This window comes from Globicephala melas, chromosome X (genome assembly GCF_963455315.2).
Source record: "Globicephala melas chromosome X, mGloMel1.2, whole genome shotgun sequence".
In the NCBI taxonomy this organism is placed as follows: domain Eukaryota; kingdom Metazoa; phylum Chordata; class Mammalia; order Artiodactyla; family Delphinidae; genus Globicephala; species Globicephala melas.
The window spans coordinates 716,093-777,040 of NC_083335.1; the positions used below are offsets into that span (position 1 = coordinate 716,093).

At 38.1% G+C, this 60,948-nt stretch overlaps 3 protein-coding genes across 3 annotated transcripts; 1 reads left to right on the forward strand and 2 right to left on the reverse strand.

Annotated features, from left to right (window-relative positions):
* Window positions 1-539: 539 nt before the first annotated feature.
* Window positions 540-19,759, reverse strand: LOC132594511 (protein eva-1 homolog C-like). Its single transcript, XM_060292337.1, has 7 exons — window positions 19,625-19,759; window positions 14,272-14,480; window positions 12,813-12,936; window positions 12,203-12,355; window positions 10,089-10,232; window positions 8,340-8,411; window positions 540-1,721 (listed from the first exon to the last, which is right to left on the reverse strand). The coding sequence occupies exons 1-7, from the start codon at window positions 19,728-19,730 to the stop codon at window positions 1,342-1,344; spliced, it is 1,188 nt and encodes a 395-aa protein (XP_060148320.1). The 5' UTR covers window positions 19,731-19,759; the 3' UTR covers window positions 540-1,341.
* A 12,505-nt stretch (window positions 19,760-32,264) lies between these two features.
* H2AB2 (H2A.B variant histone 2) lies at window positions 32,265-32,596 on the reverse strand. The gene is given in 2 exon segments (XM_030850234.1): window positions 32,265-32,306; window positions 32,309-32,596. Coding segments are annotated over 2 exon segments (330 nt in total).
* Window positions 32,597-35,358: 2,762 nt separating this feature from the next.
* CLIC2 (chloride intracellular channel 2) lies at window positions 35,359-59,885 on the forward strand. The gene is made up of 6 exons (XM_030850217.3): window positions 35,359-35,653; window positions 41,912-42,021; window positions 42,147-42,272; window positions 57,583-57,689; window positions 58,312-58,493; window positions 59,251-59,885. Exons 1-6 carry the CDS (start codon window positions 35,597-35,599, stop codon window positions 59,410-59,412), a joined length of 744 nt encoding a protein of 247 aa, XP_030706077.1. The 5' UTR covers window positions 35,359-35,596; the 3' UTR covers window positions 59,413-59,885.
* The last annotated feature ends 1,063 nt before the right edge of the window (window positions 59,886-60,948 follow it).

Here is a 60,948-nt window from a genome sequence, read left to right on the forward strand (position 1 = left end):
TTCATACACTGGTGTGTGTCTATCTTATGGGAGTAACTTTTGTGGGTAATTTGCCAATATCAATACAAGTTTACAGATTAAAATATATTTGTATATATTTTAGCTAAACATTTCTAAAAGGTTTAAAAATATTCTTTCTAACATGTTCCTGCCTTCACTCTTGTCCTTGTTCCTAATTGAATCTCCATACTGAACCCAGAGTGGCCCTTAAAAACTGCACACTATTCTACACATTATCTTATATATAATTATTTGCAGTTCCCCCAACGTGCCATGCCTGCCCCTGCCTCTGTGCCTTTTCACATGCTTTTTCCTTTTCCTTGAACGCCATGTTCCCACCATCTAGTGTGCCTAGCAAACTTTTAGTCATCCTACAAGATTCAATCGTAGCCTCACCTCTTTTTACCCTGTGTGTTTTAGTTATTAATATTCTTTATTATTTTGCCTTCTCCCTGACCTCAGCCCTTTGCACATTAGCACCTTATGCTTCCCCCGTATTCTGTTTAAGAGCCAGTTTCCCCTGACTGATTTGTGAACTCCTTGAGAGCAGGGGCTGTCTTATTCATTTTTATATCACCAATACCCAGCATTTGGAGATGTTGAATGAATTGTTTAAAAAGGACAATTTAATGGGCAGTATTTAACACCTGACAATCCACAAATGAATAATCCACTGTACCACATAAGGTTAGTATTTTTGCTGGTTTGCCTTTGAATATAGATAGATTCTGAAGTGCCAACAATTGGAACATAGTAACACCTGCCACCCTAAATTACATTTTATATAACACCTTTACGTACAATAATCCATTTGATTTTCTAAACAATCATAATTGTAAGTGTATTTTATAGATTATAAAATGGAGAAACTGAGTGGCCTCCTGAGGTTCATGTGTCCTGTTACTACTTGTCAAGCACTTGTTCCACCTCATCTCTGAGCCTTTATAAAATCCTAAATATATGCTTAAAAGTATCTTTTCATCAGGTGAACTCACTGATATAGGTAGTATCCTAGGCTTATATGTTGTCATTTCTTTCCCTATCTACCAAAAATTCCAGGGCTTACTCCCCTGCTTATTAACAAACTTTCACACTAACGACCTCATTTCTATTTTCCTTTTTGTAGACCTTTCTAAAAAATTTAGTATGCTCATATAGCTTATGGGGCCTTGCTGTAACCTGAAAGCTCATGGTCTCAATCAGACCTTTGAAAATTGATGTATTAACAATAATACTTTTCCATCCCTATTAGCCAGTATTTTGTGGCATTTCTGTATTTAAAACATACGATCATCTGTCTTTACACTTGGTACTCAGGTAAATAGCACATTCTGGGTCATTTTATTTTGTGGCGGATTTTACTTTGTAAATGGCATAGGGACTAGGTTCCTTGGCTATCCAGATTTCATCTCTTTCTTGGTTTCTTTCCTTAGCTGCACGCTCTAAAACTGCAGTCAGTTCAGGGCAAAACAGGCTATTTGAGGCTGGATAGGTGTGAGTAAAATGATGGAAAGAGGAGCCAGAAGAACTGTCATCGTTGTGGTTATCTTCTTCTTCCTCTTGGTCCTGTAGCTTTCTCTTGCCCAACTTGGAACTTATACACCAGAAAACTTCTTTCAAGTCCTGGATAAAGGTCACTTTGGGAGTAAAGATGCATAATAGAAAGATAAGACCTCCGGAGACACCGCACAGGAAATACAGGCCCATTTTCTCAGGGATGCCTGTGAGGAAAACAATAAACCAGTGACCCATAAGGATCATGGGCGTTGTTCAAGGAGACAAGTATTTATTGATCTCATCACTTAGCCAAGGTAGATCCTTCTGAGAATACTCTATAATGGGGCAGATATGAGAAATACTAAAACAAACAAAGAATAAATGACAAACCAGTTCTTCAGTCTCTTGATGGTTTTGTATTCCTGAATGCTATAGATTAAATTGTGTAGCTACCTCCAAATTCATGTTTTGAAGCCCTAACCTCAATGTGATGGTATTTGGAGATGAAACCTTTGGAAAATTAGCTTAGATAAGGTTATGATGGTAGGGCCCTCATGATGGGATTAGTGCCCTTATAACAAGAGACAACATAAGGATCTCTCTCTCTGTGTCTGTCTCTGTCTCTTTGTCTCTCTCTGTCCCTCCCTCTCTGTCTCTCTCTCTCTTTCCCATTTAAGGACATCTAGTGAGAAGGCAGATGTCTACAGTATAGGAAGAGAGTTCCCACCAGAAACTGACCATGCTGGCACCTTGATCTGAAACTTCTAGTCTCCAGATCTGTGAGAAAATTAATTTCTGTTGTTTAAACCAACTAGTCTATGGTATTTTCTTATGGAAGCCTGAGCAGACTAAGACATTGAATAAGAATTGGACTGGGCCTTCGTGTTTATTTCATCTTTATAAATGTGGAGCCCAAGCATGGTTTAGTGGGGTTTTCTCCTAATGTCGCAAACAAAAGATAGTAGTTGGATACGCAGTTTTCATTTGTCAAAGTTCAAAGAAGGTGCTTATTTCACACCAGTTCCATATTCAATGCAACGCAGCGCACCAGAGACACATATGTCTCCCCGTGCTATCAACTCAGAAAGAAGAATTTCTCTCTTTATGACCTTTACCTATAATTAGCTGTCTTTTTGGGTATCTAAAATTTATTTATTATGACGGGAAACGGCTACTGAGAGTTTACTTGGAAAAAAGCAGATAACATTAAATATACAGTATTATCTTTTTTCTTTTGTTTTTTTTTAAAGGACTTTATTTTTTAGAGCAGTTTTATGTTCACAATATTATGATCTTTTATGAAATGACCAGATAGCCTTTCTTTCCCACCGAGAGTTGGATTAACTTTTTATCTTTGTCTTTTTTTTATTATAAACATGAGATATATTATGATAAAACTCAGAAAATACACTATAAAAACGGATACTAGAATAGGAATTTTCCTGCCACAGAATTGCTGTTGAGAACAATAGGTCCAAGTACCTCCACATTAAAGAGAGGTAGTTGACCATTTATCTGAGCAGGACTTCTAAAGGGCTGACTCCGAAACAGTTTTGTGACTTCTAGCTCGTAATCATCCATCTCCAGGCTATATAAAAGAATGAGAGAGTGCTTGTGGAAAGAGGCTGGTAGCACAAATTTCTTTGAAGCATCTTCCATCAGGTGAAAGTGTGTGGAGTGCTGTTTCCCCTCCCTGGTTAAGTGCTTTTCATACACTATCCTTTTTCACATGAGGAAATTTTTACCCTCATAAAGTATGGATGTGTCACCTCAAACCCCACATCATCCCTGCTGGATGTGCTGAGATAAAAAGTTTACAGGCCTACCTTGTACTACTACTGAAGTAAAACATTTAAGAGAATTTTGGAGCAAGCTTTATCTGTATCCCCTGGAGTTTGAAGGACACAGAAATTGGTAATGGGCTCTTTTTAAAAAGAAGTCCAGACACAAGAGGCTAGCTGGAGTTGTTTGAAATAACAAAGCAGAGATACACTTGGTGATGAGCAGCCTTCACTGCCCAAGTTTTGGTTGAAAGATAAAGTGTATTGCTTCCGTTGGGCCAGAGTGGACATCAGAGAATGTGACTAGGACATAAACAGATGGAGAGGTATACCATGTTCTTGGATTGGAAGAATCAATATTGTGAAAATGACTATACTACCCAAGGCAATCTACAGATTCAATGCAATCTTTATCAAATTACCAATGGCATTTTTCACAGAACTAGAACAAAAATTTTACAAGTTGTATGGAAATACAAATGACCCCAAATAACCAAAGCAATATTGAGAAAGAAAAATGGAGCTGGAGGAATCAGGCTCCCTGACTTCAGACTATACTACAAAGCACAGTAATCAAAACAGTATGGTACTGGCACAGAAACAGAACTATAGATCAATGGAACAAGATAGAAATCCCAAAGATAAACGCACACACGTATGATCACCTAATCTATGACAAAGGAGGCAAGGATATACAATGGAAAAAAGACAGGCTCTTCCATAAGTGGCGCTGGGAAAACTGGACAGCTACATGTAAAAGAATGAAATTAGAACGATCCCTAACACCATACACAAAAATAAACTCAGAATGGATTAAAGACCTAAATGTAAGCCAGACACTATAAAACTCTTAGAGGAAAACATAGGCAGAACACTCTTTGACATAAATCACAGCAAAATCTTTGTTGACCCAACTCCTACAGTAATAAGAATAAAAAGAAAAATAAACAAATGGGACCTAATGAAACTTAAAAGCTGTGTAGGTTCATGAGAGGTAAGACAAAGAGTACATCTTTATGTTCAGAAAGAGTGCAGTATTGAACATCCCAAAAGGATCCCCAAAGGGAAACAACCAACATTAGGGCACCTGCCACCTACAGGGCACTAATACCGTATTACAACAGCACTATTCAGTTAAAACCATTTTGTCTCCTTACTTCTCTCTCATACTCCAACCTACTCCTATTTCCTGAAGGATCCAGAAGCAGTATAGTGATTTGGAGCATAAGGAATTATCAGGAACACTATATAAAATAACATTGTTTAATATATTTTATGTAAATAAGAGATTGAAAATATGCATATAAAGCAAAAACCATAAAAATGACCCAGTAGATTTGAAGAAGAACCAAAAGGAATTCTGTAAATAAAAATATAATAATTTTAATTAAAATTAATCTGATAGGTTTAATGGCAGATCAGATACAGCTGAATTTAGAGCACTGGAAGATAGACCAGAAGAAATTATTTGGAATGCAGCAGAGAGATAAAAAATAAATACAAGAGATAAAAACATGAAGGATAGAGTATGAAACTTTACTATATGATTAATCAGAGGCTTAGAGGGAGAGGAGAGGAAAACTGAGCAGAGGTAATATATAGTTATTATAGTTATAAAGTTATAAAGTTATGACCTTATAAAGTTATAAAGTTATATATATATATTATATATATTATATATATAAATTATATATTATATATAATATATAATTTATATATATATAATATATATCATATATATAAGTTATATATTATATTATATATATTATATATAAATTATATATTATATATTATATATATTTATATATATTATATATAATATATAATTATATATATATTATATATATAGTTATATATATATATAAAGTTATAAAGTAATAAAGGCTTACATTTTCTAGAACTGATGAAATCCACAGATTCAGTAATTCCAATGAATGCCAATCAGGGTGAATAAAAAGAAATCCACATCTAGACACTGCATTTAAAAACCAATGAAAGTATCTTAATAAATGAGGAGAAAGGAAACCTCTTTTTAAAAATGAATTACAACTGGGCTTCCCTGGTGGCGCAGTGGTTGAGAGTTCGCCTGCCAATGCAGGGGACGTGGGTTCGTGCCCCGGTCCGGGAAGATCCCACATGCCGCGGAGCGGCTGGGCCCGTGAGCCATGGCCGCTGAGCCTGCGCGTCCGGAGCCTGTGCTCCGCAACGGGAGAGCCACAACAGTGAGAGGCCCGCATACCGCAAAAAAAAAAGAATTACAACTAATAAATGTAGAAGAAATGAGAATTGGAAAATCACTATTTTGCAACCAAAATAATAATTCTTCCAGGCAAAAATCACTGATAGTGAGTGAAAGTTTGTTGAGGAACAAGACATTCATATAAAGCATCCCCCTACAAGATATGTACTACTTACAAAGGGAAAATTTATTTACAGTAAAGAAAACTGGGACCCATGACCTTAACCAAGTTTTCAAAGATCAGTAATGGGACAAATACATCACTTCTACGGTATTTCTGCCAAAAGTGCATAACATGAATCTAATCATGAGGAAACACTAGACAAATCTGAACTTATGGACATTCTACAAAACAGTGGGTCTATGCCTCTTCAAAAATGTCCAGATCATGAGAGAAAAGACCAAGGAACTGTTACAGATTGTAAGAGACTACACTGAAACTAAAAACATGAAACGTAAATGCAACATATGATCATGTATTGAATCCTAGATCAGAAAACAATATATAGTTATAAAGAGCATTATTGAAACAACTGGAAAGTTTTGAAAAGGGTATCTGGATTAAATGGTGGTTTTTGTCAATGTCAATTCCCAGATTTCAAGGGTTTCATGGATGTACAGTTGTTTGCATGTATGTCTTTGTATGGATTAATGCTTATGAATGAGAGATGCTTGTAGTTTTAAAGATATACACTGAGCTACTTTAGAATACTGGGACATCAAATCTACAACATATCCTCAATGTGTTCAGAAAAATAGTATCATGAATATATACCCAGAGATAGGTGGTTAGGTGATATAATAACAAAGCAAATGTGATAAAAAAAAATTTTTGCCACACAGCATGTGGGATCTTAGTCCCCTGACCAGGGATTGAACTCATGCCCCCTGCAGTGGAAGCCCAGAGTCTTAACCACTGGACTGTCAGGGAAGTCCCTGCATGATGTACAAAAAATATTTTTAAATGGAGAACCTAGGTGAGTTCTTCGTACTATTCTTAAAAGTTTTCTATATGTTTGAAGTTATTTCAAAATTAAAAGTTTAAAAGTTCTATGTGAGTCTACTTTGCTCAACTCTATGCAAATAAATTTGAAAATCAGAATAAAATGAAAATATGCCAATCCTGAAATGTAGAAAGCAATAGGAACTTTAAAGCTATAACAGGAAAATGCAAACCAAAAAATGTTGGTGCAACTATATTAACATCAAACACAATAGACGTTAGGGTAATAAAACTTACTGAAGACTTAAAAGGTCACTACATACAAATAAAAGGTCAATACACCAGGATGATGTAATATCTTAGGCAAGTGATAACATAGCCTCAACGTCCATAATCAAAAACTTACAGGGCTTCCCTGGTGGCACAGTGGTTGAGGATCTGCCTGCCAATGCAGGGGACACGGGTTCGAGCCCTGCTCCGGGAAGATCCCACATGCCACGGAGCAACTAGGCCCGTGGGCCGCAACTACTGAGCCTGTGCATCTGGAGCCTGTGCTCCACAACAAGAGAGGCCGCGATAGTGAGAGGCCTGCGCACCGCAATGAAGAGTGGCCCCTGCTCACCGCAACTAGAGAAAGCCCTCGCACAGAAATGAAGACCCAACACAGCCAAAAATAAATATAAAAATAAATAAATAAATATTTTTAAAAAACTTACAGGAGTAAAGGAGGGATGTGAAAACTCAACACAATTAATAATATTGATCTAATAGTCACAAACAGAACACTTCACTCATTACTACAGAAAAGAAAATTGTCATCCATGTGCCAGAGATCTCAAGGAATGAAGATGCATGCATGTTTGTGAGAGTAATTTGTATAAGATGGAGCAGGGATACTTCTTTTCCTGACGACCATATAGGAAGTGAGTCAACCCTATGGGAAATGTGTCTCAAGGGAGTGGTAACCTATTCTGTCTCCCCAATTTGTTGGCCAGCTTTGGGTATGTTGGAGTGACAGAGTCATCTAGGAGCATCTATAAGGGACCTGCTCAAAAATTCACCCTTCTACATATACTTTCACCAAAAAGGTCTATGGCGTTTGACATCATTTGAAAACTGCATTGGACTGCTAATATATCAGTATTCTTAACTATTTTTGAGTCAATAGGTCTCTTGGGAATCCAATATAAGCTGCTACTGGGTACAGGATTTCTTTTAGGGGTAATAAAATGTTCTAAAATGCGACCGTGGTAATGGTTACACAACTCTGTGCATATACTAAAAATCACTAACTGTATGCTTAATATGGGTGAATTTTATGATATGTAAATTATACCTCCAAAAATCTGCAAAAAATGAAATAAAAGAAAACTTTTTGGAGGAAGTTTGCCATTTGAGAATGAGTCAAATATTAATGAAGTTTGGACTAATCACCTTAGACTCTGCTATTATATATTAGCTCTATAATTTAACTCTATAATTTAAATATCTAATTATGATATAACATCTGAGTCCCAGAGATTGTTTGTATGGAAGGGATCTACTGTATGGAAGAAGCTCTCCACTGTCAGACATTCTAGGCAAGATTTCCAATAGTTAGACAATAAAGTACCATTTCAAATATTAAATTCTATTTTTACAAGGCTTTATTTTTGCACTTAAGACTCTAGACTAGATTAAATTCCCATGACTGTGTCAGAATGGAAGAGATATTTTATAGGAAGCCATTCTGCAAGAGATCAGTTTGGATCCAAGTTTTTTAAGGGGGGAAAGGATAAAGAAAAGAAAATTTTGTATTAAATAAAACTATTTAGCTATTCCATTTCTAATCATTCACTTGTAGGCAGTCCTACTATGCAGAATGTCTTCTGATACTTACCATATATATAATCAGACAGTGTAAATGGGTCCAGTGAGCTATGGTCCATTTGTTGCAGCAACTTTATAGGCACTGAAATGCAAAACATCAAGGAGTAGAAAATTTGGCATGGGAATTGCAGCTACTGTTCATATAGTGGGGATGGATAGAAAGTTTATATTTGGCAGACATTCATTAAAAAAATAATATATTGTGAGAGACTAAATTAGTGTTAAACCTGAATTTTAAATGACAGCATTAACATACCTATTTATTTCCATGGAATAAATTCTAAGCATTGAATCAGGTAATAGTCTAGGCATTGTCACAGAACAGAGGAAGAAATAAATGTACTAATGAAATTTCAAAGCACAGAAGTAAGGAGTGTACACTAAGTACTAAGGACTCTTGAACTGGAAAGTAGTGAAGAGTTTGGACTGAAGCAATTTCAAAATGAGGATTTGCCAAAAACCAAAGAAGATGAGGCCATTGTTTTGATGTATGGAATGGCTCCTTCCTCTCAGTTTAGAAAAATGTTGACATATTTTAAATCAAAAATAAAAATTTCTCTGATCTCACATCCCCTTAGAGCTATCTCTAAGTTTTCATCTCACTGTCCCTCTTAACATTATAGGCACAGTTGATTACTTCTTCCTTTCCATCAGTCACCCTTTATGCTTTCACATCACATTCTTCTCATCTTCTTCATACTTCACTTATCTCTTCTTAGACCCCTTTGAAATCTCTTTTTCTCTGCAAGTATCTTAAGGCTAATATTCCTTTGGACTTTGTTCTAGCCTCTCTTCTCTTCAAACTATACACAACAGTTATCATGCTAGATCACCTTATTGTTTGGAGATTTCCCCGTTCTATAAATATTAGTAGGATAAATATCATTAACCTTTTAAGGAGAATGTAAGCATATTTTAAGATATATGAGTGATAGCTATGTTAACCGCTTTGGCTACTCAAAGCCTTAACCCCTTTCTATGACTGCAATATTAACTCACATTATGGGTTTTTGTGCAGAGAAAAATCTACCTCCTGTCATAGGAGATGAAAATTCTAGATACTGACTTTCCCAATCTCCCTTACAACTAGGGATTTGTAACATGACCTAGGCTCCCCCAATCAGATGTGTCTATGCCAGATTGACTTGGAAGCTAGAGACATAAGTTTTCTCTCTTTGGTGGCAGCAGCTGTTTAGTGGAATAAGCATTTTTCTTACCAGAAAGTTCCAAAGTACAGTTTGGGGCATTTTTCTTTGGTGTATAGCTGAACCAGGTTATACATCCTTCTCAATAACTGCTTTGAGACACCCACTGCCCTTTTAATAAACTCTTTTTCTGCTCAGTCAGCTTACGTTGACCTCTACCGCTTGTACCTAAGCATCCCCAAAAGATACATCTCCTAATACCTTCAGTACTGGCCTCACCCTCAGATCCATATGCATATATATACCTGCTTACTTATAGTTTTCTCCTGAGTATCTCACAGGTATGGAATCAAAGTCACTTAATAACTGTATAACCTTGAACATGTTACTTCTTTCTGAACCTCTGTTCGCTTTTCTATAGAATGAGAATAATACATACCTACCTCACAGGATTATTGTAATGATCAAGTGAGAAACATGGATGTCAAAAAAATTTTAAACTGAAAAGTGCTATACAGATTTTAGCTATTATTGTAATTGTAAAATATAACTTATAATACTGTAGCTTTCTCACAGTAATTTATTAAGTGATAGAGATACCCTGTTTTTCTTACCACATATGTAGGAAACTTGCAGCTGTTTCTTCACTCCTGGGAAACAAGGTTCACCAAAAGTAGCTGTATCTGCAAACAGTGTACAGTTTTCTCTCTTTTGGCACTGTCTCAAGACTCTTTGTAGAGCATCAGGAGCTAAGCACTCTGTTGGTTAGGATTCAAACAAACAAATAATTTGAGAGTTGGGAAGAAAAAAAGACGTCGAATGCATAGGAGAACAAGAATAGGTATTTCTGCAATGCAGGCTTGAGAGTGTTTTTTTTTTTTTTAATGCAAAATATTTTGAGGTCTCAAGGAAACAGAACTAAAAGGATGGTCTTGCAGTCAAAACAGTCTATTCAGGATATCACCACTGGGGTAAATGAATCTGGATACTGTTATCCTCTTTGTCACTTTACTTGAGATACAAATGATCATAGAAAGAATATCTACTGGATTGGCCTGACTTGGCTAGCATGCCCACTCCTTGGCTAGCGAATAGTATTGTCCCATTAGACTATAGTCGATGTTAATAATTTCCTAATAGGAAATTCAGGATGTTGGTAGGACGGGAAAATAGATGCTGAGCAACAGCAACAAATGCACATTATTCTTGGATGGAAAGAGTAATCTTGCTTTTTTTTCTCTGTCACATCATACTGCCAGGCTTTAACACAACACCAGGTCCAGAATTGTCTTTTGGCTTAGAGAGAAGCCAGCATCTTGGCTTATCTTCCCTAGGAAGCAAAACCATAGGACCTCCCAGGTTCTTGGAAAATATCAAATAGTGCCTAGTCTTAGGTTTTCTCTCCTCTGAAATGCATGAAAGAAACTCTTGTGATTTTTGTACTTGAAAACATGCAATACAATTTTTGTTTGCCAAGGGTTTTAAAGATTCTAATTTTCTCCAAGCTCCTACCAGCTCAAATTCTTTTTACTGCTCTGAATATAGAGTTTGCAGTGTATTATTTTAGATTTTCAGTATCTATATGTATTTAGCAATTAAAGATATTAGTACTGACTAGTGACTTGGAAAATGCTTATGGCTAACATTTTTAAATATTAATTTTCTTCTGCCTCTTACGGAAGAAGGAATCGAAGTGTAGATGAGGGAGCCAGGTCAGAGGTATCTTATGCTCTATCACTAGAGCAGAGTTTCTCAACCCTGGGACTATTGACTTTTAGGGCTGGATAATTCTTAGTTGTAGGAGGCTGTCTTGTGCATTGTACAATGTTTAACAGCATCCTTGACCTCTACCCACTAGATGTCAGTAACAACTGCCCCCAGTTGTGAGAACCAAACATGTTTCCAGACACAGTGTCTTTGGGAAAGAGGTTAAAATCACCTCTGATTGAGAATCGCTGGACCAGAGGTAAACTAAATAATCCTGTGCATAATCCTGTGTAATAGGGAATAGGTTTATGAAGATTTTGCCCTGAACTATGCCAAGGTTTATGCAAATCAACAAAGGTTATTCAAAGCTTTTTGACCTGAAGCATTCAAGAAACATGCCTTCTACAGAACCATGAATATACCAGGAAGCAACACAATGCAACAATAATCACAGAGCAGCATCACTGAAAATGAGAGCAGTATAGGCCAAAGACAGAAATTATGGCACTGGAAATTGCACACAGAGCCTATTTATTGATATTAAAGTTTCAGCACACTTCAGCAATAATGTGATACAATGTTGCATTATTAACTGAGAATGTCAATGTAACTGGGCTTTCCAATTAAATTCTTAAGAATGTTAATTTTTTCTATGGCATACACTTCAGAATAAATTGGAGTAGGCAGAGGCTACTGAGTTTGCACATTTTAAAACTAAGCATTGTCTTACACCCACACTGTCTCTGCAAAACATATAAGGCATAGCTTTCAAAACCAACATTTCTGTGGCCCTGAACTAGCTGATCAAGATTATACTCTTGCTCATAATATAGTTTTGAACCAGCTGAGAATGTACATGTTATATATTCAATGCTAGTCTCATAACATTGCTTATATGTTGGATATCATAGTGATCTGGAATATATTAGTCCATTATTTAAAGTTCAGTAAGTCACTAATGTTGAACAGAGAATTTGGAAAAGTCTGTTGTAGATTTGTGTATCTTCTATTTCCAACATACCTATGACAGGTCCATTTTTATTCATTACATCACATTCTTGTTTTCCTTCCATGAATTTGCCATAATTTGCAGAGAAAATTGTCAAGACAGATTTATTTCTGCACCGAAGCCTCAGCGTCCCATTCTCACATACTGTCTTTATTCGGTAGTTCACTAGGAAACAAGGTTGATACTTTAGATTCCCTTTCAAATTCAGTATTACATTCCAACACTTATATTTTTAAACTGTTTTGAAGCGTTGATAGTTTAAGCCTCCTTAAAATGAGGAGAAATATATAATAGAGTCATCTGAACTTGTAGAAATCGGCTATCAGAAGGATTACAACCCAAATTTGGGATTCCATGAAAAATTTTTAAATAAGAGGAGGGTTAAAGCTCTTACTTTTAGGTAAATTTCAAATCTTTCTTTAATTATAGAATAGAAGTAAGCCTCTGTCACCAAGAAGTATTTTGTGTTTCTGGGTTATACAGCTTAAGGTATTATGCAGTGCTTTTTAAATTGCTAAGCATGAAAACAGAAATTGCACTTAGAAATGAGCCCACAAACTATGTAGGTCCCATCCTTTTTGGTAAATTCCCTCTTGATTTTAAATACCGCTGTGAAACTTGCCTGGTCTACATTTATAAGATACTACAAGATACTTGTATGTGCCAGGACATGGATCTTGTCCAAACATTTGACTATTCACAGATATCTGACACCAGCGTTGGTCCTTGCACTCATCCAGGAGTTTCTTGTGAGGAAGGGAAAGAGAGAGAAATTACTGAATAAAAGTTCACATCAATGTGTTATTTCCACTAATGAATTTTACAAAATTTTAAAAAGTTAAATTCTTTAACTTTCCAATAAAATGTTTCTTTTTCCCCTGACATCTAGACATTCTATTTACTGAACTCTTAGAAGAGAATGTATATATAGTTATGGATTAGACATAAACACTAAGGCCTTGAATTACAGCTCTGTTACTTACTTGTTATGTGATTATCAACAAATTGCCTCTGTGAAATTGTATTTCTTTGTATGTTAAATAGAGATACGAATTCCTGGCACAAGTTAAGCAAAAGGCTATTTTCAGATCTAATTTATACAGAAATGAAAGCTTTTAATATATGGACAAGTTGAATACTCTCTGGTTCTGGAAATGGTTAAAAACACCAGGTAGCCGAACAATTATTGTGGTTAGTTAAAATGGGAATGAGAGAGGCAGCACTTAAAGGTGAGAAAAAAAAAACAAGAGAGCATGGTATCATGAGAACCAAAGGAACTGAGTGTTTAAAGAAAGGTGGAATGGTAGACTATGTCAAGTGACACCAAGAAGTCACATTAGATTAAAACATAAAAGTATCCATCAAAGGTAACTTCATGAGGATTAATAGTGACTTCAGTGGAGTTAGTGGTGGCAGGAATAAGATTAAGTGAATTGCTACCAAGAAAGTAAAGATGGAGAGTGTATTCTCTCAAGCAGATAAGGATTAAATGATGTCAGTCAGGAAGCTGCTTATATATTAGCCTCTAGGGAGAACTATAATGTTCTCAATTGATTCCAGGTATATTTTAGCTTCTATTAGATACTGCGCTCCTAGGAAGCTTCCTAAATGATAGATACCTTAATCCAGCTCTATCTAGGTCACCAATAACCTCTATCACTGAATAGCTGTGTAACCTTGGGAGAATCAGTTCACCTATCTGATCGTCAGTTTCCTCATCTATAAAATGATATTTAAAGATATTTCCTACTTCACGTGGTTATGTGTATTAAAGGAGAGAACTCATGTACTGTGCCAAACAACATGCCTAGCACATAGTTAGTACTCAAAAAATGTCAGCTATTATTATATGAGAGAGGAAGGGAAATGGTCAAATTAAGATTATGTAACTAAAATCAAAACTCTTCTAATCTAAATGGTGTAGTCAAGCCATCTATGATTAATTTCTTTCTTTTCCATTTTACTCGCATTTCCCTGGTAATTACATATCTAATCTACTATTTTCTCAAATAAAATTAGATAGGTTTCCTTTTGAATGCAAAGTTACTGGGGCCCTTGCTTTCTGAGAAGTTGGATCTTACCTGTCTAGCTGTGACTGACACACAGGTGGCATTTTCACTGGTCTTACCAGTTAGAGTTGGACAAAAGTTCTCACCAGGAACTTTACGACCATAAAAGGCAGAAAGGATGCTGATAGATGTCTTTTGTGGGCAAGTGATTCCCAGTTTCTCTCCTTCACAGGCATGAGCTGTATGGTTCTTCAGGACTTTCTTTAGGTAGCCTGAGGGAACTTTAGAGATATAGACAATGGAGCAAAATACTGTATAACTCCCAAACGATTTTGTGTAGGGTGAAGGACCTCCAATTTCGTCTTGGCTAGCCCGCCACACAGTCCCTGAATATCTTTTACAGAATCCCAGCAATTGGTCCTCTGGCATCTGCTTAAACACCTTTTAGTAACAGGGAATTTGAAACATGGTTGTTGGATAGTTCTGTTAAAGTGTTTTCGCATGTTGACTGAAACCCTGGCCTGCCTGCTGCAACTTCTATTTAATGATCCTACTTCTCTTACGTGGAGTTACATAGAACAGGACTGAACCCGCTTTCCCGTGATGCTTCCTTAGATGTTTAAGCACAGTGATTTCCTTGGACTTTCTTGGATCACAAACCAAATTTTCTCAACTTTTCTTCTTTCTAAATGGTTTTCAAACTCCTCACCATACGTGGAAATCTCTTATGAATCCTGTCTAGTTTGACAATAAACTTCTTAAGGTGCTGGAAACAATATCAGATGAGTCTGAACAAAATAGAGTACAATGTAGTTTCTGGCAGTTACTCTTTTCTTCTATTTTGAAACTATTCCATGGTCTCAAGTCTTATCAGCCTGCATCAGACACTTTTAATGAAAAACACAGTATTTATTTTTCCCTTTATTTACTAACAGAAGCCCCATTTTTTGTGTGTGAGTGGCAGCAGTTTTCCCAACCCCAAGTGAGATATTTCCATTTCTTTGAATCATCTTCAATTTCCTTTATCAATGTTTTATACTTTCTCAGTGTAAAGGTCTTTCACCACCTTGGTTAGGTTTATTCTTAAGTATTTTATTTTCTTGTATGTGTTTTTTTGTTTTGTTTTTTTTGTTTTGTTTTTTGTTTTTTTTGCGGTACGCGGCCTCTCACTGTTGTGGCCTCTCTCGTTGCGGAGCACAGGCTCCGGACGCGCAGGCTCAGCGGCCATGGCTCACGGGCCCAGCTACCCCGAGGCATGTGGGATCTTCCCGAACCGGGGCACGAACCCGTGTCCCCTGCATTGGCAGGCGGACTCAACCACTGTGCCACCAGGGAAGCCCTGTACGTGTTTTTAAATGAAATTGTTTTTTTACTTTTTATTTCTATTTCATTATTAAAGAAATGCAAGAGATTTTTGTACATTAATCTTGTATCCTGCTACCTTGTTGAATTCATTTATTAGTTCTAACAGTTTTTGTGTGGATACTTTAGGGTTCTCTATATGCAGTATCATGTTATTTGCAAATAATGACATTTTTACTTCTTCCCTTCCAATTTGGATAACTTTAATTTCTTCTTCTTGTCTGATTGCTTGTCTAAGGCTTCAAATGCTATGTTGAATAGAAGTGGTGAGAGTGGGCATCCTTGTCTTATTCCTGAATTTAGCAGGAAGGCTTTCAGCTTTTCCCCATGGAGTATTATGTGGGGTTGTCATAAATGCCTTTTGTTATGTTGAGATATGTTCCCTCTATACCCACTTTGGTGAGAGTTTTTTTTTTATCATGAATGGATGTTGAATTTTGTCAAATGCTTTTTCTGGGTCTATTGAGTTGATCGTGTGGCTTTTGTCTTCTCTTTTGTTAATGTGGTGTATCACACTATTTGATTTCTATATGTTGAACCATCCTTGTGACCATGGAATGAATCCAACTTGATCATGTTGTATGATCCTTATATATCTCCTTGGATTCAGTTTGCTAATACTTTGCTGAGGATTTTTGCATCTATATTCATCAAAGATATTTGTCTGTAATTTTCTTATTTGGTAATGTCTTTGTCTGATTTTGGTATCAGGATGATGGTGGCTTCATAGAATGAATTTGGGAGTGTGCCCTACTCTTCCATTTTTTTGGAATAGTTTGAGAAGGATGGGTGTAAATTCTTTGTATGTTTGGTAGAATTCTCCAGTGAAGACATTCGGTCCTGGACTTTTGTCCAGGATAAAGTAGTCATATCAGTAGTGTAGAGTAATGTGAACTGAAAACTGTTAGAATTCTAGTCAAGCTAAAATATCACTGTAGATATCAAAAGTAGAGTAGACTAAGATGCAAGCAGACATAGAGCAGAACTAAAGGTAGTTAACTCACTCTAGCTAAAGACAATCAGGACAAATCTCAATATTTCCTGAAATTGAACAAAGAAAAAAGCAACTAATGTGAAGTTTAAGTTAAAAATTAATGAAGAACAAGAGAAAGGAAGAGCAGCTAGTTAACTCAGAAAAAGAGCATATCTTACAAAGTAATCTACACGGGCTTCCCTGGTGGCACAGTGGTTGAGAGTCCGCCTGCCGATGCGGGGGGCGCGGGTTCGTGCCCCGGTCCAGGAGGATCCTGCGTGCTGCGGAGTGGCTGGGCCCGTGGGCCGTGGCTGCTGGGCCTGCGCATCTGGAGCCTGTGCTCCGTGGCAGGAGAGGCCACAGCAGTGAGAGGCCCGCATACCGCAAAAAAAAAATAATAATAATCTAAAAAATACAGAATAAACTTTCTGAGTTTTTTTTTTTCCACAAAAGAGTCCTGTTTACAATAGTAGTAGGACATCACAAGGAGAGAACAAAGTTGGGTGGAAAGGAGATTCATAAAATAAGGTTGGTATAATATCTACTTTATGGATGAAAAAAATGAGTCTTAAATAATTCAAGAAGAATGCATTGGTGTATAAGATCAAATTGTTGATAAAGATGAACTAGATAATCTTTTGCAGACAATGGTAAGCTAATATGTTGATATTTGATGTTTTTTGAGGAATAGCCTACTATTGAACAAGCAGAAGAAATAAACAAATTTAAAGCTGGAAGAAAAACGTTCCTGAGCTGATGAAAGACATGCACATGAGAATGCACAAATTAAAAATGGAGCAAATAAGAAAGTTAAGAAACTAAGAAGTAAATGGATTAGGGAGAGAAGGTAAGGAAAGAAGATGATTACAGATTAAACCAACATAAGCAGCAAAGATAAGTCATCATTACAGAAAATCACATATATTACAAGAAGGACTAGTATGAGAAATACTTTCAGAATACAGAGAGAATCAACAGGTGAAATTGATAAGAAATAAAAAAATATGTTATGGAGCTAGAACTCAAATCTAGGCTTTTGACTTTACACTGTTGCCTTCTGCTCTTGGATTCATGCACAACCACTCATCTTCAACTTTTATTGGTACATTTAGCTTATTTTAATTTCCTGTTACACTCTACACACCTATACCCATTCAAATGACCAGAACATATATACTCTGATGAGGATCAGATCATGTAATGTAGGGATCTTAGAATCACTTGTCATTAAAGTCAATTCTGATATATGATCTAATAGGAAAGGTATCAGCCTATGACTTAATGGGAAAGGTATACAAGTTCACAGAATCTCATACCCTACCTAAAATCTGTTCCAGAGTACAATGTAGCCTTTTACTGAGAAAATATGGAAAATAGTTCATCTATGACCTACCCAACAGGGAGGGCCTGAGGGGAGAAGGTGGAATCCCACACAGGCATGGAATCTAACAATCCTGCCCTTGCAAAATGTAAACAACTCCCCAGTCAGAAGAGACAGAAGCTTTCAATTCCTCACATCCTCTTTGGTGAACTGGTACCCTCCATCCTTTGTGCTCTCTACCTCTTGACCAATTTCTGAACTTCTCAGGTGCAGAACCCTCAACTCATCTCTTATTTATACCCTGATGCCCCCTCCTCACATCTGCTACTTGGTACTAGATCTTGAGCACTGACCTCCTCTTTCCTTTCTCCCTCAATTACTTAATCTCTCTCTGTCTGAAGTTACTCTTCTACAAAAAGGTAATAATAAGAGTATGAGTTTGGCTCTGGATCCTAGTGGCTTTGAGTTATGATCGTATTTTCTAGAGTTGGAACAAGAACCTTATTATACTTTCAACGACAACAAAAATACAATCCTCAAAAATGAAACAAATTTAAAAAGATAGTAGCATTAAATGTGGCATTTAAACTCTTGACTCAACTAAATAACAGTAACAATAAGTTTCCAACATTAAATCATGAGCCACCATCTTGCTTCAGAATAAACTGAAGAACAGTTAACAATTTAGTTATCTCACAAGCTCTAGTGATGCTGTGAATAATACAAATCATCATATTGTTTAAAAGAGTGGATTTGGCTTTTCCACTTACTTGTCCCCAGAGTCAACCACAGTTTCCCTATCTATATAGCAAGGAAAGAATACATTTTCCTGACACTTAGGCCAGGGCTGATGTTCACCAGTGTCACTTTATGTAATGTCCCCAAGAGTCCTCTGGAGGGAAGCAGAGGGAAGGGCTGTCAAGAGCTGTGGCTACATAAACCAAATGGAAAGATATATTTGTAGTGAATTTTGTTAACATAGGCATAAAATCCTCCAAATCTGATACAGTCTGTCTCCCGCTGACAAGACATCTGGCCTAAATCATTAAGGTAATTGTGTTAAAGATCTACCTTGCTCTGCTGGTGAAGACTCCATTTTGCTGTTCTCCAGGAAAGTATTTAATCTTGAACCCATTTCTTTCTCTGAAGTAATTTTTATATAACCTGGGCTCTGGGGATAGTTTCAGTATCAACAGGAAGAAGCCTAATTCTGAAACATTCACAAAAGCCAAATAATATTCAGACCTCTGCAGAAAAGAGGTATTTGGTATCTCTCTCAGAAGACTTCATAGGCCAGTTATTCTTGACTTCCTTTTCTTGCTTTAGCAGTTCCCTGACAGCATACAATTTCCTTCTGCATATAAACACAAGACTCTCATGTCCGCAGAACAGCAAGAAATGCTTGGGAAAGTGGAGTTTTTTTCAAGTGCATTTCTTGGGTTTATAATGAGGAAAATCTCATCTTCTATCTTCTCACATCAATTTTCTTATTCTCCCTTACATTTCACTCCAAAATCAGCTTCATTCTCTGTGCTCTAAGAATACTTTGGCTCAGTGCAGCTCCCTTCCTCTTCACTGGTGCTGATCAGATGATATTAGGATGTATCAACTCACAGATGTTTTCTATACTCATTCCACAACAGTAATGAGTAATACCAAAATAACTAAATGTAATAACTAGTAACAGTAATAACTAAACGTGTGGTGGGTAGGGATGGAGACTGTCCTAGTACCAAAAGAAAAGAGAGCATCAGAAAGTATCAACTCACCTGAAAATTCTGGGACTGCTTCCAGCACAACTGCCAAATAGAGACAACTCAGCACTGATCGAAAATGCAAGCCTGTGCATCTCAGAAATTGTCCTAGAATAGCCATTTGGTGCCGTGTTTCCTCACTTGCCCGCATCTAGCTCACGATGGCACTGGGATTCAGAATCACTAGCCTCAAACTTCTAAAAGACCCTCATTGTCTATAAACAGAGTCCACTCTTTGTCTCTTGTGTGTGTGTGTGTGTGTGTGTGTGTGTGTGTGTGTGTGTGAGAGAGAGAGAGAGAGAGAGATCCATACCCAGAGAGAAAAAAGGAAAGATAAGAAGAAAAAGAAAGACTATTTCTCACAGTTATGCAAAATGCATCATTTTAACTGATCATCTGAAGGGCCAACAGAGCCTAAGTAGGTATTATGCATTGAACTAGTTTATGGTTTTGGCTTTCACTAGAAAAATGAGGTCGGTTAAGAATATTGTAGTGACTTCCCTGGTGGCACACTGGTTAAGAATCCGCCTGCCAATGCAGGGGCCACGGGTTCGAGCCCTGGTCCGGGAAGATCCCACATGCCACGGAGCAACTAAGCCCATGCGCCACAACTACTGAGCCTGTGCTCTAGAGCCCATGAGCCACAACTACTGAAGCCCATGTGCCTAGAGCCTGTGCTCCGCAATGAGAGGCCACCACAACGAAGAGTAGCCCCCGCTCGCAGCAACTAGAGAAAGCCCGCACACAGCAACTAAGACCCAATGCAGCCAAAAATAAATAAATTTATATTAAAAATGAATTAATATTGTAGTGACAAAAAAAGAGAAATAATGTACTTCTCTGCCTGCCTTAATCCCATCCACTTAATGTACTATAAGGTAGGTTTGATATGTAATGCAAAATTCTTGTCTATAGCCTAATGTTGTAGTACTGCAGCCGATGAAGTCAAACCATTACCTGTAGAGGGAACATATACACAAAGAATATCCAAGAACTCACCTCCAGTTCAAGGGTCCCATACAAATATTACTTGAGTTTGTATTGCTGTGTGTGAAAATCTTTTTTTATAAAATAGAAACTAGGAAGTTGTTTGTATGTGTATAGATTATTAGTTCCTCATTATAAAATGTCTAAAATGATGATAAAGAAAAGTATTAACTAAAAATGTTAAATATAAATTAGGGGCTGAGGAAAATCCCTGAGTAAAAATAGTCTGTAACGTTAAGTAAACATGATCAGAGAAGATAGAGATGGGAAAATATAAGATGTGACCATCTACCCTACTCAGTGAGTATTCAGCAGAAAGACTGATAGTCCAAGCCTCTACATATGACAGTACCACTCTGATGGTCTGAAAACCTTGAGAAAGTTGCTAAAAAAGGAAGCAAATTCTTGGCCTTTTACAAAGAACCCTCATCTCTATCTTTGGCTCTGGAATCCTAGGTAGGCCTGGAGAAACACCGTTAATTTTTTTAAACATTAAAGAGTTTAATTAAGATTTTTAAATTCCATAAATCATTGTACATATAAAAGAAATATATCTGGAGCAAGAAGTGGAATGGGGAATTAGATGCTGAGTTCTCATTCCCAATACATGAGCATGTGGAAACCTATTATGCAAAGGCCACCAAGGAAAGAGGAGCAAAGAGTATTTTGAAACTGAATTCCAACTAAAACATGGTTCCAACATCTTCAAAATATTGATAGGACTTACTTTCAGCTCTGGCAACATAGCAGACTAATATGATGATCATACTGTGTATAAAAGCAACACATGACTATATGCTGGCTATAAGAAATGCTCCTTAACAATACAGATGAAGCTTGAGGACATTATGCTAAGTGAAATAAGACAGTCAGAAAGACAAATATGGCATGATTACACTTATACAAGGTATCTAACGTAGTCAAATTTGTAGAATCAGAGTGCAATGGTAGTTGCCAAGTACTAAGGGGAGGGGGATATGGAGAGTTACTAATCAATGGGCATTGTTTCAGATAAGCAAGATGAATTAGTTCAAGATCTGCTGTATAACATTGTATCTATAATCAATGATAATATATTGTACAGTAAAAATGTATTGAGGATAGATCTCATTTTAAGGGTTATCACAATAAAATAAAAATTTAAAAAGAGACGCTTTCTAAATATGAGGACAAAGAGACTGAAAGTAAAAGTATAAATATGTACCATACAAACAGAAGGCCTAAGAAAACTGGGATGGTTATTTAGATATGAGAAAAATTACAATTATGTTGGAGATTTTAATATCTCTCTATTGGCAAATTGAAAATATGCTCAACATCGTTAGTCGTTAGGTAATTGCAAATTAAAGCCACCATGAGATATCACTGTACATCCACCAGAATGGCTGAAACTAACCAGCTGACAACATCAAATTTTGGCAAGAATAAATGAATGACCAGAACCCTCATACATAGTGAGAGTGTAAAATGGTACAAACACTTTGGAAAATAGCTTATCAGGCTTTTTTTTTACATCTTTATTGGAGTATAATTGCTTTACAATGGTGTGTTAGTTTCTGCTTTATAACAAAGTGAATCAGTTATACATATACATATGTTCCCATATCTCCTCCCTCTTGCGTCTCCCTCCCGCCCACCCTTCCTATCCCACCCCTCTAGGTGGTCACAAAGCACCGAGCTGATCTCCCTGTGCTATGCGGCTGCTTCCCACTAGCTATCTGTTTTACGTTTGGTAGTGTATATATGTCCATGCCACTCTCTCGCTTTGTCACAGCTTCCCCTTCCCCCTCCCCATATCCTCAAGTCCGTTCTCTAGTAGGTCTGTGTTTTTATTCCCGTCTTGCCCCTAGGTTCTTCATGACATTTTTTCCCTTAAATTCCATATATATGTGTTAGCATATGGTACTTGTCTTTCTCTTTCTGACTTACTTCACTCTGTATGACAGACTCTAGGTCCATTAACCTCATTACAAATAGCTCAATTTCGTTTCTTTTTATGGCTGAGTAATATTCCATTGTATATATGTGCCACATCTTCTTTATCCATTCATCCGATGATGGACACTTAGGTTGTTTCCACCTCTGGGCTATTGTAAATAGAGCTGCAATGAACATTTTGGTACATGACTCTTTTTGAATTATGGTTTTCTCAGGGTATATGCCCAGTAGTGGGATTGCTGGGTCATATGGTAGTTCTATTTGTAGTTTTTTAAGGAACGTCCATACTGTTCTCCATAGTGGCCGTACCAATTCACATTCCCACCAGCACTGCAAGAGGGTTCCCTTTTCTCCACACCCTCTCCAGCATTTATTGTTTCTAGATTTTTTGATGATGGCCATTCTGACTGGTGTGAGATGATACCTCATTGTAGTTTTGATTTGCATTTCTCTAATGATTAATGATGTCGAGCATTCTTTCATGTGTTTGTTGGCAATCTGTATATCTTCTTTGGAGAAATGTCTATTTAGGTCTTCTACCCATTTTTGGATTGGGTTGTTTGTTTTTTTGTTATTGAGCTGCATGAGCTGCTTGTAAATTTTGTAGATTAATCCTTTGTCAGTTGCTTCATTTGAAAACATTTTCTCCAATTCTGAGGGTTGTCTTTTGGTCTTGTTTATGGTTTCCTTTGCTGTGCAAAAGCTTGAAGTTTCATTAGGTCCCATTTGTTTATTTTTGTTTTTATTTCCAATTCTCTGGGGGGTGGGTCAAAAAGGATCTTGCTGATTTATATCATAGAGTGTTCTGCCTATGTTTTACTCTAAGAGTTTGATCGTTTCTGGCCTTACATTTAGATCTTTAATCCATTTTGAGCTTATTTTTATGTGTGGTGTTAGGGAGTGATCTAATCTCATACTTTTACATGTACCTGTCCAGTTTTCCCAGCACTACTTATTGAAGAGGCTGTCCTTTCTCCAGTGTACATTCCTGCCTCCTTTATCAAAGATAAGGTGACCATATGTGCATGGATTTATCTCTGGGCTTTCTATCCTCTTCCATTGATCTATATTTCTATTTTTGTGCCAATACCATACTGTCTTGATTACTGTATCTTTGTAGTATAGTCTGAAGTCAGGGAGCCTGATTCCTCCAGCTTCATTTTTCGTTCTCAAGATTGCTTTGGCTATTCGGGGTCTTTTGTGTTTCCATACAAATTGTGAAATTTTTTGTTCTAGTTCTATGAAAAATGCCATTGGTAGTTTCATAGGGATTGCATTGAATCTGTAGATTGCTTTGGGTAGTAGAGTCATTTTCACAATGTTGATTCTTCCAATCCAAGAACATGGTATTTCCCTCCATCTATTTGTATCATCTTTAATTTCTTTCATCAGTGTGATAATTTTCTGCATACAGGTCTTTTGTCTCCTTAGGTAGGTTTATTCCTAGATATTTTATTCTTTTTGTTGCAGTGGTAAATGAGAGTGTTTTCTTGATTTCAATTTCAGATTTTTCATCATTAGCGTATAGGAATGCCAGAGATCTCTGCGCATTAATTTTGTATCCTGCTACTTTACCAGATTCATTGATTAGCTCTAGTGGTTTTCTGGTAGCATCTTTAGGATTCTCTATGTATAGTGTCATGTCATCTGCAAACAGTGACAGCTTTACTTCTTTTCTGATTTAGATTCCTTTTATTTCCTTTTCTTCTCTGATTGCTGTGGCTAAAACTTCCAAAACTATGTTGAATAAGAGTGGTGAGAGTGGGCAACCTTGTCTTTTTCCTTATCTTAGTGGAAATGCTTTCAGTTTTTCAGTATTGAGGACGATGTTGGCTGTGGGTTTGTCATATATGGCCTTTATTGTGTTGAGGAAAGTTCCCTCTATGCCTACTTTCTGGAGGGTTTTTATCATAAATGGGTGTTGAATTTTGTCGAAAGCTTTCTCTGCATCTGTTGAGATGATCATATGGTTTTTCTCCTTCAATTTGTTAATATGGTGTATCACATTGATTGATTTGCGTATATTGAAGAATCCTTGCATTCCTGGAATAAACCCCACTTGATCATGGTATATGATCCTTTTAATGTGCTGTTGGATTCTGTTTGCTAGTATTTTATTGAGGATTTTTGCATCTATGTTCATCAGTGATATTGGCCTGTTGTTTTCTTTCTTTGTGACATCTTTGTCTGGTTTTGGTATCAGAGTGGTTGTGGCCTCGTAGAAGGAGTTTGGAAGTGTTCCTCCCTCTGCTATATTTTGGAAGAGTTTGAGAAGTATAGGTGTTAGCTCTTCTCTAAACGTTTGATAGAATTCGCCTGTGAAGCCATCTGGTCCTGGGCTTTTGTTTGTTTGAAGATTTTTTAATCACAGTTTCAACTTCAGCGCTTGTGATTGGTCTGTTCATATTTTCTATTTCTTCCTGATTCAGTCTTGGCAGGCTGTGCATTTCTAAGAATTTGTCCATTTCTTCCAGGTTGTCCATTTTATTGGCATAGAGTTGCTTGTAGTAATTTCTCATGATCTTTTGTATTTCTGCAGTGTCAGTTGTTACTTCTCCTTTTTCATTTCTAGTTCTATTGATTTGAGTCTTCTCCCTTTTTTTCTTGATGAATCTGGCTAATGGTTTATCAATTTTGTTTATCTTCTCAAAGAACCAGCTTTTAGTTTTATTGATCTTTGCTATCGTTTCCTTCATTTCTTTTTCATTTATTTCTGATCTGATTTTTATGATTTCTTTCCTTCTGCTAACTTTGGGGTTTTTTGTTCTTCTTTCTCTAATTGCTTTAGGTGCAAGGTTAGGTTGTTTATTCGAGATGTTTCCTGTTTCTTAAGGTAGGATTGTATTGCTATAAACTTCCCTCTTAGAACTGCTTTTGCTGCATCCCATAGGTTTTGGGTTGTCGTGTGTCCATTGTCATTTGTTTCTAGGTATTTTTTGATTTCCTCTTTGATTTCTTCAGTGATCACTTCGTTATTAAGTAGTGTATTGTTTAGTCTCCATGTGTTTGTAATTTTTACAGATCTTTTCCTGTAATTGATATCTAGTCTCATAGCGTTGTGGTCGGAAAAGATACTTGATACAATTTCAATTTTCTTAAATTTACCAAGGCTTGATTTTCGACCCAAGATATGATCTATCCTAGAGAATGTTCCACGAGCACTTGAGAAAAATGTCTATTGTTGTTTTCAGATGGAATGTCCTATAAATATCAATTAAGTCTATTTTGTTTAATGTATCATTTAAAGCTTGTGTTTCCTTATTTATTTTCATTTTGGATGATCTGTCCATTGGTGAAAGTGGGGTGTTAAATTCCCCTACTATGAATGTGTTACTGTCGATTTCCCCTTTTATGGCTGTTAGTATTTGCCTTATGTATTGAAGTGCTCCTATGTTGGGTGCATAAATATTTACAATTGTTATATCCTCTTCTTGGATCGATCCCTTGATCATTATGTAGTGTCCTTCTTTGTCTCTTCTAATAGTCTTTATTTTAAAGTCTATTTTGTCTGATATGAGAATTGCTACTCCAGCTTTCTTTTGGTTTCCATTTGCATGGAATATCTTTTCCCATCCCCTTACTTTCAGTCTGTATGTGTCTCTAGGTCTGAAGTGGGTCTCTTGTAGACAGCAAATATATGGGTCTTGTTTTTGTATCCATTCGGCCAATCTGCGTCTTTTGGTGGGAGCATTTAGTCCATTTACATTTAAGGTAATTATCGATATGTATGTTCCTATTCCCATTTTCTTAATTGTTTTGGGTTTGTTATTATAGGTCTTTTCCTTCTCTTGTGTTTCTTGCTTAGAGAAGTTCCTTTAGCATTTGTTGTAAAGGTGGTTTGGTGTTGCTGAACTCTCTCAGCTTTTGCTTGTCTGTAAAGGTTTTAATTTCTCCATCAAATCTGAATGAGATCCTTGCTGGGTAGAGTAATCTTGGTTGCAGGTTTTTCTCCTTCATCACTTTAAATATGTCCTGCTACTCCCTTCTGGTTTGCAGAGTTTCTGCTGAAAGATCAGCTGTTAACCTTATGGGGATTCCCTTGTGTATTATTTGTTGGTTTTCCCTTGCTGCTTTTAATATGTTTTCTTTGTATTTCATTTTGACAGTTTGATTAATATATGTCTTGGCATATTTCTCCTAGGACTTATCCTGTATGGGACTCTCTGTGCTTCCTGGACTTGATTAACTATTTCCTTTCCCATATTAGGGAAGTTTTCAACTATAATCTCTTCAAATATTTTCTCAGCCCCTTTCTTTTTCTCTTCTTCTTCTGGAACCCCTATAATTCGAATGTTGGTGTGTTTAATGTTGTCCCAGAGGTCTCTGAGACTGTTCTCAGTTCTTTTCATTATTTTTTCTGTATTCTGCTCTGCAGTAGTTATTCCCACTATTTTATCTTCCAGGTCACTTATCTGTTCTTCTGCCTCAGTTATTCTGCTATTGATCCCATCTAGAGTATTTTTAATTTCATTTATTGTGTTGTTCATCGTTGCTTGTTTCATCTTTAGTTCTTCTAGGTCCTTGTTAAATGTTTCTTGCATTTTGTCTATTCTACTTCCAAGATTTTGGATCATCTTTACTATCATTATTCTGAATTCTTTTTCAGGTAGACTGCCTATTTCCTCTTCATTTGTTAGGTCTGGTGGGTTTTTATCTTGCTCCTTCATCTACTGTGTGTTTTTCTGTCTTCTCATTTTGCTTATCTTACTGTGTTTGGGGTCTCCTTTTTGCAGGCTGCAGGTTTGTAGTTCCCGTTGTTTTTGGTGTCTGTCCCCAGTGGCTAAAGTTGGTTCAGTGGGCTGTGTAGGCTTCCTGGTGGAGGGGACTAGTGCCTGTGTGCTGGTGGATGAGGCTGGATCTTGTCTTTCTGGTGGGCAGATCCACGTCTGGTGGTGTGTTTTGGCGTGTCTGTGGCCTTATTATGATTTTAGGCAGCCTCTCTGCTAATGGGTGGGGTTGTGTTCCTGTCTTGCTAGTTGTTTGGCATAGTGTGTCCAGCACTGTAGCTTGCTGGTCGTTGAGTGAAGCTGTTTGCTGGTGTTGAGATGGAGATCTCTGGGAGATTTTTGCCATTTGATATTATGTGGAGCTGGGAGGTCTCTTGTGGACCAGTGTCCTGAAGTTGGCTCTCCCACTTCTGAGGCAGAGCACTGACTCCTGGCTGCAGCACCAAGAGCCTTTCATCCACATGGCTCAGAATAAAAGGGAGAAAAAGCAGAAAGAAAGAAAGAAAGGACGGAAGGAAGGAAGGAAAAAGAAGGAAAAAAAGGAAGGAAGGAAGGAAGGAAGGAAGAAAGAAAGAAAGAAAGAAAGAAAGGAAAAAGAAAGAAAGAAAGAAGGGAGGGAGGGAGGGGGAGGGTGGACGAAGGAAGGAAGGAAGGAGGGTAGGAAGGAAAGAAAGAAAGAAAGAAGGAAAGAAAGAAGATAAAATAAAATAAAGTAAGATAAAATAAATTAAAGTTATTAAAATAAAAAATGATTATTAAGTAAAAAAAATTTTTTAAAGAAAAGCAAAAACAGAAAACGGATGGATAGAACCCTAGGACAAATGGGGAAAGCAAAGCTATACAGACAAAATCTCACGCAGAAGCATACACATACACACTCACAAAAAGAGAAAAAGGGGGAAAAATCATAAATCTTGCTCTCAAAGTCCACCTCCTCAATTTGGGATGATTCGTTGTCTATTCAGGTATTCCACAGATGCAGGTACATCAAGTTGATTGTGGAGCTTTAATCCGCTGCTCCTGGGGCTGCTGGGAGAGATTTCCCTTTCTCTTCTTTGTTCGCACAGCTCCCAGGGTTCAGCTTTAGATATGGCCCTGCCTCTGCATGTAGGTCACCGGAGGGCGTCTGTTCTTTGCTCAGACAGGACGGGGTTAAGGGAGCCGCTGATTCGGGGGCTCTGGCTCACTCAGGCCGGCGGGGAGGGAGGGGCATGGAGTGTGGGGCGAGCCTGCGGCTGCAGAGGCCAGCGTGACGTTGCACCAGCCTGAGGCGCGCCGTGCGTTCTCCCGGGGAAGTTGTCCCTGGATCCCGGGACCCTGGCAGTGGCGGGCTGCACAGGCTCCGCGGAAGAGGGGTGTGGAGAGTGGCCTGTGCTCGCACACAGGCCCCTTGGTGGCGGCAGCAGCAGCCTTAGCGTCTCCCGCCCGTCTCTGGGGTTCGCGCTTTTAGCCGCGGCTCGCGCCCGTCTCTGGAGCTCCTTTAAGCGGCGCTCTTAATCCCCTCTCCTCATGCACCAGGATACAAAGAGGGAAGAAAAAGTCTCTTGCCTCTTCGGCAGCTGCAGACTTTTCCCCGGACTCCCTCCCGGCCAGCCGTGGCGCACTAACCCCCTGCAGGCTATGTTCACGCCGCCAACCCCAGTCCTCTCCCGGCGCTCCGACCGAAGCCCGAGCCTCAGCTCCCAGCCCCGCCCGCCCCGGCGGGGGAGCAGACAAGCCTCTCGGGCTGGTGAGTGCCGGTCAGCACTGATGCTCTGTGCGGGAATCTCCCCGCTTTGCCCTCCGCACCCCTGTGGCTGTGCTCTCCTCCGTGGCTCTGAAGCTTCCCTCCCCGCCACCCGCAGCCTCCGCCCGCGAAGGGGCTTCTAGGAAACCTTTCCTCCACGGCTCCCTCCCAGTGGTGCAGGTGCCGTCCCTATTCTTTTGTCTCTGTTTATTCTTTTTTATTTTGCCCTACCCAGGTACGTGGGGGGTTTCTTGCCTTTTGGGAGGTCTGAGGTCTTCTGCCAGCCTTCAGTAGGTGTTCTGTCGGAGCTGTTCCACGTGTAGATGTATTTCTGGTGTATCTGTGGGGAGGAAGGTGATCTCCGTGTCTTACTCTTCCGCCATCTTCCCCTCTAGTATCTTTATCAGTTTTTCATAAAGCTAGATATACACCTAACCTATTACACAAACACTTTCACTTTTAGGAATTACCCAGGAAAATGAAAAGATAAGTGTACACAGTAACATGAACACAGATGCTTATAGCAGCTTCTTTCATAATAATAAAGAACTGAAAACAGGCCAGATGTCCATCAACTGTCGAACGTATAAATCATGTGTAGTTTACCGATATAGCTAAATAACACTAGGTGATAAAAAGGAATGAATCATTGATGCACACGTCCAACATAAGTGGATCTCAAAAGAGGCTTCATTGAAAGTATTTACATGTATGATTCCATCATTTGAAGTTCTAAAACAGACAAAAGCAATATGTGGTGAAAAAAATAAGAACAGTGGTTGCCCCTAGGGGATGAGGATGAGGCTAATTGGGAAGAGATCTGAGGAGCCTTTTCATATGACCCAGCAGTCCAGCTCCTGGGTATTTACCTAAGAGAAATGAAAATTTAAGTTCATACAAAAACTTATCCATGAGTGTTCATATCAGCTTTATTAAAAATTTGCAAAACCTGGAAACAACCAAAATGTCCTACAATAGGCCAACGGGTAAACAAACTGTGGTACATGCACACAATGGAATACTACTCAACAATAGAACATAACTACTGATACACGTAACAATCTAGATGAACCTCGAAAGCAGTATGTTTAGTGATAGGAGCCAACCTCAATAGCTGACACACTTTATGAATCCACTTGCAAGACATATGGGAAAGGCAGTTTTTAGAGATGGAGAACAGAGCAGTGGTTGTCAAGGGTTAGGTCTGAAGAAAGAGTTTGACAACTGTTGAGAGTTTAAACTACTCCATAATATCGCAGCCTCTGCATTCTTTTTGTGTGGCTAAGGGGCCTGCAGGGGCCTTGGGTGGACTGAAACCTAACCTCAAGGGCATGCCCTGGATGGCAGCCAGCTAAGTCACAAGAAAGTGTAACTGATATGAGTTCCCCAAAGCCCCTGGTGATAAAACAGTCTCTTCCGCCTCCCAGCTCCTTCCCCTTGTGGGTCCCTTAGATAGGACTCCAACAGAGCTTACGAAAACCCTGCTCTTTTTATGGTTTTGAATTGCCAATCTGGCCTTATCCAGGGAACCTCAGAAACACATCACCTATGGACCCTAATAAAGGCATAAGCTGCAGGTCCTGCTGCTTGCCCTCTGCCTGTACCCTGCCTTGACCTCCTGTGTGGCCCTCCAGGTGTGCTGTGTACCTCATCCAGGACCTGTGAGTACAGTAATAAACTTCTCTACTTCACTTTCCCTTGTGGTCTTTGTTGAATCTTGGCTCACCATCCAACTCCCCACCCAGGACTCTATGTAACAAACGTTATTTTAGCAAAAATCAAGCACTTAAACGGGGCCAGCAGACCAGGGACTTTCCTGGGTTGCTGGAGCTGTTCCATATCCTGAATGTGGTGGTGGATACACACATATGTACATGTGCTAAATTCGTAGAACTGGGCTCCAAAAGAGGGTGATTTTATTGCATAATATTAAAAAAAAGAAATAACAGAGTGCCATGGACTGCATGCAGTACTATTCCCACTACTTGGTAAATTCTTCTTTTAGCACAACTATATTTTTATATATTTTAAAAATATATTTTATGTTATATATTATATATCAGGTTTATATATCGAATATATGTAATTTCTCTCTAACTCTTCTAACCACTATTCTGAAATGGTGGGCAGGTATTACACTCTCATTATTAAAAATGAAGAAATTAAATTTCATTAAAAGGCTAGTACCCTATCAGGGAAGCAGTAGGCATAAAGTTTCTCACTAATCAAAAACACGTAAGGCATAAACATATAGAATTAATTTTAAAACGTGTGTCTCACACGTGGTTACTACTCTAGCTTTCTATGCTAAACCGCCATTTCCACGGTGACATGCAAATTGAGTGATCGGAGGCAGAGCCCGGTCCAGCGAAAGTCACATATGCAAATTGAGGGTTTGGGAGAAAAGCCTTTCCAGTGTCAAGATTCATATGCAGGAATCTTGAGGGTAGGGGCTGTGCCTGGTGCAAGCTTCGTATGCAAACCAGGGGTGCTGGGGTGGGGCCTGGCCGGGCGCCCGCCCACTGTTGCTAGGTTACAGCTTGTTCACGCAGGTTGCCAAGCAGGGCATCTCTTGGCATCTCTAGGGGAACACAACCAAAAACTCTTGACCCCGTGTGACCCTAATTCTGACTTTGCCTATGTGTTGATTGTGTCCCGCCCACCCCAATCCCGATCAAGCCTCAATCTTCCCGTCAAAGCCCCTGCCCCATGGGAGTCCATGCCAAGCGCTCTGTCCACCCACCCCTGCCTCCCGCACCCAGGGCGGTCGGTCGCCTTGGCACCCTCACCCTATCACGACACCGCCCTCGCGGTGTCGAGCGCCGCAAGGAACCCCGTCCCTCTGGGGACTTTGGCCTGGCTCCGACTTGCTCAGAGCCAGCGGGGCAGCCTTCTGTTGTCCGGCCTCACCCCAGGCCCCAGTCCGCCCCCAGCCCCGCCGCAGCCAGCCTCTCCCACCCAGGGCCACCCCATGCACTGTCACCGTGGGAGACCGCTCCTCTCTGTGACCCCCGACTCCACGCCCCCCACCCCCCAACTCCGGCCAGACCCCCGCCCCCATCCCTCCGACGAGGGGTGTCCCACCACCACCACCTCCCACTCCAAGTGAGTGAAGCATGCGCAGGGGGTCTCTTGAAACACTTTATTGACTCGCAGTGACTGTGCCCAAGGCGGCAGGCAGGCCGGGGCCGCCCGGGCTGTGCGGTTGGTCGGTGCGCGGACCTGGCGCCTGACGGCCGCGCCCCCAGGGGCCGGGAACCCAGGTGTCGTTGGGCAGCTAGGGCTGGGCCGGGGCCACCTGGGAGATGGTGCTATAGTCCTGAACAAGTCGCTGAGCAGCGCGTTGCTGCGGGCCGCCACGTCCACCGGCTCCGGAGTGAGGCGCCTCCTGCTGCTGTTCTGGGCCTCATGGCGCGCCAGCTCCAGGACCCTGGCCGCCAGGTACTGGATGATGGCCACTAGGTAGACGGGTGCGGACGAGCTCAGGCGCTGGGCATAGTGGCCCTCCCGCAGGAGGCGCTCCATGTGGCTCACGGAGAAGGACAGCTCGGCTCGGGCGGTGTGGGAGCGGCGACCGGGTGACCCTCGACGGCCCCTCTTCCCTGGCATGCTGGCCGTTGGGCGCGCTTTCTGTGATGGCCTCGCTCTGCGGTGCGCTGGGATGAGGTGCGGCGGGATGAGGGGCGGTCGGTTGTGCCTGCTGGTCCCAACATCTCAAGACAACTGGTGTTCTCAGGCCCCTCCTCCGTATCCTAGCGACCATAGGCCGGGCCCTCATTGGTCGGGGAGCACCCTGTGAGGTCACTGCTTTCCCATAACCCCTCCCCCACCCCACCTCACCCCGCCCCCACCCCCTCCGCCGGGGTCCTGGGCCTGCAAAGAAATGGCGCTGGCAGGATCCTGCTCGCTGTGCTCGCTGGACCCTCTCTTTGGTGGAACTCTCACTGTCCACCAGATGGGAACTTTGTACAGAGAAGGCAGCTAATGGCGGACCATCCAGGGGCACCAAGTATACACTGGCGGTGCTGGGCCACCATCACGACTATATATCTGCTTCCAAATGAATAATATTCCTGGCTGAATAATATTCAGCAGGCTGAATAACATTGCAATGCATGGCTAGACCACACATGTGTATCCGCTCAGCAGCTGATGTACATTTGGGTGACTTCCACCTTGTGCCCGTCGGGCATAGTGCTCTGGTGAACATTCCTGTGCAGCGTTCTGTTTGAACACCTGTTTTCAACTCATTTGGGTTTACAACCCATGGGATAGATCTATGGGTTTATTTCTGGACTCCACTGATCTATGTGTCTATCCTTATGCTAGTACCACATAGTTTTGATAACTGTAGCTTTGGACTAAGTTTTGAAATAGGGAAGTGTGAGTCCTCCAACTTTTTTCTTCTTTTCCAAGATTATTTTGGCTATTCAAGGTCACTTGAAATTCCGTATGCATTTAGGATTGGCTTTTACATTTCTGTAAAACAGAGCATTGCGATTTCCATAGGGATTTCATTAAATCTCTGGACAACTTTGGGTGGGATTGCCATCTTAAAAGTATTAAGTCTTCCCGTCCACAAAATCTGCTGTCTTTCCCCTTTTCTTTTTAAGGTCATCATTCATTTCTTTCAGCAGTGCTTTGTAGTTTTCAGTGCACAAGCCTTGCACCTCCTTGGCTAAATTTATCTCTGTGTGTTTTATTCCTTTTGATGTTGTGTGAAATAGAACTGTTGTCAATTTCATTTTGGATTATTTTTTCATTGCTAGGATATGGAAACACAACAGATTTTTGTGTGTTGATCTTGTATACTGCAACTTGGTTGAATTCGTTTGTTAACTCTAATAGTGTTTTGTGGATTCTTTAGGGTTTCCTGTACAGAAGAACATGTCATCTGAGAATAGAAGTAGTTTAACTTCCTTTCCAACTTCGATGCTTTTCATTTCTTTTTCTTGCCTCATTGCTCTGACTAGGACTTCCGTTACAGTCTTGAGTAGAAGCACTGAAAGCAAGGATTCTTCTCTTGTTCCTGATGTTAGGGAAAATGCTTCCAGTCTTCCACCATTGAGTATGACATTAGCTAGGGTATTTCATAAAAGCCTTTTATTTTGTTGAGGAATTTCCCTTCTATTCTTAGTTTGCTGGGTGTTTTTTGTTTGTTTTTTAATCATGAAAGTTGTTAGATTTTGTTGAATGCTTTTTCTGCATCAACTAAGATGATCATGAGGGTGTTTTCCCCCTTCATTTTATCAATGTGGTTTTGATTAATCAGTTTTCTTATGTTGAGCCATCCTTGCATTCCTGGGATAATTCCTATTTGGACATGGAATTTAATATTTATAATATGCTGCTGGATTCAACTTGCTAGAATTCTTCCGAGGATTTTTGCATCGATATTCATAAAAGCTATTGGTCTGTAATTTTTCGTATATCTAAGAGTGGAATTGCAGTGTCATATGGTAATTCTATGTTTAACTTATTGAGGAACCACCACCCTACTGATTTCCACAGCAGCTCTACCATTTTTTCATTCCCAACAAGCAGTGTATGTGTGTCCCAATTTCTCCACATCTTCTCCAAAACTTGTTATTTTCTGGGTTTATTTTTGCTTCGTTTTGCTTGTATTAGCTATCCTAGTGGGTGTGAAGTGGTATCTCATGGTGATTTTGATTTGCATTTCTCTAATGACTAAATACGTTGAGCATCCTTTCCTGTGCCTCTTCGGCATTTGTACATCTGCTTTGGAGGAATGCCTATTCAAGTCCTTTGCCCATTGTTTAACTGGGTTGCTTATCTTTTTGTTGTTGACTTGTAAGGTTTCTTTATGCATTCTGGAAAATAGACCTTTCTCAGATATATGATTTGCAAATGTTTCTGCCATCCTATGGGTTGGGCTTCAAAGTGGCTCAGTAGTTGTGGTGCACAGGCTTAGTTGCTCCGTGGCATGTGGGATCTTCCCGGACCCGGACCAGGGCTTGAACCCGTGTCTCACTCTGCATTTGCAGGCGGATTCTTAACCACTGTGCCACCAGGGAAGCCCACTTCTTTTTAAACCAACGTTTAGACAGTGTCATTAAATAAACATCCTTTTCAATGCTAAAACCCGAGTCACTTGTGGCCTTTTCCTGGAAGAGATTTTTGCTGCTGTCAGGTTACAAGAACAGCATAAGAGGCCATTTTCTGGGCATGGAGCCCAGGATTCAAAGGGAAGCTCTAGAGAACATCTGGTCTGCTTGATATATCGAAACTGCATGTGTGTGTTTGTGTGTATGTGTTTCTCTCTGCTGACTCATAGCATTGAAGCGTCTTTGGAAACTCCCCCACCCTTCTAGCCAGCCAGTTTATACACACGCCATCGGCTCCTCCTTGATTCAAATGTTAGGTCAAGAGGAAGAAAGAGAACAAATTCAAGAGTTACTCTCAAGCATCTAGAATTTTCTGCACCTCTTGAAGAGAGACTAGCCCAGCTCTGACTATTACAAGCTGGACTTTCCTCTTAAAGCACAACCTTCATTTAAGCCTTTGGATAAAACTGGAAGAAAAGAATCTGTGAGTACTGTGGACTGCACAGAAGGCAGGGGGCTGAAAACTGGCAATAAAAACAGAAAGATGGCAGACCCGAGGCCCAGCAGTCAAACAGACCCTGAAATTGAGCTTTTTGTGAAGGTAAGTTTTCTAGCTATAATGAGAGCATACAGAATGTATTATTCCTTGACACTGGACCTCAGCTTTTTTTTTTAAGTCAACATTTCAGCTAGAGATAGGAAATAATTTTGTAATTTTATACCTACTCTGAGTCCTAGAAGAATACCTGGGTGTTTGGCTGCTCTTATATAACAATAGAAAAACACCCCATCTGAAAAAAGCAAGAAGATATGGTAGAAAGACAACTAGACTGGCTGGTAGTTAGAACAAGTTAATTGTATTATTAGTGACTTCCTATGTAACCTTGGACAAATCCCTCCCTCCTTCTTTGTTTTTCCATCTGTACAATAAAGGAGCCTGACAAAATGATCCTTAAGGGCTTTCCAGTTCTCATAATCTGTGTTTTATGAGATATGTTTTGGAAGGCCTGAATGTGGGGAGGAGAGGGCCAAGAATGGCCTGAGAGCCTCATTCCCACACATGGTCCAAATAGAGCTTTCAAAAATTCTCCCACAATGGATGAACATCACAGCAGGGTCAAACGGACACTAGAGGAGAAAAAAGCCAGGAGTCTGTGTGCCTGTTATATGAGTAGGAGGTTTTTTGCCTTGGCTTTTTTTTTTTAATGTCTTAACATTTCAGAAAAGCCCTTTGGAAAACCCCTAAAGCAGGAGAAAGGAACATGTGTTTCTAAATTAGCTCATCAAGAAAAAGAAAAATTTTGCACGGGTTATTCCAAGTAGAAATTACATAGTTTCCTAAATCCTTGCTTATATTAACTATTTTTCTCTATATTTTCATTGACTATTGGAAGTATTGAGATGGTAATAATAAAAACAAACTCTTATATCATGCTTAACCCTTTTGTAACACTTTATGTATATTATCTCATTTAGTCCTAACAACTTAGAAGATAGGTTACTCAAAACTTTAGTAATATTGTCCTCATGATTTCTAGGTAAGTAAGCTAAGGAAATAAGGTTTAAGCAACTTGCCTCTAAAACTACATCGCCTCTTGATGGCCTACAAAGGCATAAAATAAGGTGTGCTTACCAAATTTTAGGTTAAACATCTGTTGGCCAAAGTAATACTTTTACAATAATTTTAAAATATTTGACAACTGGTCACATATATACATCAAGGACATAATTAACCAGCCTTTACAAAATTATAGGAGACTCTTGAATTCCTGCGTAGCAAAACAATCCAAGTAAGTGTTTGCTTGACTGTGGGGCATAAGAGCTACTTCTCCTATCTCTGGATTCCAGCAAAACATGTCACTGCTCAGACGCAACATAAGTAAGCCTTAACTTCCTAACTGACTTCTTATAACTACCAATTCCAAACCAGAGGTAATAAGTCTCTTCATAGGGTAACTAGTTTCTTTTGTCTAAACTTGCTTATTCAATCCAATCAAACTCCTCTAACCAGTTGTTGGCATTGATCTGTGTGTTTATCTTCATAGACTTCCCGTAATTTGGATGGTAATCGAGACAGGGGAAGTTAGGAAATCACACGTTGGATGAGCAAATGTTAAATTAAATAATAACTTTCAGGTTAAAAACCTAATCATTTATTGAGTACTTATGGCAGGGGCTGTGCTAAGTGGTTTATTATTAACCCTATTTTATGGTTACAGAAACTAAAGCAAAAAGTAGCTAAGTAGCTTTGCGTAAGGTCACATAGCTAGTAAATGGCAGGGTCAAGATTCCAGTCCCTTAAAATAGCTGTGCATAATTTTAATTCATTGTTTTCAACTTGGCACACTTTTTAGTAACATTTCCCAGAATTTCATTAGATGAAATCCTCTAGATGTTAGCTTATCTAATGACATTGATACAAGCCACAGATTTTCTGGAAGAACCTTTAGTATCATCTGATCTGGGTTTTTGTTTTGCTTTGCTTTGAGATGGATTCCAAAGATCTCTAGAAGTTTCATAGAAGAGGGGGAATAGGGGCTGAGAGGGGTGAAAATGTTAATGAGAAAATTTAAAAAGCACTACTGTTTACCAGTTGTATCTCCCTTATAATGTGGTATCTTTCTAAAGATTAAATGAGTCTGTAATTTCCCCAGCTATGTCTGGGGACCCTACCACAATTTCCCAATGCCACTGATGGGATCCCTACAAGAAAGTAAGTCCTTTCCTGACACAATTAAGAACTTATATCACACCCGCCCATGTGTTCCATGGAGTGAGTGAAAACATTGCCTTTCAACTCTGAATGATTTCGGCAAGATTTATATCCAGGAACTAAGAACAAAGGATTTTCTAAAAGAACACATTTTGTTTTCTCTAAATGCAGAGTTTATCTTATTGGTTTGTTGTTCATTGATAGATGGAGTTTTTGTGTTCTCTACCAGTCTAAAATTAAGTTTTCATAGATTTGTACATAACATTATAGACTCTAACATTTGGGCCAAAATCCTGAATGTAATATTTTTGTCTTTATTGATAAATGTAAAATAGAAAAAGAGATGATACTCTTCTCTGAATGTTCAGACTATTTTCAAATTATCTTAGAACTATCATAAAGACTATTATAAAGACTGATTAATAAAAAATCCAATAAAACTATTAGATGGGATAAAGCAGTGTTTAAGGAGTGTGGATTGTGGAGTAGACAGTCCTGGATTAGCTACATGAGAAGAGTGTATGGGTCATCAACTCTTGTCTAGCTGAGTGTACTTGAGCAAGTCAGCTTCTCTGAACTTCAATTTCCTCATCTGTAAAACAAGAGTAATGACAGAACCTACCTCACAGGATCATCTTCATTATAAGCATTAAATAAAATAAAATTTTAAGACACAGTAGTTGTTAACATAGCAAACATTCAATAAATGTCAGATGTTCCAGCCATTACTATTTTTCATGTTGAGAAACATAGATCACAAACGCAAAGAGAAAAAGTTGTTTTGGTGAATGACCACATCGTGGTAGTTTTCACATCCATTTCTCCAGGAGGTGGGTCAAAAAGATCTTGCTGTGATTTTTGTCATAGAGTGTTCTGCCTATGTTTTCCTCTAAGAGTTTTATAGTGTCTGGCCTTACATTTAGGTCTTTAATCCATTTTGAGTTTATTTTTGTGTATGGTGTTAGGGAGTGTTCTAATTTCATTCTTTTACGTGTAGCTGTCCAGTTTTCCCAGCACCACTTATGGAAGAGCCTGTCTTTTTTCCATTGTATATTCATACATTTTGTGTAGTTGCACTTTAAATCAGCATTATTATAAACAGAAAAAAATTCAGTTTTCCTGTAAAATTGTGCTACATTTCCCCCACACCTCACTGTTTTGCCTTTCCTTTTGCCAAAGGCAACCCACCCTTCCTGCTGTATCTATTATCAGACTTCATTCTTCTTCCTGCCTAATCAAGTTTCCATTCACTAACCCCAGTTATGATTGGATCTTTAGCCTGACTTCTGTTACAAAAGAAATTCAGCTGCCAAGGTGGTTGCCTCTTCCCATACCTCTTCACTCCCTGACGCCACAAAAGAGCAACAATAAACATTATTTCCTCTGTTGTACTCACTGCCAGGAAAAGGAAAATTTACCAAAAAATAAGAATTATGTCCAAGATCAAGGTGTCAGTATGGTCAGTTTCTGGTGAGAACTCTCTTCCTGGTTTATTATAGATAGGTGCCTTCTTGCTATGACCTTATATGCATAGTTGTTGCGGGAGATGAAGAAAGAGAGAAAGAAAAAGAGAGAGAGAGCTCTGGTTTCTTCTTATAAGGGCATTAATCCCATCGTAAGGGTTCTACCCTCATGACTTCATCTAAACCAATCACTTCCCAAACACCTCACCTCCAACTACCATCACGTTGGGGGACAGGGATTCAACATTTTAATTTGGGGGGAACACAATTCACAAATCCAAAGTAGATAGCAGTGCACTTCACAGGATTAGGAACTCTAAAGAGTAGGTAAGTGTGTGGAGTAAAGAAAAGGGAAAGAATTCACTTTGGGACATGTTGAGATTGAGGTGTCTATAACTTGGATCTCCCCTCAGGAGACAACATCAGCTATAGCCTTCTCAAGGAGAGGCTCCCCTTTCTTCCTCATTTCTATTACCACTGAGGGTGGCGATGAGGTAGATGTCTTTAGATGTCCTTGCTCCTCATTCTTGTTTCCAGACCATTCTATCTCTCCCATCCAGAGAAATATCTCGGTTGTCTCATAAAATCAGACTAAACCAACCACTACCCCTCCTTGTTATAGTAGTCTTCCCAATCCCAGGTCACTTTCCCTTACTTCTTAAGGATTTTATTTCCTGGATCATTGTCACACTCTTCAACACTATGCCTATCATAATTCTTGGTGATTTTAATATCTACACAAATGACCCTTCCAACACTCTGTCCTCTCACATCCTTGGCTTTCTGTCGTCCAGTGACCTTGTTCTTCATAATCTCTCAGGCACTCCCTTCCATGGTTATACCCTTACCTTTGTCATTGCAACGTCTGCAATCGCTGCATAATATCATTTATTTGAGGGGTTTTTTGTTCTTCTTTTTGAAATTTTCCATTTTAATACACTTTATTGAGGTATAATTTACATAAAGTAAGATGTGCTCATTTTTCACTGAAGTGTCTCTGATTTACAATGTGGTGTTAATTTCTGCTGTACAGCAAAGTGATTCAATTACATATATATATACACACATCCTTTTTCATATTCTTTTCCATTATGGTTTATCACAGGATATTGAATATAGTTTCCTGTGCTATACAGTAGGACCTTGTTGTTTATCCATTCTATATATAATAGTTTTCATCTACTAATCCCAAACTCCCAATCCATGCCTCTCCCATCCCCTGCCCCTCTTGGCAACCACAGTCTGCTCTCAATGTCTATGAGTCTGTTTCTATTTCATAGATAAGTTCATTTGTGTCATATTTTAGATTCCACATATAAGCCACATCTATATTTGTCTTTCTCTGTGTGGTTTATTTCCCTCAGTATGATAATCTCTAGGTACATCCATGTTGCTGCAAATGGCATTATTTCATTTTTTATGGCTGAGTAGTGTTCCATCATATATATATATATGGTATATATTATATATATACCATTCCATTATATATGTATATTATATATACCATTCCATTATATATATAATGGATATATATATATCATATCTTCTTAATCCATTCATCTGTCAATGGACACTTAAGTTGCTTCCATGTCTTGGCTATTCTAAATAGTGCTGCTATGAGCATACAGGTGCATTTTCAAATTATAGTTTTGTCTGGATACATGCCCAGGAGTAGGATTGCTGTATCATATGGTAACTCTGTTTAAATTTTTTCAGGAACCTCCGTACTGTTCTCCATAGTGACTGCACCAATTTATGTTCCCACCAGCAGTGTAGGAGGGTTCCCTTTTCTCCACACCCTCTCCAGCATTTATTATTTGTAGACTTTTAATGATGGCCATTCTGACCAGTATGAGGTGGTACCTCATTGTAGTTTTGATTTGCCTTTCTCTAATAATTTGCTATGTTGAGCAAAAGATGAATTTTTAAATGAGTGGTGTTAAGACAACTATTAACTATTTGTAAAATAATAAAATAAAAATAATAAATCTGGAGTCCCAATACATTCCTTATGCCAAAATAAATTCTAAATAGGTGAAACAAATGCAAAAATGAAACCGTAAAGTTACTAGAAGAAAACATGAGGGAACATCTTTATAGTAAAACAAAATAAGAAAGTAATTTTTTTCTTTGCAATCTTGATGTACATAACAGCTGTGTAAGCAGATCAGGAAAACCAGATTTCATAAAGGAAAACAATATAAGATTTTATGTAAAATTTTAATTTTACATAAGGCATTGTTTAAAAATTACATGTAACTTTATCAAAAAGAGTTAGTGTCTTTAGTATACAAGTAATTTTTCCAAAGTAATAAGGAAAAGGTCATCACCTTAATAGATAAATATAAAATTGTCATGAACAAACAAGTCACAGAATAAGGAAATCAAAGTTCCAATGAAAATACTGAATATACCTTTCAAGAAGGAAATTTGGCAGGATCTATGAAAATGGAAAATGAACATAGTCTTTAGTCAGCATTCTGTTGTTATGTACTCATCACTCTGGTAATTTTACATACAATGAAATTATTTGCTTCATTATCTCTCTCTGCCCACAGATGGTAGAATTCATGAGATTAAGGACTACCAACTTTGTCTCTAGCAACTAGCTTATTTCCCAGCAGGCACTCAATACATACTTATTGAGCAAATGAATGAATGAAGCCTTTCTTTATCTTAATAGGCTGGAAGTGATGGGGAGAGTATTGGAAACTGTCCCTTTTGCCAACGCCTTTTTATGATCCTCTGGCTTAAAGGAGTTAAATTCAATGTGACTACCGTTGACATGACCAGGTAAGACAAATCAGGACATGTTTCATTCTGGGGATCAAAATCAGTAGACACCAATACAATGTTGGTGTTTGCATAATGTGTACTTTATCTAGAGGCCTAACTCTGCTTATTTTCAATAATCACAGAAAGCCTGAAGAGCTGAAGGACTTAGCCCCAGGCACAAATCCTCCCTTCCTGATATATAACAAGGAGTTGAAAACAGACTTCATTAAAATTGAGGAGTTCCTAGAGCACACACTGGCTCCTCCAAGGTACAACATTTTTACAGGATATTATTGTTCTTGAGATAATCTATTTTATTGGCTTATTTATTGCAGATTGAGGATTCTTCTAAACATCTAACTCTTTTTCGATTTCAGACTTCTCTTTTGCTATCTTTCTAGAAAAGTTTGCAAAGATCCCCCGATCACTCCATGTATGATTAGAAAACTTTACTAGATAATTATTTATTTAACATGTGTAAAGCTATTAAAACTTTATGTGATGCAAGTAGTATATTAGGAATGGGCGAAGGATAGACTTGGAAATTGAGGGAGGACAAGTACATTTAGGCCACATTTAATTTTATCCATGTTATCTGATCCATAATGAAGTTTGGGGACATTTATACTGACAGAAGTCAGACTTATTTTATTGTAGAGCCCTCAGAAGATCTACAATTTTGAAATAGCCTTTAATTCAGTCTGATCTCTTAGCTCTACAGGTTGAGAAATATTATGTCTATCACACATAAACTTCCCCCCTTCAACTTCAAATACACAAAGACAGTCAATATAATATTTCAAATTATTTTTAAAATGCATAGCTTGCTTAAAATAAGAAAGTAAATTCTCTGTAGTCTAGAAATAGAGAAGAAACCTATCGTGGGTTAGGAGCGAGGGCATGGGGTAATAGCACTGTATAGTCCATGAGGACTGGTCAGGACTAGTCCATTATACCACTGATGGCATGAAGACAGAACATACCCAACACAAGAAAACCAAGAAACAGGTCTCTCACAGTTAGCCAGAGGCCATAACTCCACGGTCTACACTTGAATGACAGCTGTATGTCTCTGCCCACCCAGGATAGTATCTGGAAACAATAAGCCTACTGTATTCATTTTTTATTTCTGTGCAACAAACTCAGTGTCTTAAAACGTCACTCACTTATTATCCCACAGTTTTCACTGGTCAGAAGTCTGGCTGTAAACTTAAAACTGCTCTAAAAAATAATGTCTTAATCATTACACATACATATGATAAATAAAAGGTTCTATCGGTCCAAAATTCTTCCTACCTAAGAAATTAGGGATACTATTTTAGATTCTTTTCTGTGTACCTATACTATGTCTCTTTCATCCATTCTTATATTTTAAGCACCGGCTCCAAGTGTTGAGTCTTATTTTGTTCTTTTCTCCTCATCCATCCTCCTCTACTACTGCCTCCCCTCAAACCATCTCTCCAAACTTTTCTTGCTCCCAAAGGTTAACTAGTGAAAAAATCTATTGTGTTATCTTTCCATACCCGTTTTTATGTTCATATAAGCACAATAACAAATTCCCTTTCCTTCCAGTTTTTTACCACTACAAACAGTGCTATAAATAACATCCTTGCTCATATGTCCTTATGTACTGGTGTATTTATTCCCGTGGAATAGATTTCCAGGAGTAAAATTCAAATGGTACATATCTTTTAAAATTTTTACTGCTTTATCCATCAGTGTATAAGTATACACTTTTCCCACATATCTGTAGTACTATGCGTTATCACTCTTTTAAAATTCATGGCAACCTGACGGGTGTAGTGATATCTCACTGATACTTTAGTTTGCATTTCCCTGAATAATAGGTGAATTAGAACATCTTTACACATGTTGGTTGAGCATTTGGTTTTGTTCTGTGAATTACCTTGTCAAATTCTTCTGATTTTCTCTTAGCTTATGTATCATTTAGGGATTGCATTCAACTCTAACTAGAGGCCCAAAAAGTAGTGGTTTAGATAAATATGGGTTTTATTTTTCTTACATAATAAGACACCAAGAATGAGGCATTGTAGGGGTAGAATGACAGCTCCATAATTTCACTGGCGACCCAGGCTCTATCTAATATTTCTTTTCTGCCATTCTTCAGGTGAGTTTTCCAGTCTTAAGTTTAATTCACGGTGACAATATGTCTGCTGGAATTCCAGGCAACAGATCTAACTCCCACACAGGAAGAAGGAGAAGGGCAAAGGGCAAAAGATGCAAGTCAGCTTTAAGGAGCTTTCACAGAAGCCACATTCAACAATTTCCATTAACATCTCATTATTCAGAAGTAATTCACATAGTCATACCTAAATACAAAGGGAAGCTAGGAAACATAGTTTTCATCCATGTTTATTGCCATCCCTAATAAAATAAGATTCAGTTAATGAGAGACAGAGAGAGAGGGAGAGAGAGAGAGGGAGAAAGTGGTACATAACTGTGTTATCTTCCATATTCTGCCCCTCTGACCATCCAAATAAATGTGTGTATCCTTATTCCCATACATGGAACACACTTACTCCCCAAGAGAGATAACTCCCAAGTCCCCTACAGTTACTGCATCCAGTTCAAAGTCCAGGATCTTTGAGTGATGCGCAACATCTCTCTTAGATATTAATGGTCGAACAGTCAAATAAATTAAAAGACAAGTTCTTTCCACCTTCTGCTTGACACATGCAATAGTCAGTGGTGGAGCAGGAATTGGATAACTGGAATAAAATTTTCCATTTTTAAAAGGAAATATAGGATAACACATCCCTGGTTCATAATAGTTACCATTGTTGGAGAAAACAGCTGGAAGATATATTCCAAGTTTTGGTGTTACAAACAATGCTAAAATGAACTTTCTTTTGACAAGGTCCTCCAGAGTGGTTATTTAGTCTGCCACATTGCTGAATACCAGAGCTCTTCCATATAATCTTTGTTTCATCTAAAATTTTAAAACCTGTTAGATACCCACATCAATGAAAATGGTGGAGTAGGGAACTCCAAAATGTCATCCCTCCATAATAACAATTAATAGCCCAGCAAAAGCTGTCAGAATCAACTTTGCCAGAACTCTGGAATCTAACCAAAAGTTTACAAGCAGCCTGGGGTTTCTTAATGAAGAATAAAGAAGCAAAATTTCAGTAAGAGAGCCCTGTGGCGTTTTAGGTTACCCTGTTACCATCCTCAACTACTCAGTTCTTTAGAAGCCTTAAAGAGAGCAGTCCACATTGCAGAAACAGGTTGCTCGTACCAGAGGACAGGATATGGACCTTATTCTCAAATAACTGTGGTTGTGTGGTTTGACCTGGTGGCACCTCGAGGGATTGACTCAAGGGTTTGCCTTTTTTTTCACCTACTTTGGAGCTTCCTCAGGGCTGAGGCAGCTTCCCTGTTGGCACTCATGGAAGGCGTTTAGAAGCAAATGTATTAGCCACTGCCACATGGGACAAGGAATAAAACTTGGAGAAAGCAATAGACAAACTGAAAAGTCTGCAAATAAAAGAGGCTGAGATGGGACTTCCCTGGTGGTGCAGTGGTTAAGAATCTGCCTGCCAATGTAGGGGCCACAGGTTCAAGCCCTGGTCCAGGAAGATCCCACATGCCATGGAGCAACTAAGCCCATGTGCCACAACTACTAAGCCCATGTGCCAAAACTACTGAGCTCGCGAGCCACAACTACTGAAGTCCACGCACCTAGAGCCCATGCTCCGCAACAAGAGAAGCCACTACAATGAGAACCCCATGCACCGCAATGAAGAGTAGCCCCCGCTCGCTGCAACTAGAGAAAGCCTGCGTGCAGAAATGAAGACCCAACGCAGCCAAAAATAAATAAATAAATTTATTTTTTAAAAAATAAAGAGGCTGAGACACTTGGGAGATAGTGGAATAAGGGCTTTAAATTAATGTATTCCAGGGAATCTAGAAGTCCAAGCACATGCCCAAGTCTCGACCTATGCGCAGAAAAAACAACCTGAGAAGACTTTAAGCTTTCACTTCTGGCTAAATTCAGGCACCACACAAGTAGAAAGTGAAGGCTAAGGCAGAATTATAAACTGCATACCTAAGCATTGAAGGAGTACCCAAACACAGAGCCAGCTCACAAACACCAGGAGAGCTTTTTATCCCTTGGTTTGTTGTTTGTGTGTTTGTATCTTTGTTTGTTTTGCTTCCAGGAGTTTAAGGAAATTTCTGTCAAATCAATAACTGACCAAAGATAATGAGAAAAAGATTTCAGTGGCCACACACAAGAAAGAATAGACTTTACAAAAATACTTCAGAAAATTCACTAAACAAATAAACAACAACACCCAAAAAAAGCAACAACAAACCCTATTTGTTGGAAGGGAAGGGAAGAATCTGTTTTCCAGAGTTTCCACATTATAATATTAAAGTGTCCTATTTTCAAAATATATATATAAGGTATGTCAAAAAAAAACAAGGGGCTTCCCTGGGGGCACAGTGGTTGAGAATCTGCCTGCTAATTCAGGGGACACGGGTTCGAGCCCTGGTCTGGGAGGATCCTACATGCCGCGGATCAACTAGGCCCATGAGCCACAACTACAGAGCCTGTGCGTCTGGAGCCTGTGCTCTGCAACAAGAGAGGCCGCGATAGTGAGAGGCCCACACACCACGATGAAGAGTGGCCCCCGCTTGCCACAACTAGAGATAGCCCTCGCACAGAAACGAAGACCCAACACAGCAAAAATAAATTAATTAATTGATAAACTCCTACCCCCAACATCTTCTTAAAAAAAAAAAACAAGAATGTGTGGCCCATTCACAGAAAAAAAGTAATTAATAGAAATTGTCCCTGAGGAAACCCAGACCCTGATTTAATAGACAAAGACTTTAAATCAATTGTCTTAAATATGTTTAGATAGCTAAAGAAAACCATGGACAAAGAATTAAAGGAAATCAAGAAAACAATGTCTCAATAAAGAGAGAATATCAATAAAAAATATAAATAATAAAAAGGAATCAAATAGACATTCTGGAGTTGAAAAGTACAATAACTAAAATGAACAATTCACTAGAGGGTTCAACATCAGATTTGAACAGACAGAAGAAAGAATCTGCAAAACTGAGCATAAGTTAATTGAGAGTATCCAGTCTAAGGAAAAGGAAGAAAATTAACAGAGCTTAACAGACCTGTTGGATACCATAAAATGTACAAAGATACACATGATAGGGAAGAGATGGCAGAGAGAAAGAGGCAGAAAGAATATCTGAGGAAACAATGGCTGAAGACTTCCCAAGTTTAATGAAAGACACAAACCTATTAATCCAAGAAGGTCAACAAACCCCAAGTGGAATAAACTCAAAGAGATCAACACCAAGATACATTATTATAAAATTATCTAAAGCCAAAGCCAAAGACATAATCTTGAAAGCATCAAGAAATAAATGACTCATCATGTAGAGGGGATTCTCAATAAGATTAACAGATAAGTTTCATCAGAAATCATGGAGGCCAGAAGGCAGAGAGATGATATATTTAAAGTGCTGAGAGAGAAAATATCAACCAAGAATTCAATATCTGGCAAAAATATCCTTCAAAAATGAAAGAGAACTTAAGACATTCCACATGAACGAAAACTGAGGGATTTTGATGCTAGTAGGCCTGCTCTGCAAGAAATGCTATCAGAAGTCCTTCAGGCAGAAATGAGAGGCCATTAGAAAGTAATTCAAAGTCATATAAGAAATAAAAGAGCACCAGTAAAGGAAAAATAACACACATGATCATCTCAGTTGACACAGAAAAAGCATTTGACAAAATCCAATACCATGTTATGATAATACTCAACAAACTAGTACTAAAAGGGAGCGTCCTTAACCTGATAAAGGGAATCTATGAAAAACCCATGGATAACATCATACTTAAAAGTGAAGGATTGAAAACTTTCTCCCTAAGGTCAGAAACAAGACAAATATGCCATTTTTGCCACTTCTATTCAACATTGTACTGAAAGTTCTAGCCAGAGCAATTATGCAAGAAAAAGAAATAAAAGTCATCCAAATTGGAAAGGAAAAAGTAAAATGATATTGGCAGATATGATCTTTTATGTGGAAAATCCTTTAAAGTCCACTGAAATACTATTAGAACTAATAAAAATTCAGCACAGTTGCAAGATACAGATCAAAATACAATAAATAATTTTATTTCTATATACTGTCAATGAATCATCCAAAAAGTAAATTAGGAAAACAATTCCATTTTCAGTAGCATCAAAAATAATAAACTACTTAGAAATAAATTTAACCAAGGAAGAGAAAGACTTGTACATGAAGACTACAAACAATTGCTAAAATAACATCCTAGCTTCTCATGGTTTTCCAGCAATCATTACCTTATATATACATAACTCCAACCTTCCATCTTCACATAGCATTCTCCCTGTGTCTCTGTCTCTTCATAAAGTGTTCTTTTTTAAGGACACCAGTCATATTGGATTAATGGGCCCACCTTACTCCATATGGCCTCATCTTAACTATTACAGCTGTAACAATCCTATTTCAAAATAAGGTTACATTATGAAGTATTGGAGTTTATGACTTCAACATACCTTTTTGGGGGGACACAATTCAACCTATACAAATATCCCATGTTCATGGATTAGAAGACCTAATATATTAATGTAGAAATATTCCCCAAAGTGATCTATTAATTCAATGCAATACCAACCAAAATTCCAATGGTGTTTTTACAGAAATGAAAAAGCCAATCCTCAAATCCATATGGAATTGCAAGAGATCACAAATAGCTAAAATAGTCTTTGATAAAGACAAAAAATTGGAGGACTCATGCTTCCTGATTTCAAAACTTACTACACAGCTACAGTAATCAAAACAATCAGTACTTGCATAATAATATACCATTGGAATAGAATTGAAAGTCCAAAAATAAACCCATACATCGGTGGTCAATTGATTTTCAAGAGTGCCAAAACCATTCCAGGGTGAAAGAATAGTCTCTCCAACAAGTGGTGCTGGGACAGCTAGATATTCACATTGGCATGCCAAAGAATAAAGTTATACCCTTACCTCACATCATATACCAAAATCAACTTAAAATATATCAGACCTAATGTGTGGATTAAAACTATAAAACATTTAGAAGAAAATATAGAGGTAACTCTTCAAGACCTTGTATTCGGCAATGGATTCTTAGATATAACACCAAAAGCACATACAGCAAAAGAAGAAAATAGAAAATAGAAAAGTTAGATGATCTGGAAGATAGAATAATGGAAATAACCCAATCAGAACAGTAGAAAGAAATTTTTTTTAATGAGGAACGTTTAAGAGACCTCTGAGACAACATCAAGTGTACTAATATTCACATTATAGGGATCCCCAAAGGAGAAAAGAGAGAAAGGGATAGAAAGGTATTTGACGAAATCATGGCTGAAAATTTCCTAAAGCTGATGAAGGAAAAAGATTTCCAGGTACAGGAAGCACAGAGACTCCCAAACAAGATAAACCCAAAGAGACCCACACCAACACATATCATAGTTAAAATGGCAAAATTTAAAGATAAAGAGAGAATTCTAAAGGCAGCAAGAGAAAAAGAATATTTTTTTTCCACTTAGAGAAGACGCTTTAACACTTCTTTTAGGGTTGGTTTAGTATTGATGAGCTTTTTTAGTTTTTTCTTGTCTGAGAAGTTCTTTACCTCTCCTTCAATTCTGAATGATAACTTTGCTGGGTAGAGTATCCTAGGTTGTAGGTTTTCCCTTTCAGAACTTTAAATATATCATGTCACTCCCTTCTGGCCTGCAAAGTTTCTGCAGAAAAATAAGCTGATAGCCTTATGGCAGTTCCCTTGTATGTGACTAGTATCCAAAATATATAAAAGAATGCTTACAACTCACTAACAGAAAGCAAACAACCTAATTTTAAAATGGAAAGAGGATTTGAGTAGACAATTCTCCAGAGAATATATACAAGTGGCTAATAAGTACTTGCAAAGATACTTAATGTCATTAGTCATTATAGAAATGAAAATCAAAACCACAATGCCCATTTTTTCACACACACACTGTATTTTATTTTTACAAGAGATAAATAAACTGACACCAAGCATTGTAAATGGATGACCACAGCAATGATTGCAATTACCAAACACAAAACACACTCATACTATGTCATAATATTGACATTCAGTCCAATAATCCTCCACTGTAACAACTCCTTTACTTTGCAGTGAAAATTGATTGTTATATTTTTTGCCTCTGAGCCCTTGTGGGATTTTTTTAAATTCAAACAGAAAGTCACAAAAATTATAATCATCCTCATCAGTTCACTCAGTCCCATGTAATTAATTTTTTTTCATCTTGATCTTTTGTTAGCACTTTTATGAATTCATTAGTTTTCCATTAGAGTTCTGAAAATGCTTATTCATTCAGTTCAGCAGTATAGTCAGTTACCAGAAATCTGTACTTGTCAGAGTCTTTTCCATGAATGCCTTGAAGATGAAACCCTTTTATAGGAACATTTCTGCATTTACAGAGAGTACACCCAGAACTGTCTGCAAATGACAAAAGACTTAAAAATGACCACAGTTAAAGATTTGATGATGGACTTCCCTGGTGGCGCAGTGGTTGAGAGTCTGCCTCCTGATGCAGGGGACACGGGTTCGTGCACCGGTCTGGAAAGATCCCACATGCCACAGAGCGGCTGGGCCCATGAGCCATGGCCGCTGAGCCTGCACATCCAGAGCCTGTGCTCCGCAACAGGAGAGGCCACAACAGTGAGAGGCCCACATACCACAAAAAAAAAAAAAAAGATTTGATGAAAGTTCACAATAATTCAATTGACAAGGACATTTAATTATTTCTGAGATATACATTTTAAAGTCATAACTAGAATTATGACTTATAACATTATACCAGAACATATAAGATTTTTAGAAATTTCATGAAATGTCTAAAATATTTATATTAACATATTTCCATACAAATAACCCAAAGGAAGTTTAGTATTAGTTGTTTTGTTTGTTTGTTCGTTATTTTTTGTACTGCAGGTTCTTATCAGCCATCAATTTTATACACATCAGTGTATACATGTCAATCCCAATCGCCCAATTCAGCACACCACCATCCCCACCCCACCGCGGTTTTCCCCCCTTGGTGTCCATATGTTTGTTCTCTACATCTGTGTCTCAACTTCTGCCCTGCAAACTGGTTCATCTGTACCATTTTTCTAGGTTCCACATACATGCATTACTATACGATATTTCTTTTTCTCTTTCTGACTTACTTCACTCTGTATGACAGTCTCTAGATCCATCCACGTCTCAACAGATGACTCAGTTTTGTTCCTTTTTATGGCTAATATTCCATTGTATATATGTACCACAACTTCTTTATCCATTCATCTGTTGATGGGCATTTAGGTTGCTTCCATGACCTGGCTATTGTAAGTAGTGCTGCAATGAACATTGGGGTGCACGTATCTTTGGGATTATGGTTTTCTCTGGGTAGATGCCCAGTAGTTGGATTGCTGGATCATATGGTAAATCTATTTTTAGTTTTTTAAGGAACCTCCATACTGTTCTCCATAGTGGCTGTATCAATTTACATCCCAACCAACAAGTGCAAGAGGGTTCCCTTTTGTCCACACCCTCTCCAGCATTTGTTGTTTCTAGATTTTCTGATGATGCCCATTCTAACTGGTGTGAGGCGATACCTCATTGTAGTTTTGATTTGCATTTCTCTAATAATTAGTGATGTTGAGCAGCTTTTCATGTGCTTCTTGGCCATCTGTATGTCTTCTTTGGAGAAATGTCTATTTAGGTCTTCTGCCCATTTTTGGATTGGGTTGTTTGTTTCTTTAATATTGAGCTGCATGAGCTGTTTATATATTTTGGAGATTAATCCTTTGTCCATTGATCCATTTGCAAATATTTTCTCCCATTCTGAGGGTTGTCTTTTCATCTTGTTTATGGTTTCATTTGCTGTGCAAAAGCTTTGAAGTTTCCTTAGGTCCCATTTGTTTATTTTTGTTTTTATTTCCATTACTCTAGGAGGTGGATCCAAAAAGATCTTGCTGTGATTTATGTCGAAGAGTGTTCTTCCTATGTTTTCCTCTAAGAGTTTTATAGTGTCTGGTCTTACATTTAGGTCTCTAATCCATTTTGAGTTTATTGTTGTGTATGCTGTCAGGGAGTGTTCTAATTTCATTCTTTTACATATAGCTGTCCAGTTTCCCAGCACCACTTATTGAAGAGACTGTCTTTTCTCCATTGTGTATCTTTGCATCCTTTGTCATAGATTAGTTGACCATAGGTGCGTGGGTTTACCTCTGGGCTTTCTATCTTGTTCCATTATCTATGTTTCTGTTTTTATGCCAGTACCATATTGCTTGATTACTGTAGCTTTGTAGTATAGTCTGAAGTCAGGGAGTCTGATTACTCCAGCTCCGTTTTTTTCCCTTAAGACTGCTTTGGCTTTTCAGAGTCTTTTGTGTCTCCATACAAATTTTAAGATGATTTGTTCTAGTTCTGTAAAAAAATGCCATTGGTAATTTGATAGGGATTGCATTGAATCTGTAGATTGCTTTGGGTAGTATAGTCATTTTCACAATATTGATTCTTCCAATCCAAGAACATGGTATATCTCTGCATCTATTTGTATCATCTTTAATTTCTTTCATCAGTGTCTTATAATTTTCTGCATACAGGTCTTTTGTCTCCTTAGGTAGGTTTATTCCTAGGTATTTTATTCTTTTTGTTGCAATGGTAAATGGGAGTGTTTTCTTGATTTCACTTTCAAATTTTTCAACATTAGTGAATAGGAATGCCAGAGATTTCTGTGCATTAATTTTGTATCCTGCTACTTTACCAAATTTGTTGATTAGCTCTAGTAGTTTTCTGGTAGCATCTTTAGGATTCTCTATGTATAGTATCTTGTCATCTGCAAACAGTGACAGCTTTACTTCTTCTTTTCTGATTTGGATTCCTTTTATTTCTTTTTCTTCTCTGATTGCTGTGGCTAAGACTTCCAAAACTATGTTGAATAATAGTGGTGAGAGTGGGCAACCTTGTCTTGTTCCTGATCTTAGTGGAAATGGTTTCAGTTTTTCACCATTGAGGATGATGTTAGCTGTAAGTTTGTCATATATGGCCTTTATCATGTTGAGATAATTTCCTTCTATGTCTACTTTCTGGAGGGTTTTTTTTTATCATAAATGGGTATTGAATTTTGTCAAAAGCTTTCTCTGCATCTATTGAGGTGATCATATGGTTTTTCTTCTTCAATTTGTTAATATGGTGTATCACATTGATTGATTTGTGTGTATTGAAGAATCCTTGCATTCCTGGGATAAACCCCACTTGATCATGGTGTATGATCCTTTTAATGTGCTGTTGGATTCTGTTTGCTAGTATTTTATTGAGGGTTTTTGCATCTATGTTCATCAGTGACATTGGCCTGTAGTTTTCTTTCTTTGTGACCACTTATTGAAGACACTGTCTTTTCTCTATTGTATATTTTTGTCTCCTTTGTTGTAGAATATTTGACCATATGTGTGTGGGTTTATTTCTTGGTTCTCTATTCTATTCCGCTGATTTATGTCTGTTTTTGTTCCAGTACCACACTGTTTTGATTACTGTAGCTTTGTAGTATAGTCTGATGTCAGAGACTGTGATACCTCCAACTTTGTTCTTTTCTTTTCTCAAGATTGTTTTGGTATTTGGGGGTCTTTTGTGGTTCCATGTAAATTTTAGGATTATTTGTTCTTAGTTCTGTGGAAAATGTCAGGGTATTTTGATAGGGATTGCATTAAAACTGTAGATTGCTTGGGTAGTGTGGACATTTTAACAATAGTAATTCTTCCAATCCAAGAACACAAGATGTTTTTCCATTTCTTTGTATCATTTTCAAATTCCCTCATCAATGTTTATAGTTTTTAGAGTATAGGTGTTTCACCTCCTTGGTTAATTTTTTCTGAGGTATTTTATTCTTTTTGACATACTTGTAAGTTGGATTGTTTCCTTAATTTCTCTTTCTAATAGTTCTTTATTAGAGTATAGAAAAGCAACAGATTTCTGTATATTAATCATGTATCCTGCAACTTTAGTGTATTCATTTCTTAGTTCTAATACATATTCAAACAGAAACACGTGCACAAATGTTCATAGCAACAGTATTTACACTAGATAAAAGCTGAAAACAACACAAATGTCCATCAACTGATTACCAGATAAACAAAATGTGGTATATCCATACAATGAAATATTATTCATCCATAAAAAGGAATGAAGTGCTGATACATACTAGAATAAGGATGAGCCTTGAAGCATTATACTAAGTGAAAGAAGCCAAACACAAAAGGCCATGCATTTTATGATTCCATTTACATGAAATGTCCAGTATAAACAAGTCCATAGAGACAGAAAGATTAGTGATTCTAGGAGTGAATGGGGAGTAACTGCTTAATGGGAACACAGCTTCCTTTTTGAGTGATGAAAATGTTCTGGAACTAGATAGGGGTGATGGGTGCACAATACTGTGAATGTACTAAAAATCTCAATGAATTGTACACTTTAAAATGGTTTAAATGGTGAGTTTCATATTATGTGAATTTTACCTCAATTTACAAAATACTATTGGGTTTTAATTGAAATCACATTTAATTTGTATTACTATTTATACAAATTTCATTTTTATGATGTGACTTCTTCCCATCAGAGGACATGATTTGAGTATTTGTTTGGGTATCATCTTATGTTCTTTTTTAAAAATCGAGGTATAGGGCTTCCCTGGTGGCACAGTGGTTGAGAGTCCACCTGCCGATGCAGGGGACACGGGTTTGCGCCCCGGTCCAGGAAGATCCCACGTGCCACGGAGTGGCTGGGCCCGTGAGCCATGGCTGCTGAGCCTGCGCGTCCGGAGCCTGTGCTCCGTGAAGGGAGAGGCCACATCAGTGAGAGGCCCGCGTACCAAAAAAAAAAAAAAAATTGAGGTATAACTGTCATATAACATTGTGTAAGTTTAAGGTATACAACAAATTGATTCGATACATTTATATAGTGCAAAATGATCACCACCATAGCATCAGCTAACACCTCTATTCCATCACATAATTATCATTTATTTTTAGTCATGATAATGGTTACGATCTAGTCTATTAGCAACTTTGAAGTTTATAATATAGTATTGTTGACTATAATCACTATGCAGCGGATTCGACTTCTTGGATTTATTTACTAGTTGAAAGTTTTTACTCTTAAATAACATCTCCCCAATTCCTCCAGCCCCCAGCATTCTACTCTCTATATTTATGAGTTTGGCTTTTTTAGAGTGTACATATAAGTGATTCATACAGTATTTGTCTTTCTCTGTCCGACTTCACTTACTATAGTGCTCTCAAGATCCATTCATGTTGGCACAAATGGCAGGATTTCCTTCTTTCTCATGGCTAATGTTCCATTTTGTGTGTGTGTGTGTGTGTGTGTGTGTGTGTAAAACCACATCTTCTTTATCTATTCATCCACTGATGGACACTTAGGTTATGAACCTAAATGTCTGTTTTATGTTCTTTGATGAGATTTTGTAGTGTTTTTTTATATTGATTCTATACCATTTGCATTAAATTATTTCTAAATATTTTATACTTTTGTCACTATTGTAAGTGGAATATGCTACTAATATCCATTTTGTTCTGGTTATTGCTAACATAGAAAAGCTATTTCTTTAATGTTTGATTTGTATTTAGCCATCTTACCAAAATAGCTCATTAATTCTAGTAATTGTTTTTCTATACTTTCTTGGTTTTTCTAAGTATACAATTATATTGTTACTTCTCTTACAATAATTATACTGATTGCTTTATGTTGTTGTCTTCCTCCACTTGCTAAATCCTCAAAAAAATGTCAACTATAATAGTAATTGTAGGCATTTCTGTCTTGTTCCTAAACTTAATGTAAAAACTGTAGAGTCACCATTTAGAATGATGTTTTTTCTTGTCTTACTGATCAGTACATTCAGCACAATGTTGAAGTGCAGTAGTGATCATGATTATCTTCATCATTTACTGATTTTAAAGGAAATAGTGCTAACATTTCACCATTTAAAATGATGCTTGCTGAAAATTTTTGATGGATACTTTTGACCAAGTTAAAGAAATTAATAAATTCATTTAACAAATATTTACTGAATACTTAATAAGTGTCAGGTACTATTCTAGGCACTTGGGACACATCAGTGAATAAAATGGGCAAAAGCTCTCTGCCCTAGCTGAGCTTACATTTTAGTTAAGGAAGACAGCAAATAAGCAAGATAAAAAGCAAAATATAAACTATTTTAGATGATGATAAATACTAAGAAAAAGTAAAGCAAGGGAGGGAAGTAGTGAGTGTTAGGGCCAGGGGAGAGGTTGCAATGTCCGATAAGGTGGCCAGAGAAAGTCCTCACTTAGGAGGATATATCAGATTAAAATACCTGAAAGAAGAGGGGGAGAGGGCCATGTGCATAAATGAGGGAAAGCACTTTATTTAGGGGCAGACCAAGTGAAAAGGACCTGGGGTGGGAGCTTGTCAGGCCTATTTGAAGAAGAGCAAGGAGGTCAGTGTGAAGTGAAGTAAGGAAGAGAGCAAGAAGAGATGAGAGCAGAAGGTAAGCTTGGGTCCGATCACACTGGCCCTTGTAGACCACTGTGAAGACTTGGGCTCTGAGTGAATGATATGGAGACATTGCAAGGTAATGAGTAGGAAAGAGAAATGATATGACTTAAGTTTTAACATGACTGCTCTGGCAGCAGGTGGAGAATATCCTGGGAGTGTGAGGGATAAGCATGGAAGAGGGGGGATAATCAAAAAGTGTTGCAGTAATATAGGCTTTGGACCAGGCAGGGAGCAGTGGAGGTGGTGAGTAGTGGACAGATTCTGGATACATTTTGAAAGGTAGTCTGGCTGGAGTTGCTAATGGATCAAATGTGGGCATGGAGAGAAAGAGGGATCAAAGAAGATGGCTAAGTGTTTGGCTCAACCATTTCTAGTTGCTAGTGTGGGGTTTTATGAATAGGAATTGATTTTCACTGAACACTTTTGGGGCATCTATTCATGACCATACGGTTTTCCTTATTTAATTTGTTAATGTGGTAAATTACATTATTACATTACTTTAATTTATTATGCTAAATTAACTTTGTATTACTAAGAAGAGGACATCTTGGCTACTTTTCCCCCATCCTCTCCATCCTCTTTATTCTTTTATGTATTTTGTTATTTGAAGCCATGTTTTTTCCTACTACTTATCTTTGAAAATGTATTACCACCATATCTTCTGCCAAACAGGCTTTTAGGAGCAAGTATGGGGACCCAACAGCCATTTGAAACATTGTTTCTATAGATAAATGAGCTTTGAATTCCAAACAGCTGGTTTCCCTGTGAACTTTAGAAGCTAAAGTATTTTCAGAGTGGGAAAAAAACATATTTCCAGTGAAAGGTTTCTCAGCACCTTCAGTTTCCAGCACAATTTTCCAAAACTTCTCTCAGTAGAGTGCAACAAAGACACCAGGTCTACGTCTTGTTACGGGTGAATGTTATGTGCAGTGATGTTTCTTTTTAAGGTATCCTCACCTGAGTCCCAAGAACAAGGAGTCTTTTGATGTGGGCTGTAACCTCTTTGCCAAGTTTTCTGCATACATTAAGAATGCACAAAAGGAGGCAAATAAGAGTAAGATACCTTTCTTTAAGTCTTTTCGTTTTTCTCACTCACATGCTCACTCTCATATTCTGACTCAACTAAAATAGGACTTTCCTGAATATATAGTATATATTGGGGAATACTCTTCATCTCACTCTCTGTTCTCTCTTCTGAAATTCCTTGCATGAAGTTTTATTGGATTTAGAATCTAATATTCAATATAGGAATCACCAACTTAGCTCTATTAGAACATTGACATGCCAGGGGTGAACTAACTGCTGAACTGTATTTCTTAACCCCCCCCAACTTTCCCAGTCTTGTGTACCTTTAAGGTTTCTTAAACCATAGCACCTACCATTTCTCACAAACACTCTCGAATAGGTTTACTATTCTCTGAATCATGAGAGCTATTAGTCTCTGATTCCACTTTCTGACTCTTCTTGAGTGATAATATATATTACCTTTCTTTTTCTTTGACTCTCCTCCCAATTTACCTCCTCAAGAAGAGTCCAAAAATATGTCTACTCACCATTTGGTTAAACATCTGATTCTGTCTTATCAGTGGTAGCTGAGCATTCTAGTTAATGTGTGAGAAGCATATTGGGAGACTGCACGTTTATATATAAGCAACCCTTTGACTTCATTGCCTCAGATTTCGAAAAATCTCTGCTCAAAGAATTTAAGCGTCTGGATGACTACTTGAACACCCCACTTCTAGATGAAATTGATCCAGACAGTGCTGAGGAACTCACAGTTTCCAGAAGATTGTTCTTGGATGGGGATCAGCTGACACTGGCTGACTGCAGTTTGTTACCCAAACTGAACATTATTAAAGTAAGTCTTCCTAGGGCAGGCTGAATGATTCAGAGGAGTTTGGGAGTTGCCAACAGGAAGCACAGTGACCATTCAGTGTGAATTTTTATATGAGGGCTTTGTCATCATCATTATGCATAGGGTATGTCTCCTTTTTCTCCTCAGAGGAAAAATCCATAATGATCTTCTCTGGGAAGCATAAAAACTTCTTGTTTCTTTCTTCCTAAATCAGAAGGTGTTTTCCACTGTCTTGTCTATAAAACAAGGGTAATAGTACCCATTTCACAGAACTGTTGAGAAAATTAAATTAAGGCATATGGAATATTAGAAAAGTGTCTGGATCATAACAAGTGATAATAAAGTGAGCTATTAATATTATTATTAACTAATTGTTCATTTAACAAGTTTTTATTGAACAGACCTTATTTTATCTCAGATCCTATGCCAGACACAAAGAATACATAAAGAAGTAAGACACTGTCGAACCCTAACCAGTGAAAAGATCTGTGCTCTTTTTCTGTGCTTCCTTCTTCTAAACATTCATAATTAAATACACCATAAATATAATAAAAATGATTACAAGCATGGAGTTTTGTCTACATTTGTAGACAAAACATTAAAATAGTAAATCCAAGATTCTTTAAGTTTATTTTGTAGTACTTTTTGTGTAGGTAACACGTCCTCAATGATCCTAATTTTTGACATATGTTTTTACACACTAGGCATTTTACTGATGCCCCTACCAATTGCTTTTTCCTCTTTTTTTCCAAAACCTTAGGTTGCTGCAAAGAAATACCGTGATTTCGACATTCCAGGAGAATTCTCAGGAGTCTGGCGCTATCTCCACAATGCCTATGCCCGTGAAGAATTTACCCACACGTGTCCTGAAGACAAAGAAATTGAAAATACCTATGCAAGTGTGGCTAAGCAAAAGAGTTAGGACAGCTCTTTCAGTAGAAAAACCTCTCTTTTCACTTGTTATCATATTAGAAAATCTTTTGGAAATAAGAATATGGAAAATATGGTTTCCTCTATCCAACTTTCTTATGAAAAAGAATGCTATATTTTCTGTATCTAGTTAATCCAAACTATCTGCTCACTGTGTATTCTAAAGGTCTTCATATTTTCATTTTGCCTTTTAATTCCCATGGCACAACCACTGCGATCTTAAATGATATGGAAAGTATCAATATCTTTCGCTGGAATGCATCATGTGTGCAAGCTCAACAGATGGCTGAAGTTACAAATGACATACAGTCATAGTCTCAAACTGTTCCTTAGAAATATTTACATCTAAATCATTAAAACAATTTTACTAAGAAATTTGACTGACCAAAAGTTCTTGTTGCTGTCCATTAAAGGGTAAAGTAAACCATTCTTAAAGGATAATCACAAATCTTTCTACAGAATTTAAAATGTTCCATTACTATGTGTACTCAAATATACATGTTAAAATACAATCAAATCACTCAAATCTGAAAACAAAAACTGAACTTTACTTTTGCTCCTTCAAAAGAGAAACAAAGTTCAGCCTCAAAAAAGAGAGAGAGGTGTTTTTAGAGGTCTTGGTGGGATTTACATAAAATTTATTTATTTATTTTTTGGCCATGCTGTGGGGCATGTGGGTTTTAGTTCCCCAACCAGGGATGGAACCCATGCCCCCTGCAGTGGAAGCTCAGAGTCTTAACCACTGGACCACCAGGGAAGTCCCTAGATAAAATTTAAATAAAGCAGTGTTTTCATAGGTTCAAAGAAAAGTAAGGCAATGAGTAAAGAGTTAACAGGCCTGGAACAGGCTCACGAAAAAATGCTCATCATCGCTAATTATTAGAGAAATGCAAATCGAAACTACAATGAGGTACCAGCTCACACTGGTCAGAATGGCCATCATTAAAAAGTCTACAAATAATAAATGCTGGAGAGGGTGTGGAGGAAAGGGAACTCTCCTACACTGTTGGTGGGAATATAAGTTGGTACAGCTACTATGGAAAACAGTATGGAGGTTCCTCAAAAAAACTAAAAACAGAGTTGCCATATGATCCAGCAATCCCACTCCTGGGCATGTACCCAGACAGAACTTTAATTTGAAAAGATACACACGCCCCTATTTTCATAGCAACACTATTCACAATAGCCAAGACATGGAAACAACCTAAATGTCCATCAACAGATGAATGGATAAAGAAGATGTGGTGTGTGTGTGTATATAGATATAGATATAGATAGATATAGTGGAATATTACTCAGCCATAAAAAAGAATGAACTAATGTCACTTGCAGCAATGTGGATGGACCTAGAGATTGTCATACTAAGCAAAGTAAGTCAGAGAAAGACAAATATCATATGATATCACTTATATGTGGAATCTAAAATACGACATAAATCAACATATCTACGAAACAGACTCACAGACATAGACAACAGACTTGTGGTTGCCAAAGGGGGGCTTGGGAGGGAATGATTGGGAGTGTGAGA

Coding starts and splice junctions, on each gene's coding strand:
- LOC132594511 (XM_060292337.1), bottom strand. CDS start 19,730: ATGGCTATTCTAGGACAATTTCTGAGATGCACAGGCTTGCATTTTCGA. Junction 8,412..10,088: donor GCAAGTTTCCTACATATGTG/GTAAGAAAAACA, acceptor TTTGCATTTCAG/TGCCTATAAAGTTGCTGCAA. Junction 1,722..8,339: donor ACTGTCTGATTATATATATG/GTAAGTATCAGA, acceptor TTTTCCTCACAG/GCATCCCTGAGAAAATGGGC.
- CLIC2 (XM_030850217.3), top strand. CDS start 35,597: ATGGCAGACCCGAGGCCCAGCAGTCAAACAGACCCTGAAATTGAGCTT. Junction 35,654..41,911: donor AAATTGAGCTTTTTGTGAAG/GTAAGTTTTCTA, acceptor TTATCTTAATAG/GCTGGAAGTGATGGGGAGAG. Junction 58,494..59,250: donor CCAAACTGAACATTATTAAA/GTAAGTCTTCCT, acceptor CCAAAACCTTAG/GTTGCTGCAAAGAAATACCG.